The sequence below is a fragment of the Medicago truncatula genome, chromosome 8 (assembly GCF_003473485.1).
Source record: "Medicago truncatula cultivar Jemalong A17 chromosome 8, MtrunA17r5.0-ANR, whole genome shotgun sequence".
In the NCBI taxonomy this organism is placed as follows: Eukaryota; Viridiplantae; Streptophyta; class Magnoliopsida; order Fabales; family Fabaceae; genus Medicago; species Medicago truncatula.
In genome coordinates, this window is record NC_053049.1 from 16504125 (window position 1) to 16574996 (window position 70872).

General features: G+C 33.1%; 8 protein-coding genes and 1 long non-coding RNA gene across 13 annotated transcripts; 4 read left to right on the forward strand and 5 right to left on the reverse strand.

Moving 5' to 3' along the window:
* Positions 1-584: 584 nt before the first annotated feature.
* LOC25501136 (uncharacterized) lies at positions 585-1324 on the forward strand. Its single transcript, XR_003008098.2, has 2 exons — positions 585-930; positions 1028-1324. It is a non-coding gene; the product is annotated as an uncharacterized lncRNA (long non-coding RNA).
* A 4666-nt stretch (positions 1325-5990) lies between these two features.
* LOC11410779 (uncharacterized) lies at positions 5991-10544 on the forward strand. Of its 4 annotated transcripts, none has more exons than XM_039828815.1 (4): positions 7431-7759; positions 8335-8841; positions 9675-9779; positions 10109-10544. In XM_039828815.1, exons 3-4 carry the CDS (start codon positions 9704-9706, stop codon positions 10213-10215), a joined length of 183 nt encoding a protein of 60 aa, XP_039684749.1. In that variant the 5' UTR covers positions 7431-7759; positions 8335-8841; positions 9675-9703; the 3' UTR covers positions 10216-10544. The 4 variants fall into 4 exon arrangements, with proteins under 4 accessions (XP_024629346.1, XP_039684749.1, XP_039684750.1 ...); XM_039828816.1 differs by having other exon boundaries at positions 8571-8841; XM_024773578.2 differs by lacking the exons at positions 7431-7759; positions 8335-8841 and adding an exon at positions 5991-6035.
* Positions 10545-12467: 1923 nt separating this feature from the next.
* LOC11409247 (uncharacterized) lies at positions 12468-15275 on the reverse strand. Its single transcript, XM_003628040.3, has 4 exons — positions 15092-15275; positions 14928-15019; positions 14293-14406; positions 12468-12611 (listed from the first exon to the last, which is right to left on the reverse strand). Exons 1-4 carry the CDS (start codon positions 15273-15275, stop codon positions 12468-12470), a joined length of 534 nt encoding a protein of 177 aa, XP_003628088.3.
* Positions 15276-18848: 3573 nt separating this feature from the next.
* Positions 18849-21873, reverse strand: LOC11406184 (uncharacterized). The gene is made up of 4 exons (XM_003628042.1): positions 21690-21873; positions 21524-21615; positions 20966-21070; positions 18849-18980 (listed from the first exon to the last, which is right to left on the reverse strand). The coding sequence occupies exons 1-4, from the start codon at positions 21871-21873 to the stop codon at positions 18849-18851; spliced, it is 513 nt and encodes a 170-aa protein (XP_003628090.1).
* A 4211-nt stretch (positions 21874-26084) lies between these two features.
* LOC11407204 (pre-rRNA-processing protein TSR2 homolog) lies at positions 26085-29180 on the reverse strand. The gene is made up of 4 exons (XM_003628044.4): positions 28913-29180; positions 28754-28842; positions 27998-28111; positions 26085-26467 (listed from the first exon to the last, which is right to left on the reverse strand). The coding sequence occupies exons 1-4, from the start codon at positions 29100-29102 to the stop codon at positions 26240-26242; spliced, it is 621 nt and encodes a 206-aa protein (XP_003628092.1). The 5' UTR covers positions 29103-29180; the 3' UTR covers positions 26085-26239.
* A 5302-nt stretch (positions 29181-34482) lies between these two features.
* Positions 34483-35016, forward strand: LOC112417090 (7-deoxyloganetin glucosyltransferase). Its single transcript, XM_024771978.2, has one exon. The coding sequence runs from the start codon at positions 34483-34485 to the stop codon at positions 35014-35016; it is 534 nt and encodes a 177-aa protein (XP_024627746.2).
* A 1535-nt stretch (positions 35017-36551) lies between these two features.
* LOC11411806 (type I inositol polyphosphate 5-phosphatase 10) lies at positions 36552-42091 on the reverse strand. 2 transcript variants are annotated; one of them, XM_003628048.4, is made up of 11 exons: positions 41927-42091; positions 41427-41498; positions 41178-41253; positions 40115-40193; positions 39917-40021; positions 38899-39418; positions 38580-38773; positions 38329-38437; positions 38076-38227; positions 37105-37335; positions 36552-36839 (listed from the first exon to the last, which is right to left on the reverse strand). In XM_003628048.4, exons 2-10 carry the CDS (start codon positions 41496-41498, stop codon positions 37131-37133), a joined length of 1512 nt encoding a protein of 503 aa, XP_003628096.2. In that variant the 5' UTR covers positions 41927-42091; the 3' UTR covers positions 36552-36839; positions 37105-37130. The 2 variants fall into 2 exon arrangements, with proteins under 2 accessions (XP_003628096.2, XP_039685458.1); XM_039829524.1 differs by lacking the exons at positions 41178-41253; positions 41427-41498; positions 41927-42091 and adding an exon at positions 40442-40460.
* Positions 42092-52396: 10305 nt separating this feature from the next.
* Positions 52397-57951, reverse strand: LOC11410381 (SUN domain-containing protein 1). Its single transcript, XM_003628051.4, has 2 exons — positions 56715-57951; positions 52397-52967 (listed from the first exon to the last, which is right to left on the reverse strand). The coding sequence occupies exons 1-2, from the start codon at positions 57795-57797 to the stop codon at positions 52662-52664; spliced, it is 1389 nt and encodes a 462-aa protein (XP_003628099.1). The 5' UTR covers positions 57798-57951; the 3' UTR covers positions 52397-52661.
* A 5015-nt stretch (positions 57952-62966) lies between these two features.
* On the forward strand, positions 62967-68674 carry LOC11408355 (uncharacterized). Its single transcript, XM_003628066.4, has 6 exons — positions 62967-63121; positions 63315-63658; positions 64761-65412; positions 65533-65732; positions 65816-66060; positions 67276-68674. Exons 2-6 carry the CDS (start codon positions 63384-63386, stop codon positions 68067-68069), a joined length of 2166 nt encoding a protein of 721 aa, XP_003628114.2. The 5' UTR covers positions 62967-63121; positions 63315-63383; the 3' UTR covers positions 68070-68674.
* The last annotated feature ends 2198 nt before the right edge of the window (positions 68675-70872 follow it).

Consider the following 70872-nt stretch of genomic DNA (forward strand, 5'->3'; position numbering starts at 1 on the left):
TTTCTAGAGAAGTTCATACACACTTGAAATTAAAATTGAAAATTTGAGGGTTTAATTTCACAGTAACATATTCATATACGTAGTTTTTTACAATTTGAGTTGTATTTATGAGACGAGTAATTGATTATAATGCATGCAATTTTCTATTGCATATATAGTCAATCAAATCACATGACTATAAATTCATTTTGCTAATTGTTTCTAATTACAATTAAAATATATATATAGTGATATGCAACTAAATAGTGGAAGTCTTGACGAAACAGTAAAGTTGTTGCGATATGATTGAAAAATCATAAGTTCAAGTATGAAAAATAATATTTTATATATATAAAAAAAATAAAAAAATCATCAATTGATGGGATCTTCGCATGCGAGAGTTTTAGTGCACCATACTAATTTTTTTTATTTTTTTTTGATAAAATAACTTTAAATTGATAGTATAACACAGTTAATTTAATCGTTCTGCTGACAAGACAAAAGCTCAGCTTGTTTTACATATGAATAAAAGATGATCAACTAGATACTATTTATATTTTATACATTCATAGTAATAAACAATACACACACATTCCGTCCAAAAAACCATGACACACACATATGAAAGAGTTAATAATATATATGCCCATAACTCATCATTACAAACATAGATCAAGCAAGTGAAAAACATCCCTCTCCAAGTCAACAAAACCCCAACATGAAACCCTTGTGTACCTTAATCATTGTTGTGATCTTTGCCCTAACATTGATCCTTTCCCTTGAGGTAAATGTTGCAAAAGCTAGAACTTACCCATCTTCATCCAATGTTTCAAAAATGCTTTCATCTTTCCAATCTCTTTCACATAAAAAAGGGTCATCAAAATCATCTCAAGAAGTATCTGCAAGCCTAAAAAGAATACCACCTAGCAGACCAAATCCTACTCAAAACAAGTAATTAACATGTTCCTCTTTCTTCATGCGTCTCTAATCATTGTTCTTTCCATTATATCTACAAGTTAATAACAAAGATTGTGTACGTGTCTACCAGGTTAAAGCCTAGGATAAAGGATTGAGCAGAGAATGGTGGTGGTGGTGGTACATGGAGCTCTTCTAGCATCAACTATGTTTTGATCTATAGCTTTATTTTTTTGACTGTTGCTTAGCTTTATATTCTTAGATTTTGTTAGTCATAGTGATATATATAGTTGAGTTTAGATTTCAATGTATGTTCTCTTATTAATTACCTTGATGTTTTAGATTATAGATAGTATAGGAGCTAATGAATGTAAAGGAGAAAAATAGTAGCCATCATAATATTAACCTCAAAATTGTTGAGTTTTTGCAAGAGATTGAAATTTGTTTGATTTATTTCTTTGTTGATTGGGTGCATCAATTGGTTCTTAAGTTTTTAGTTTTTATCTCAGATTTTTTTTCATGATATATTATGTTTGCAATGATAATCTTTTTAACAAGTTGCGCTAAAAAAAACAAAAACTAATGGGAATTTTTAGTATTTGAAACCACTCATATAGACAGACATGTCACATGCATCCCTTTCGTTTCACTCCAATTGTTCTTCTTTAAATTTAATTATATTCCAAAATCCAAAAATCTTAGAATGATAGTACTTATTTTAATTTTTACATGTAAAAAAAAACAGTACATAATTATTTGCGTAAATGTCTTCATTCATGAACCAAAACAATGAGGAGTTCATTTTTCATTTAGTGTGAGATGTGATGAACATACATCTGATTGTGGATCATCTCTAGTTGTTAAACAAAATTTGTGATTCATAGAATTATAAAATTGTAACATAGACCACCCATGCACTATAACAACACTTAAGTTAGTGAGGTTTCAATGAAGTGTAAGGGTGTGTTTGGATTGAGGGTTTTGGAGGGGGAGGGTTTACTTTTCTTTTTTAAATTACGGACTATATAACATGTTTTTATAAAATAAATCAAGTGTGATTGAAGTATTATATGATCGTTTATTTTGTTAATATGTTAACTTTTTCAAAAACATTTCATAATGTCCGTAATTTAAAAATGAAAATTAAACCCTCTCCTCCCTTCCCCTCTTAAACCATTCATCCAAACACACGTTTTTATCTCAATGAATGTGTATCGTTTTTTTTTTTTTTTTTTTTTTGGAGTGAGTGGCTCCTTTTATAGGTTGTTTAGAGTGTCACGTGGATGTAGAGAAGAGAGTTGTGCCTTCTTGGCGTGTGAGCCGTATGGCTTATGATTGTAATCAAAGGGTCCAAATTGTTTATGGGTGCTTTTTTTTCTTCTGCTCAACGACTTAGCAACTATGTAAACAACCCTTATTGGAATTAGCACCATATTGGACCATTTAGCCTTATCTTTAGATCTTGACCCAGTCTGAAACAACCGCGCCCAATTGTCGTCTCATGATTGGAGACAGGGACTTATGACAATTGAACAACTCAGAAGTACTCCAACCTAATTTGTGGCTTCATGCATGTAAGTTTTGACGGTTAGGTCCATGAAGGGACTAAAGGTGATGTGTAAAGATGCGAAAAATTTGAAGTTGTCATTTTTGAGTGGATTTTTCCAAACATCTTACATTTGAGGTAAGGACCCCCCCCCCCCCCCCCAGAAAATAGTATTTTCAATTTATCGAATTCGGACAAGCTATGCCTTTTCAATGGCAGGTACAGATATTTGTTATCTAGGTGAAACTTTAGCTAGAAAGAGGATAAAATGTCAATTCGATTCCATCTATGAGGTTTTGGGAGTTGTGTCTAATGATTGTTGTTGTTAGTGGCAACCATTAAGTTACTTCTATGTCTAGTGTGTGGGAGCAATTTTTTGGGTGCATTAAATTTCGAGGAAGTGTTTGAATGACTTGTCCATGTTGTTTTGATGTGAAAGTGGATTGTTGGATGCAATTTTGGATTATAAACAATTGAATGAGGGAAAATGATTTTCGTAGTTTGTGCCTTTTGCTCTCTCTCTCTTTATGTGTGTGTGAGTGTAGGTTCTCACTCCCCTGATCAGTTTTTTCTTTCTTCTCCTTCGTCAAAAGTTTTAAGCATTGCCTTGTTTATGAGTTTATATCTACTTATATATTTTAATTTTTGCTCAGCTACATTATGTCCCTATTGTTGAATCTTATTAGAGCGTGTTGAGTTCCTTTGATCTTAGTTGTTCAAAGCTTTGTCTCTTCTTATCACTAAGGCACATTTCTTTTCTTTTCTTTAATCTTTCTCTATAAAAAATGAGGAATCTTTTATATACAATAAAGAGACTGTTTATATCCCTGTTGATTTTGATCTGACCTCCTTATAGTTTAGGAGGTGGGCCTTTTGACCCTTATATTTCCCCCAACATTGGTTATATGAAGTGCTCTTTTATGAGTTGGGTTCACCTTTCCGCTCTTAGAATTTGAGTTGGGTTTAATGAATCACATGTGTTTGGAACTATCTTACCACCCAACTAATGGGGTTTTATTCTTTGATATCAAGTATTGTCAAACTTTTTGGATAAATATGTAGTCAGTCCCTTGCTTTGTTATCTTTCTCATCCACAAACTTAGTGTAGTGCGCGAAAGAAATTGGTTTATTTCTCCCATCACTACACAAAAGTGTTTGATCCTTATGTAGACTCATTAATATAGGTATTAGTAAGTTAGGGGCATTGGTTCTTTGTCTAAGAGGGAAGTTTGCATTCTCAAGGGTAAAGTGATTGATTTCGAGAAGTGTTGCTTGGATTTAATGGGCATCATATTCAATCTTTGATGAAAAAAATTCCCTATTTACAGAATGAACACACATTTTACCATACTACATGCAAATTTAGTTTTTGGTGGAGGCAAGTTGACCTCTGATCTTTGGATCTTTTAGAAAAAATAAGACTTACTTGGCCTTTTTATTTTTTTGGAATTTTAAGTGTATATGTTCATTTTGCAGAAGGCATGGAAGGTCTTGCTTACTTTAAGAAACTGAAGGCCGATTGAGACACAACATCGATTGGTTCTAGTCAACCACCACTAGTGCTAGAAGTAGTTCCCGCACTAATTCTCCGACGAATATCGTGGTCTCAGCTGGTCTTGGATTCTCCTACTTTATCATCTCAAGTGGTGGAAATGCAAAATCAAAATCACTCCTCCCAACTTTACCCGGTCAAGAATCCTAAAGAGGGGACCGAAAGATGTTTCTAAAAGAGCTTCTGCAGAAGCGTCCCAAAGGGAATAAATGTCCTCCTCTTTTCATGGTTTAGGTGTCATACATAGGTTGACTGAGAGTGAAACCTTTTCCAAACGTATGGACGGGTTTTCCACTTTCCCTTAAGCAAGTTAATGAGTTCTTCACTTTTCCTTGAACAGATTAATGAGTTCACTTTTGTCGAGGATGTGAATATAAAAGATTTGGAGAAGACCGTCGAGCGTGTGAACTTGAAGATTACTTGAAAAGATGAAGTCATCTTCACCAAAAATGAAATGGTGAATTCCTTAATAGCCATTATAAAGGATGTCATTTACAAGCATGAGTTGGAGACAATGGAAGTTATCGCCCAACATGAGACTAAGATGAAGGATGTTGCCGCCCAACTTGAGGCGAAGGTGAAATAGATGAACGAGTTTAGATTTAATGATATTTTATTTTAATTGCTATTAATTTTAATTAAAATAGTTTAGATTTGATTTATTTTATTTTATTTGAGGATTAGATTATATTTGATTTAAATTTTAAATTAAGATGAGATCAAAACTTTCTTCAAAAAAAGATGAGATCAAAACTAAAATTAAATTAAATTATTTAATTTAACAAAAAGAAGAAAATTGTAAATAAAAAATATTTTCTCTAATAGAAATATACTGTGTCCCTAATCTCTTTTCAAAATTTAAATAAATAAATGTCTAAGAGCCTGTTTGAAATAGTTTTTGTTTTCAGTTTTTAAAATATACAAGCCTTCTTCTCACAATAGTTATCATTTTACATGTTTTAGTTTTAGTCCTCAAAACTAAAAAATTCAAAACAGTTTCCAAAACTGTAATGTTAAAAAATAATTTAGCAAAAAAAATTTTAATTTTCAAGTTTTTAGAAAGCGTTTCAAACACGCTGGTCTCTCTCACTCTCTTTTCTATTTCTTCCTCCTCTTCTTCTTTGTTCCACTGTCCCTTTTATTTTCTACTCATTTCTTTTTCACTATCGCATTTTTTTATGTACATGTTAAAACTATTCTTTAATATGCACACATAACCTTTGTTCCACTGTCCCTTTTATTTTCCTACTCATTTCTTTCTCACTATCACATTTTTTTATGTACATGTTAAAACTATTCTTTAATATGCACACATAAATTTGGAAGGAAAAAAATAGAAGAAATTGTAAAAAAAAAAAAACTACTTACTTTTAAAAAATATATATATATTCTTCTTAGTAATTACAAATAATTATCCTTCAAAATAACTCTTATTTATTAAAGAGGTTGACTTCACCCAACAAATTTTTTTCTACATACACCTACCATGAATCGAACCTTATACCAAATTGTTAATGGGTCTAAGTTTCTACCATTTAAAAAAAAAAAAAAAAACACTTACATTAAATGTGTTTTAAAAAATAAATACTCCCTCCGTTTCTTTTTAAGTGTCACTTTTGGAGAAAAAATTTGTTCTCATTTAACTGTCACTTTCAAAGTTCAATGCAAAATTAAATGTTGTTTTAGCAATATTATTCTTAGTTATTATTGCGGAGAGAGAAATATATGAAATAAGATATTAAATGAATAAGTTCATTATAGTAAAAGTATAGTTTATTGCATCAAAATTAGTATCAATTGTTGAGTGTCTTGGTTTGTGTAAAATGTCAAAATGTGACAATTAAAAAGAAACGGATGTAGAATCAGATTATTGTGAAATATTTTATATCTGTGGGGTCTAAGCCGGAAAACAGGGGTGTATTTAGAAACAAAAAACCCGTAACATAAATCCTTGCGAACCAGTAAAACCTTGCGTTGTGTACCAAAATCTGTATCTGTTGAATCAGTTACCAAAGTTGTGGTATTGAAGAGCAAGGTTCCGAGGTACTCTTTCTTTTCTATCATTTCATTTCATTTATTTTGAATTGGGTAATCTAAGTGCAAGATTCCTGTTCTTGTTCTGATATATGCTAATTATCACGCTATGTATGTATCCTATGTAAGCATTGTTGATTAAATGATTTTGGATAAATTGATCAAGACATGTTTGAAACATATAGGGACCCAATTATCTAACAACTTTTATACATTAGTGAAATAAATAAATAATCTAATTTGTAATTAGTAAAGATGAGGAAGTCAGTAAAGATGGCCAGAGACCTCCGTAACACCTACACTTCTGATGGAAGACGTGTCTGGTGTCAGACACATGTGATTACATTCAGTTAATTCATTGTTTCAGATTATTAGAGGTGTCATTGTCGTGTTTGATGTCTGTGTTTGTGTCGGTGCTTCATAGACTTAGTAGACGTGCTAGATAGATGACCTCCTGATTGTGTACTGGTCTTAGAGGAAGTCAGTTGAGTAGTTTGTACAATTTTGTTGTTTGAAGAGAGGAACAGTATAGAAGAAAACATATACTGATGGTGTTATCAGTAGTTTGTGGCAACAGTCATGCATAGGAAGGGACTGCTGGATCCACCCTGTGTTGTCAAAAAGCTGCTATAGCAGCGTTATTGCACTAACGTATCATAAATTGAATAAACCGCTCTTGTTCTGCAATACGCTATTTTGTATGACGTGTTGTTTAATAGTAGCTGTAACACCACTGGAGCTTGGCGTAGTTTGAACAAATCTCTTTATCGTGATCCTCAATCGACAACATTAGGTCCACCACGGTCACCACTTTGAGAATAGAGCATAATAGTCTTGTTTATTTCGTAGAGTTGATAGCAAAGCATTCATACGTTTAAAAATTCAACAAGCTACTGAAGGCCAGGGTAAACAAGCTTAGAGAACAGGTTCTAGAGTCTTGTTGACATACCATTTTTCCTCTGTCGTATTAAGTTGATCCCTTTTCTCCCCTTTACTATTTCACTGCCTACAGTTTTTCGCGGTTTTCAACTTGTCACCACTTAACTCATGTTGTTCCACTGCAACCTACTCATCCATATATATTCTTAGTTTGGAATTGTTTTGAACTTCAATAACATATTCATTATATTTTAAGACATTTTATTTTATTATATAAATAAATATATCATGTATCTTTGTATCCAATACTCGTGTCGCATCTGTGCTTCATAGATGTTTGTTAGTTGAGTCTTAGAAGAGATAGTCATAAAATCAATCAAGCCCGCATTGGCTTTCTCACATATTATGTCGCTATTGTTTCTACGATGGATACCCACATCAAAATGGTAGATAGGAAATGTAGCTTCTTAAAAATAGGGTCAAATGTGCATTGGGAAGCAATTTTGGTCTTGCAAAAGGCAGTGGCGGAACTGGGGGGTGGCAAGGGGGAGACACCGCCACCCCATTCTAAAAATAAATAAATTTTTTTATATACTGGAAATTACAAAAATATCCTTCAATAGTACTAATATTTCCTATTCAGTCTCATTTCCTCTTCCCGTTTCTCTTTCATCTTAGAAACGCGATCCTTTTCTTCTCCCAACCAAAGCAAATCGATCCACCACCGCCGGTGAGCCGCGACCACTCTCCTCCTTCTCCATCCATCACCGCCGCCGCGATTACTCTCCTCCTTCTTCAGTTTAGAGAGCTATCTCCATCTCTCTCCACAAACCCTAATTGTTGTAACTTGTAAGGTAATGTGAAATTGAATGTAATTTCCTTCAATTATGATTATGATTTGATGATTACATGTTCTTTAGTTGATTGCCATGAGTTCTTTAGTTGATTGTCAACTCTAATTGTTAAACCTGTTGACTGTTGTTCTTTGTCCCTTTGGTCGTAACCATATTCACTGTCCTTTGTTAATTGATAAATTCATAATTGCACAACCTTTACTCTCTTTACAAAGATTTTTTTGTTAATCATAGTTTTGATCATAGCCTAGTGATGGTTTCACTTTCTAATGAAATTACTTGTTTAAGTCTTTGTGGTAAATTCTTGGAGGAATCTACTGATTAATTTTATGTGAAATATAGTATTATTGATGTAGGACTAAACTTTTTACATCTTAAACTGCTCCAAATTGAAAGCTAATGGAGTGGAATGGATGATGACTCAAGTTTGTGAATATTTTTTTAGTATTTATAAGAGTGTCTCTGCATCTTTGCTCTGCTTTTTATAAATGCGTTAAAGATACAAATGATATGCAGTTAAAATGCTGTATATTTGATGGTTGTTTGAAATTGTGAATATTTTTATGTAATGTTAGATAAATTGGAGCAAGAAGATAGCTATGCGGTTGTAGCTTAATGTTGGAGAAGAGAAGAAGAGTTATTTATGATAAAATGAAACCTTAGAAAAGAACTTTGAGTTTGACAACTAGCTAGAGCAAGAGCCATAGGAGAGATCATGGTTTAGTATTCGGAGCTGTCTGTGCCTTACTGCCAGTTTATTTTCTGCTGTTTTCAGTTTTTTACTGGTTTTTTGGTGCTACTGGTGTAGCAGATCAGCGCTGCTTGCAGCTGTTTTTCTGTCTTTGGTGGTTGCTTTTCAATGATGCTTGGCTAGTTCGGGAGTGAGGCAGGGGTATGCTTGCTCTATGCTAGTATATACTTCGGCCTCATTGTTTGATGCCATTGTTGGTTTTGGGTTTCCTCGGTGAATTGGTGTTACGTATTTAGGCGGCACCTCTTTGTATTTTTTCCCGTTTTTTCCGCAAGTTTTTTTAATAGCAGCCACCCCAAACTTTTTTGTCTGGCTCCGCCACTGGCAAAAGGTAAACCAAACATAGGCTATGTACCAGTTTATTTCTGTCTGTTAAAAGTAGGGTTTTCTGCAATATGAATTGTAGCAACTTATAGGAGTGGTGGTTGCTTGAAGGAGACGTGTGGGTCTTGAAAGAGAAAAGCGATCCATTTAGTGTCAACTATTGGTTGTTAATGCCCTATATTCTGTCTTCAAGGTTGAGTGAGACGGTGTTTTGTTTCTTAGATTGCCATGAAATTAGAGGTGGGGTAGGACAAGAAAAATGCAAAACTCAGGGATGGATTGGCACCCATCGTAAATATAGTCTCTGAATGCTTTAGCTGGAACTCGTAGCTTTGCTCGTAAACTATTATGTTTGATTTTTCAAATTGTTTGATTTGAGTTGATGGAATACTTACTCAATAGTTCAACAAATTATGGTTGGTTCTCTTTGGCTAAGCTTGTTGTTAGGATATAGAATATGAATGAAGGATTATTAGAGTAGTTAAGAGGTGTTAGGGAAGTTAGTTAGGTGGTTGTTAAGTTCTGAAGTTATTTTTGTTATTCTTAGAAAAAATTTAAATAGCCCTCAATTGGTAGAGGAGAAGGGATAGCTTTGAATAAGTGAGGTTTATGACTGATTAATCCAATGTAAAAGGAGAGTTCTCCTTTGAGAACATTCTTTTTTTTCCTATTGCTGTAAAATAAAGAATTCTAGTCTCTCTTTTGCAATCTTCATTCTTTTGATTACTCAATATTAAAGAATTACTTGATATTGTTTTGTTCTAAGAATTCTTTTTTACTCAAATAAATGATCCTAACACTTGTTGTATATAAACTTTCACATCTTACCGTTGTTTTCAGATTAAAGTTGCTGGCCTTTACTGCATGCCATGGGAACCAGAGGAGTAATTACGGACAAGTGGTCTATGAGAGTTCTTTGGGCTTGTGCTATTGGAAGTGCTGTTAGTAAGCATTCTAGACCCTTTATCAATTGAATCTTCTTTCCTGAAACCTTGTTAACAAACTTAAATGTAACTTTGTTATGTTGTGTCTCTTCCCTTTTCGTATAAAACATTGTTCATATGATCATATTTTTCTCATTATGAATCACTACTATACCGATGTTGTTAGATAGCTGTTATAGCGTACCGGAACTCAAACAAGTTGCTGTTTTACGATACGTTATTTAGGTTAAACTATCGTCAAATAGCGGCTATAACAATACTATAGCACTTTTTCGTTCCGGAATTTTAACAACTGATATTTACTGACAACACTGTACTATACCTGTCTAGGTCTGTATATGGTTGCTGTAGAAAGACAAAAGCAGAATAGGCAAAGGATGTTGGCCGAAGGCTTGAAGGGAATGGATTTGGAGGAAAGCAATGGTGAAAACGTTTGAGCTGCGTCGCACTCTTATGAATACTTTGTAGTATCATTTAGCAGATTTTCATATGAAAATAACAGATACAAATGCATAGCATTTGTTTTTGCCATTAAAACATCAAATCTGAGTCTTTCTAAAAGGGTTTACTCGTTATGTAAAAGGTTTCTGTGTTCATGCCGTTTGTAAGATCCTTGCTGAGGGATTTCCCACTTCAATTTCTTCTCGAACTTTATTTTGATAATTCTCAGTGCTTGCTACCTCCTTTGTAGGAGTTGAATGAGTAGCTTCTTTAACATGTTAAAATTGTATACTTTCAGGTCTTTGTTTTTTCTCCTCTTTATGAATGCTGGGAGTGTGGGGATCAAGTCCTTAACCTTCTTATCACTTCTCTTCTTAACTCAAACACCAAGTCATCTTGATATCCCCTTATACTTAAAGGTTTCTTATGAAAACAATTTCATTCTTGTATTTATAGACCAATTTAATTTTGATAAATTGCCAATGTAAATTTTGTTACACAATTAACAAACTACAACCATTGATATAGTTGTGTCTCTAAATATATTTATGATTAAAGTTTAACAATTTTAATGATCAAACAATTACTCTCTATGTCCCTTAATATAGAAGTAGTTTACAAAATTCACATGTGTTAAGAAAAGATGTCGGAGTAATAAATTTGTTTGAAAAGTATTTAACTATTACTAAATTGACCTTTATGTATAAATATATTTAATGTCGATCTTTTATATTCCGAGATGATTGATAGTGTTAATAAGGGGTATAATTGAAAAAAAAAATGAATGCATTTAGAAATTTGTAGATGATCTTATATTTTTAAGAAAATGTTTTTGGGTTAATTATGATTTTAGTTCTTACATTTTGCGCTCCTTTGAAGAATAGTCCCTACATTTCATTAAATGTTTTTAAAATTCTCACATTTTATCTCTGTTATTAAAATTAGTCCCTACTGTTAATTCTCTAACGAAATGCTGATGTGGCAGTTAGTGGGTCCCAAAATGTTAGGATATTCTTCAAATTCACACAAAATGTAGGGACTAAAAACATATTTAACCCTGAAATAATTGGGACCCACTAACCGCCACATCAACATTCCGTTAGAGAATTAACAACAGGGATTAATTTTGAGAACGGAGATAAATATGAGAATTTTAAAAACATTTAATGAAATGTAGGAACTATTCTTCAAAAGAGCGCAAAATGTAAGGACTAAAAACATATTTACTTAATTTTTTTTTTTTTTTTTTATAAATAGTCCTATAGTTAGAGATGGAGGGTGTACGATGAGTTTGTGAAAGCTTATTTCTATTCTGTCAATATCTTCGTTGTTAGAACACATTTACATTACACCAAATTTGAAGTTTTAGTTTTCTGAAACTATTTTATTTCGACAAAGTTATATTCAACTTTGTCGTAACCTGTTTTCATTCCAACAAAGTCAAAGAGTTTGCTGAAAGTAATCCAAAATGATTGCTGAAAATGACTTTTTATTTACAAGGATGAAGGATAATTTAGGTATTATTGTTCGTGGAGGTAGGAAGTAAAGTGTTTGAAGTTCCAAAATTGACCAAACTACCAACGTACCGAACGTCTCACCAACACCTTGCATAGATGTTGTAATAGCTAACATATCAACAATACTAACCGTTAATTTCTATGAATTCAAACTTCAAAGAAAATGGTCATGTCAAAGTTCTTTCCCTTACCTCAATGACTCCAACTTGTGTAGGTCCTTAACCTCTAAAATAAGTCGAACTAAAGTTACACTCTAATCCAAAAAATTATGATCAAGTTGTAACCTTCAATATATTTTGTATGATTGAGAATTATAATCTGATAAATACAAGGGGTGTTTTAGAAATGTGAAGGGCCTGCATATAAAACATCATTTTTTTTTCATGGTTTGAGGTCTAAGATTGAGAATAAGGATGACAAAATGGACAATTTTTTGGGTTAGTGATATCATTTGATTTTATGTTACGTTTGTATAGTCATTAAATCACAAATGAAATCCTTTAAATAAATAAGTAAACAAAAAGGTTTGAATTGAAATAAAATTGTTTAACATAGTCACACACATCAAGGAAGTTGAAATTGCTTAAAAAGTGCAAACAAGATAAAGATAACAACACATCCTTAAACTAAAAATCATAATGTTCTTCAATTATTTTATTCCACCCTCGTTTATCTTGTTTGAAAATCCATCCATCATCAACACTTCGCTTGAAATCTTTAGCTAAGGCCCATTAGTTGGGCTTGTTCACAGAATCTGAGCTCGACTCTGGTTCTGCAATGTCTTCACAATCACAACTACAAGTATCATCCTTAGTAATGCATTCACTAGGGTAGAGATCATCCTCAATAATGCTTTCATTGCATGAATTGATAAACTAACACAACATAAAATGACCATCATTAATTAAAGGAAAGTGGATAACCATATAAAAGTTGCTCAAATGAAAAGCATCTAAATATTCTATACCAAAATAAAAATAAAATTAAAAAATGAAATATTTGATATGCATAATAAAACAAATAATCCAATTAGCAATCCTCAGTCCAAGATTCAAGTAGTCATTTATTTAACATGTTGCAAGACTATTTTATTAATCACACACATTCCCATATATTTGGCTGAAAATAAGAGAATCACGTCAATTATCACTAGTACTGTAACTTTTACCTTATTTCTAATATTGAGAAATATAATAATAATGATTTTTTTTCTTCTTTTAAAGAGTCTAGCGGCAAAAATCTTACATTTACGAGACAATTACAGACTTTTATGAGATTATATTCATGAACTTCAATTTACATGAATGATAAATGCAATATAACAAGGAAGGAAGTGTAACTTATTTCTTCAACTAACTAAAACAAGGCTTGGAGGTTTTCAATTGACAGGTAGGGGAAAAAAAATTAAGAAAGAAAATAGTAAGAAATTCATTAGATAAAATATTAGATTGAGAGAACAAAAGTCTAATCTTGTTAATCTTGTTTTTATGCAAAATGTACAATGAACATACAAAAACAATGACATCATGAAAGAGCTGGAAACAAGGAAAATGATATGAGAGTTGATAGGAAGAGAGAAATAAAGTGTTGAATGTGTTTATCGTACGTAGTTTGAGATGTTCAAATATAAGAGGGTTTTTTTAATGCATGATAAGAAATGTGCGCGCTTGTGTGAATGTGTGTTTGTGTGCGAGAGATAGAGTGAGGATTTTTTATAATCATATGGTTGATAATATATATATATATATATATATATATATATATATATATATATATATATATATATATGACGTATCAAGTTAGAGGACTTTTTATAATGAGAGGTGAGAGGAGTGATTAGCATCCATCTGATTAAATCCAACGGTTAAAATGCTTTGATCATTAAAACCTGTTAAAACCATGTGATTAATTTCCCCTTAACATGTTTTAATGATCAAAGCATTTTAACTGTTGAATTTAATCATATGGTTGATAATCACTCCTGTCACATCTCATTATAACAAGTTCTCTCACTTGATACACCCTATATGTATATATATGTAACTTAATGAAACAATATTTCTAGAGCATTAAAGAATGAAATGAACCTGGATTACTTCCAACCCCTAAAATCTTATATTCACATAGTCAATACATCAACAACCGTTGAATTTTGATAAGACGATGTTATTTCTGAGTTGCAATTTCAGTTTTTTTTTAAATAAAAATATGTTGAAAAATTACACCGTCTAATCTCAATCCAACAGGGCATTGAATCCTATTTACGGACAACAATAAGACTAATGTATGACATAAATGAGTAAACCTTTTTCCAATCAAACCCAATGCACAATAATATCGTGAATATATCATTATTGTACACAGTTATGAAATAGAATATAACAAAAGCATGCATCACATCAATTAATAACTCAATGTTATTTCCATCTTAAAATGCTCATCATGTAGAAATTGAAAGAACTAAATCAATCATACATACAACCTCATAAATTTTATAACTCAAAAATAATTATAATCAATTAAGCTGCATTCCAAATGTATTGTTCCTTAATTTACCTCTTCCATAGAAGGATAAAAGTTTGGATTACGATTGGCTTCCCTGGGAAACTCGATAGTCATAAAATTACCATTTAAGCAATCTTCATGTGTAACCATTAATTCAACAGCAATCTACACAATGTACAGAAAAATGTAAGAACTAGTGAACAATATGGGTTTTTCTTACAGGGAGTTAGGGTCGTAAGTGTAGAAAAATCCCCTGATCATCCCTGTTGTCATACCTAAATATATGTATTTAAAACTATTCATTAGTCACCTAATATACAAAGCTCAAATTATAGTATACTAATTCTTAAACTCTTATTAGAAAAGACATTGAAAACAAGATTTTAAAAAACATTTGCGATCAAAATTTGGACCACGTTTGACATCAATGGCATTTAGTCATGATTCTCTGCAACGCAAATATCATTACTAAATATTGACTTAAATTCTTGATTATAAGAGTTCATGATCCACAATTGTGACTAAAATTTATGTTGCATCTGATGCATTTTATCATGATTCTCTGAAATATCAAAGACCTGATTCAATATTTATTTATATCCTTGATTAGAAGATTTGATTAAAAAATAATTACTAAAGAAATAAATCAAGGCAACAAATCAAGGTTTGAAATGAAAACAGCATACATGTTCATCGCTGCCATCTGCAATTTGAAGATTGAAATCAACTAACAACCTTTCATTGATGAACCCTTTCAAGTCATCAATATGCAATGGATCTGTGAAGGGAAAGGAAATACGATAAGAATAACATAAATTTCAAGTTCAAAACGGAATCAAGTGATTTTTACCGTTGGATTGAATGAACCAATCACGAACATCATCGATGAGCCGTTTAGCTTTGAGGTGAGAGTTATCGCCACCCCGATGGTAATAAATAGAGTTTTGAAGAGCATCCCAATGATTGAAAACATAATCAATCCCTTCATTGAATGCTTTCAATGATTCTCCTTGCAAAACTCTACGATTCACCATCTCTGCAACAAACTAGAGCTAAGGGTGATTGAGAGAGGGTGAGACTTTAGGGTTTATCCGAGCATGTATTTAGTTCATTTATATGCCTTTGTAGGAAGCCTACAATAAGACCCCTCTCTTTGAGCCTCAAATATAATTAACACTTATTTCCCTTATAATATCATGCGCTTAGCAAATGCAACCCCCACAATTCTTTTTTACATTCGAACTCCCAAACATTATAATATATTTTCAAATATTATTTATTTTAAATAAATAAAAAAATCATATTTTTTTAATGGCAAATATATATATAAGATAAAAGATAAAAGAAATGTACAATACACCAAAAGCCGTCACAACGACGCTCCAACCTACCACCACCTAAAAAATAAAAAAAATCATATGATTTTACTAAAGGTTGATGAAGTCCTAATAAAACTATTTGATCTAAAGATTGATGAGTTAAATCTCAATATGATTTAACAAAGAACATTATAACGTGATTTGATCTATCTAGCTAGTCAATCCCATTTAGTGAAATACGGCTTAGTCTTTTTTGCCATGGATGAAAAAAAAATCAAAATTGAGTTGATTAATTCACTCCCCAACCTCGTCAGTCTCAGGTTACATATTGACATGCACACTATTCACATAAACATTCTAAAGAAAAGTCACCACTAAAGGAGCTCCAAAGAAAAATAAACATTTCATTCGGTCGACAAAGGGATCGCCTTCGCTCTAGGAGATTGTTTATTCACAGGAACAACAGACACATGCTTCACAAACAAATTCAGCATGAACAAGTAGAAAGAGTGCACGGAAAAGCAACATGTCTCCTAATCTTCCTAAGCCAATTCCGAAAAATCCTAAGCCAATTCCGGTTAAAGTCCATATACCACACAAAGACCAAATCCCACATTGGATGCATCAATTTATTGAAAAGGTTGTGGATGTAACCGAAGATGGTCATTGTGGGTTCCGTAAAGTTGTGGGTCTACGTAATTTGAGTGTTGATGAACACCTGATGATTCGCTATCAGCTTAACAATGAACTTATTAGTGAAGAAAATGTGTTATAGACGGGTGATTGGAGAGGGTAGACGATATAAAGAGGTCTTAGGCGCTCTAACATTTTGTGGTATTGGTCATGCACCATCAAATAAATGGATGACCATGTTGGATATAGGTTTCCTCATTGCACAGAGATACAAACACGTCATTGTTCTACTATACATTGAGAAAGGGCGATCGGAAACCTTTTTTCCTCTATGCGATGAATCGTCACATTGTTTACACTGATTTTTGGTAAACAATCGCTGGTTTCGCTGATTTTTGCAAGATCAACCAGTAAATCTTAGGAGCATATTGTGTTTTTGTTGTTTGAAAATAAGAGTAATACTTGTTCGTAAAGTATTTTCGGTAACGTAAAGACAAGAACAAAAATGTAAAGGAATCGAATTCAATCCGTGTTGAATTCAATCGAAGTTCTGTAAATAACAATAATGAAAAGAAGTACTTTGAAAAGACTTAGTAAAACAAGACTTAAATTGCAAAAGTATTTAAAAGATTGTATTGAATTTGTAAAGACTTAATAAAAGTTGGTACACATATTCATACTTTGCAACTTGTAACTCGTTTGTCGCTTCCATATGGACAGTATTGAGTGTAAGTTTTTAGTATGATTGAATTGTGACCACTTTTTCCTAAGAAAAACTACTATTTATACAGATAGTCCTATTACTACCTAATCACATCGTTTCGATTCAAAATCGAAACTAGCCGTTCACAAAACTAGCCGTTTGCTAACTGCTTGGTCTTATCCGCAAGACCTGAAAAGCGCGTCGACAACTTCTTTCATCCGTCGAACTAGAAACAACGTCTTCGATTCCTGCTGAAGCACATTTGTATTTTTCGATGGATTTCTTTCTCAAAGCTTCGCCCCATCTTTAGGTCAAACCCTTGACTGCATTAAATGCTCATATTCTCACAAATATTGGCTAACACACATACAGAGTGATTAATGTGTATGGCACATGTGAATGACAACCATTTTATGATAATATACTTGAAGAATGGTTGTCATATTCCTCCCACTTGCCCACTACGGAGACAACATTGTCGAGATGATGCAAAAAGTTGACCTGATAGATATATTAGTCAAATAACTGACTATAACGAACTATGTCGGGTGGCGGGTTATAATGTGATAAAAGATGATGAAGATTTGTACATTATTGAAAATATTGATCCAGAAGAAAAGGTTGTTTGAAAATGAAGTTAGCTTTAATCTTGATGATGTTGGCATAAATCTTGGGGGAAATTAGATTAAATGTATATCTTTAGTTGAAATGTATATCGTTAGGTAAAATGTGTAATGATATAAGTTATATATATATATATATATATATATATATATATATATATATATATATATATATATATATATGATGAATTTTTGGTATAATTTTATCCTAATTGTACTTTACATACTTTTATATCTTCAAAAAACTGATGAATCAACAAAGACATGCAGTTTTGTCCAATCATGTTGTCTGCACTGAGTGTTTTCAGATTTTATAATCCAAACTAGATTTCGGATCATAAAATTTGAAGGGTTAATGGTGTTTTTCACCCCTGTAATATATGTCATTTCCGGTTTTCATCCCTATAAAATTTTTGGTTTGATTTGCACCCTCGTAAAATTTTTATTTTCCGGAAAACACCCCTAATAGGCCATTTTCAGAATTTTTTTCAAGAAATTTTGGTTTTTGAATGGCCTATTAAGGGTGTTTTCCGGAAAATAAAATTTTTACGAGGGTGAAAATCAAACCGAAAATTTTATAGGAGTGAAAAACACTATTAACCCAAATTTAAATGACATTTTAGGAATAAAATAAGGCGCGTGAGAAACGCATAAAATGAAAAAAAGTAATAGTCTAAAATCTATGAATACAAAGAAAAGGGCCCAATGATCATTTACAAATCCCATGTCACCCTTATCATTTCAAGGGTTGTGTTTGGAGTGAAAAAAAATGAGAAGGCCAAAAAGAACTTGCATCACTAGGAAGATGATTGCCCATCTCTCTCCTTATATGTTTATATTTGTCAAAATTCACAATGAGAAGATAGCTTATGGTAAAATGCCACATTGTAAGAGGGTTAGATGTGTTAGATGAGAAATTACCCACTAGAAAAGGATAATCAAAACAGTTTCCTTCACCTGAATGACTCCAACTTATTAATGATTTGAGGCCTAAGTTTGAGAGTATGGCAAAATGGAAAACCCATGATATCATTTGATTATCTTATTTCTTCTAAATAGACCTCGACGAATTAATTTCTTTAAATATATAAGTAAACATGAAGATTTGAATTAGTTTATTCACCATAAGAAAGTTTGAAATAAAGTTGAGTAACATAGTCATACACCTCAAGAAAATTGAAATAGCTTAAAAAGTACATGATAAAGGGAACACATCATATCCTCAAAGTAAAAGTACAAATGTTTTTATTTATTTTATTCTACCGTTATTTTTCTTGTTTGAAAACCCATTCATCATTTGCTTCATCTGCAACTTCTAGTTGAACCCAATTAACCGGAGTTGTTCCCAGAATCTCGGTTGGACTCCGAATCCGAGTTAGAAAATTCATCCATTTTTGCAGAACTATCATCCTCATCAGTGCTTTCATAATCGACAATGTCTTCAGGACCATAATCAACAATCTAACACAAAATAAAATGTCCAACATTAATTAAATGGAAATGGATGACCATATAGTTGTCATTAACCAAATATTCTAGCATAAAATATTAATAAATTCACAATTACCATCATTTACTTTTGAGAAATTAACATAAAAAATGTTGATTGAAAAGCCTCTAAATGTTAGCAATGAATCAGTCTCTATAGACCTAAATACGCTATATAATGCTAAATAATCTAATAAAATTACACAACACAATAAAATCCATAAAATGAATTAAATAAATAAATCTAATAAAAAAAAATATTGTGATCAACAACCTTCGATCCAAGGATCACAAGTAGTCCCTAGTGATTCATTTTTCATTCGGTGATAAGAGAATCACATTAATTACTAATTACATGAATTTTTGTTTCTTTCTAATTTTCTTGGAGGTTTGGTAACTCAACGGATTTAAGCTAAAGAATAAGAAGTTAGTTGTGTTCAAACTAGGACGAATGAGAAAAAGAAATCTAAAGTAACATTTGTAATTTAAAATATATCAATTACAAGAAGCATCGTAACTTTTACCTTAAGTGCACACCTAGCAGCAAATCATATGATGGAGATATGGGAACCAACAGAGGAGAGAATTGAGATGATAAATTGCAATGGTTAAAAATAAGATACTAGCGATGAAATCAAAGATGCCCATTATTGATAAGAGATGTCACTAAAATGTTAAGCACTTGGAATTTCAATGCTGATTTTTTTTAGGGATATGAGGAAGTTTAAGTTTATGGAAAATATTAACTAGTGTCCGTGAGATATTAGTTAATGACCTTAAACAGTAATTATAAATTTTTAAAGAGTGTTCCGGTGGCACTCATTAACAATACGCTATGTTTATAGTTACTTTTCCCACTCCAATAAGTATATATGGAGGATTTTCAAATCTATTCAGTAAGTATGGAGTATATGGAAAAGGAATTGAACAACAATCGTATCAATCGTATCAGTTTAAGTTTTTTTCTTACAATTTGGGATAAAGATAATACAATAACTTCCACTTCAAGAAGATATAAATTTTAAGAATCTTGGTAACAAGGGCTCTAAGGACATTGTTTAAGGAATCTATAAAAAGAAATTTGGTCTTAAAAAATAAGTTAAATACATCTATAAATCAGAACTATGCAATTTCCAATGTAAAGGTTACTACTTTGATATGCTTAAACAATGTCCTATAGACACTTGTCAGCATTTTTCAAATTTTAATTCCAACCAAAATCATTCCATGTTACTACATGAGATAGAGAAGCATCATTAAAAACTAGTGCATCAGCCCCAATTAGTTACACCTAGTTACAGCATGGGCCAAGAATAAGGATTCATTTTTCATATTTCTCCAAAACTTATTCGAACGGCAGTTAAATGTCATCTGGCTCTACAGCGACAGTTAAATGTCCTTTGATATTTTTTAGAGCAATTCAATCAATTTTTAAATCAATTTAACCGATCTTAAAAGTGTTGAACCACATTTAACTGCCGCTGGATCAACGAGAATTGGAAAAAGAGAGAAATTTGAGAAGTAATTTCCTAGAAGTAATTAACCAATGAGCTAATACTAAACACGAGCCTCATAGGTTTGAGTTTGATGGCACAGTTAAGGAAAGTGTCCATGAAGCATAGGACACAAAAACGTTATTGGGATCAACACACAACCAAAGCCTAATTCAATAGTGATCTACTCAAAACAGCAACCAAGAGGAGTAAGATGAGACATAAGTAGAAGCCTAATATGACTAATCCTTTTATTTATATATTCAACAAGAATTATTATTAGCGATCAAGAGACCTATAATCGGGCTCAATTTTTTTTTTTTTTTTGAGAGAAACATTTTTTATAATCGGGCTCAATTATAAAGTTGCAAATACAATTAGAGAAACATTTTTTTTTTAATACAAGGTTAGAAGTATGTGTGTAAGACAAAGAGAGACGAATAAATAAAAGAGCATAGGACATACATGTACAGAAAAGTCATCAAATCTACTTGCTTTCCTGAGATGCTCAATATTTCTGAAATCGCCATTTAAGCAATCTTCATGAATAACCATCAATTCTACAGCAATCTACATAATGTACAGGGGAAAAAAAGTAAGAACTAGTGAACAATGCGGGTTTTGTACGAGGGTCCAGGGTGGGGTAAAAAAACTTTGTCCCCACCTGCCCCATTACCATACCTAAATACATATATTTTCAACAAGTCAATAGCCACATAATATACAAATCATAAATTATATTTTACTAATTCTCAAATGCTTATTAGAAAATACATTGGGAGCAAGAATTAAAAAAAATAAAAATTGTGATCACAATTTATACCACGCTTGATATCAAAGCAACCTCAACAATAGTGAATATATTAATGTTGCATCATATACATTTAATTGTGATTCTATGCAATATCAAATATTGCGAGTCGATATCGATTTAAATCTTTGATTATAAGAGTTAACGAACATATAATTAATAAATCAATAATGTGAGGCCACAAATAAGTGTTTAAAATGAAAACAACATACATCTCCATCGCTTTCATCACAAATCTTTAGATCGAAAGCAGCAACCATGCCTTCATAGATTAGATTTTTCAAGTCATCAATATGAAGTGGCTCTGCGAAGGAACGATTGAATAGAATCAGAATAAAACAAAATTCGAGTTATAAACGAGAATTAAGTGATTTTTACCATTGGATTGAGTGAACCAAGAACGGACGTCACCAATGAGTTTTTCAGCTTTGAGGTGAGAGTTTTCGCCACCTTGTTGGTAATCAACAGCGCTTCGAAGAGGCGGCCAACGATTCAAAATATAACCAACCCCTTCATTGAATGCTTCCAATGATTCTCCTTGCAAAACTCTAGAACCCACCATCTCTAGAATGAACTTAGCAGACCAAAGGTCGATAGAGAAAGGATGAGACTTTAGGGTTTATCCTAATGTGTATTCAATTCATTTATATGCCTTTGTAGGAACCTCAAATTTAGTTAACACTTTTTGCCCACATAATATCATGTGCTTAGCACATGCATCACTCGCAGTTTTTTTTTTTACATTCAAAGTCCTAAACATAATATCTTTTCAAAGATTTTAAAAATATTTATTTGGAATTATTTGACTACAATAAATTGAGAAGATGAATTAAAATCGGGTAGTTATTATTTTTTGGTTACCGGGGGGGTGCATGAAGAAAAAAATAAAAGAGAAAAACTAAATTATACAAAACCAAGTTCCTATAGAATGTGCGAAGAGGGGATCTGAGATGCTGGTTGGAGGGTAGAGATGTACCATGAGATCAGTGCTAGAAGAAGCTCATAACTTAGTTAGAGAGTCTGCACAACTATTTCCATCTCATAAGGATGCGTGATGCAAACATGCCGTCTGTAACAGCCCGATTTTTAGCTAGGTTTATTTTAATTACTTTTATTATGTGTTTGTGTGTGATTATTTGTGCTTGTGTGTATTTAATTGTCATCGGGTGCATTTATGTGGGTTTCCGTATTAGAAGGGCATTTTGGTAATTTTGTGAGGATGGGTAAAATTATAATTTTAGTGGGAATTGCTTTTAGCAATTAGTGAGAATGGTTATTTCATTAAGTTACTAGAGAGAGTCGAGATTTTACCGTTAGTGACACTTTACCGTTATTAATTAAAATATCGTTTGGAGTGTAGTAATATTTTGGTTTGAATAGAAATGGGTTAAGCCCACTAGAAACTAAGTTAAGCCCATTAGTAGAGATAACACTAGGGTAGTGTTAGAAGAACCAAATCATTTTCATTTCACAAAATATTTCTAGAGAGAGGTAGAGAGAGAAAGAGGTGAAGAGAAGAGCAAAAGGGTTTTGGAGAGGAGAGTTTTAGGAATCAAGTGGGTGACTTATGAGCTGAATTGAAGCAAGAGTTGAGTTAATCTTCTTCTAAGGTAAGGGGGTTAGTTATTATCACAATCATGTAATTTTTGCATTTGCTCATGTTGTATGAAAATGGGTTGTTGAACAATTCATGCTAAATTCGTGCTCTTACTGTGATGTTATGTTTCTATGCATGAATTCATGTTAGTTGTATGATTGTTGGTGAAATTACATGTTCATATATGCAAAAATGATAAGTTATGAATATTGTGCTTAATTGGTGAATTTCTCCTAAGTTGTTGTTAAGTTGAGATGTGATGCTTGTTCAAATGATGTTATGAATGTTATTTGATAATATGATTAATGAATAATTGCTTGAGTTTGCATATTCATGGATTGATGATGAGAATTTGAGTTGTGTTGGTGTTTTGGTGAAAATGAAGAGTTAGCTCAAATGTCAAGTGTTTTAAAGGTTGATTGTGTCTTTATGAGTCTTTTTAATCATAGTGACCTGTAAACATGTTCTAGAACCATATTTTGGGATTTGGGAATCAAATTGGGGGATTTTGAGTGAAAGGGGTTCCAAACCCGTAAAATTTCTGCAAACCTGTGAAGGTTCGCTTAGAGGTTCGCTTAAGCGACCTGGTAAGCGAACATTCATAGTATTTTTCTGGGTTCAGTTCGCTTAAGCGAACTGTGAGCGAACGAGTGAGCGAAGATTTCTGGTTGCTACTGGAACTCGTTCTCTTAAGCGAACATGTCGTCACTTAAGCGAACTGGTGAGCGACCAGTCAGCGACTAGAAAGCGAACAAGGCGAGTTGCTACTATAACTTGTTCGCTTAAGCGAACCAGAGGGTCGCTTAAGCGAACAGCTTCAGTTTCAACCACCTTGATCTTTCGTTCCGGTCTTTGGGGACCAATCCGAGTTTTCTTAAATGATGTTTTAAACATGTTAAACCACTGTTAATTCCCCAAAGCCTGCTGAAACGATGAGTGTTCGCATATACTTGGGATTTTTGAAATGAGTCTTAACTTGTGAGATTTTGAGAGTTCCAAACTTTGTCGAAAAACAAATTTTGTAATCCAATGAGGCTTGCAAGTGGATCTACAGCTCATATAGACTTAGGTGATGCTTGCAAGGGTGGTCAATACCATAATCAAAGTAAAATGATATTTTTGAGTGGGAAATGAAAGGTTGTGAAAACGGGATTCCTTTATGAACTTAAGTTGTGCTTGGTCTTGTATGATAGTCCGAAGACGACTTAACTTCATGTAAACATTATTGGATAAGATTGGTTAATAGTGTTCGACTTGTTCTAGTTGTTTCGTTCCAAGATAGTGTGGTGAAATATTCATATGATAAGTGAATTGTGTGAAAGATATTGTTGATTGTTGATAATCAAGTTGTTTGTGTGATGATGAATACTATGATTTAACTGTGTGTGGGCATGTTTTCTTGGTAATGCAATGTTGTGGAGATAATCAATATAATTGGGTGTTGTCCTATATATTGAGTTGAGATTGAGAATTGTTGTCGCATTATCGAGTCATTACACATGTCCATGCATCATAGTCGTTGTTGCTGTAAAAGGGATGACTCTTTTACTTCGAGATTATTGTAAGGCAGGTGTGAGCCCTTACAATCGATGTGCAAGTGGCATCGAAAGGTGACGACCTTGTTGAGATTTGGTACCGCATGCATTTATGTGTCCATAAGTGCATATCATAGCATGAGTCCTATGTGAATTATGTGATGGGTGATGAATTGGGATGAATGAATGTCGATAATAATTGGTTATGATTGATGTCGAGAATGAATATTTTGATTGGATAATTATTCATGTGATTGATATATGTGGATACGAACTATCAAGTTGTGGTACAAGTGTTTATGCATGGCTAATATTATTCAAGTACATGATATTATTTGATTTGATTATTATCTGGATTATGATAATGTAATGCTTACCCCCAGTAGTTTTAACCGCCTACTTGCCTGTATGGGTGAGTAGACGTTGTGCAGGAGTAGTCTCGGTGAGTCTTTGCTTGGGATATCGGGAGCTTCCTCCGATATCGGTGTCGTGTCGGCTCTGATCTAGGCTTGTCGTGTCGGTCTAGATTAGGTTGTTTATATTTTCCTTTGAATTATTATTTTGTTGTTGTTGTTGATGACTACCCGTATGTCTGGGTTTTGAGATTTATTTTTGGGACATGATTTATTTGCTCATGGCATGTATATATTCGATCACTCTGATTTATATTCCGCTGTAACTGTTGAGATTTACATACATGTCTATCGGTTTTTGAATTTTGAATAAGACGTAATCTCTATTTCTTGAATAAATGTATTATTCGCATGTTTAATTGCTTTAATAGAAATATGAGCGTCACACCGTCGGCTAGTTCGTACAACTTAAAAATTGTTTCACCAAATTAATTGAGTAGTAAATATTTATGTAACCACTCTTTGAGCTTAGAAGTTTACTTGGTCAATCTTCAAGATCAAACTCACCTAAATTTTATTTGAAATTAAAAAATGAAATAAATTAAGTTCAAAATGCATATAATTCTAATCTACCTTTTATATATTTTTTAAATGCAGTTGTTAAATTTTTTTTGTTAAAATTTGTCGCACATTTATAATTAACATTTTGAAGAAAGTTTCATAGAAAATGTGTGTAGTTTAGAATGCTGGTCCGAGCAAAAATCAGAATCAATTTTTAGGCAATCGAGTTAAAATTGGTATACTTTGCAAAATGAGTGGAAGTATGTTATTGGAATGAGTGAAAAGTATGTATCGTTGGATTGAAGATTGATGTTGACACTTTAGGTTTGGCCGAAAGACACTAGTAAAAGACGTAAAAATCCATAGGCAGCTACCGATGAGGTTATGTAGGTAAATTACTGGTGTTTCCTAGCATTGAGTGAAGTGTGAACAACATCTTTCAGTTGGATTTTCCTGCTCTTACAACATAATGCTATAACAGACCTAGACCATACGATCTTAAACGTGTGGCTGAGTTTGTTTAGAATGATTTTGTTACTGCATTAATATATATTGTTTGATCTTCAATTCATGGTCGAGATCATGTACAGTGTGAAAACTGTGAGCTTAATTACAGCACGGAATCCCGATCCATTGTGAGTTAGAGGTTTTCTCAGTTATACAATGCAATATATAAGGAAAAAGTGATGTAACATTTCCAGAAATCATTTGCTCGAGTTATTATTCGTTTCAGTATAGACCTTATAGGATGGATGTGTTCCTTTAAATAAATAAACAAAAAGTCCGCATATAACCCAATTACACAACTCAAGGTTTGAAATAGTTTAAACAACAAAACAGGGGACTACACATCCTTAAAAATTAATAATATAATGATTTCATCTATTTCTTTCTGCCCTTATTTTTCCTCCTTGAGACAACAGACCATCCATCATCTCCTTCACCTGAATTATCCTCACCTGGATTATCCGGCTGAGACCCATTAACTGTCTTGTTCATTGAATTCAAGTTAGATTCAGATTTTGGAATGTCCACATCCATGTTTGCTGAATTATCGTCCTCAATGTTTTCATCAGAATCATCATCTTCGTCTCCATTGCCATTCACAATCTAGCATAACATAAAATGTTCAAAAATTATTCAATGAAAGTATCTAATTGCACTCATGACATGTGTAATCAAGGAAAAATGTGTATCCATAAACCAAACATGCTAAATTAACATAAATAGCAAATTTACAATTTACTGTCATTTTTTTTATCAATCACAATTACTGTCATTTAGTCCCATGTCAGGAATTTAACTATAATAGGTGTTCACAAGAAAATCAACCATCAAGTTTTTTCCTACAAGTTGTTTTTGGCTACATAGAACAATCAAAGTTACAATCACACAATGTTATTATATTAAGTCCACAAAAAGAACATTTCGATCTAATTAAAGGTTTGATCTAAGCTGGTTTTATGGAGGGGAGGAAGGGGGTGATGGCCAGGAATTAAAAAGAAATAATGGCCTAAAAACTGGGGAGAATGTAGGAAGGTGAGCTAGAATATGCAGGCAAGGAAGCCTGAGTATGGGAGCATGAATTCTGAGTGCTTCTCTTGACAGGATATTCTCCCAACCCGGCCTAATAAAACCTGAAATATTCCTTTAAGCAAGGATGCACTGGAAACTCAAACTCAAATACTCCGTGAGTCATCAAAAGCCTCTAAGTTTTTGCTGTCAAGTAGATATTTAGCCTAAGCCTGAGTTTGGGAAAGTGTACGTGAGAGATGCTAGACATGTTTGGCCAAAGAGTGGGATAGAAACATGGGGGGATTTAGAAGCATGACAGTTAGACGCATAAGATAGGAGAGGTGATTGAGGTGCGAAGGAATATCAAAGGGAAAGCTGGTAGGAAATGGTACAGAGAAAAAAATTGTTTAAAATTATGTTGACATACGAGTGCCTCTCTGAAAGTTAGGCTTGCGTGTTCCAAACAATTTCTCATCTGTAGATGATTTACCGTACTATCAAACTCAAATAATAATACACACGTTCACATCTCTTCACTGTTTTTGTCAGTGAAAGCAAGGAAGCATATTAATTACTACTCACAAAAAGCATGGTAACTTTTACCTAATTTCTAATGCAGAGAAATATAACAACTCTCACTTATTTATGAATACATTTCAGCACTCCAATAAATTTGTATGTGTGTGTGTGTGTGTGTGTGTGTGTGAGTGAGTGAGAGAGAGAGAGAGAGTATAGGACATATCTAGCGTACTCCAACAGAGGATGCCAATAAGACTAGAGTTTGTGTCTATCTACATATAGCATAAAAGCAATATTTCTAGAGCACTAAAAGATGCTAATGAGACTAATGTATCATAGAGAACCGAGTAAAGAGTGCAGTTTCTGTGCACTATTTTAATCAAACCTAATATCACATAATAATGTGAGGCAGCATCACATTATTTCATAGTCGTGTAGCATGCAAAGTTATAGAATCGAACACAACCAAAGCACTCAACACATCAAGTAATAATTGAATATTCTTTCCTCCTAAATCAATCAAACACGTAGCCCATAAATTTGATATTGCAAATCTAATGATAAAACAGTTAATTTCCATTCCAAATGCATTGTGCCTTAACTTACCTTTTGCACACCAGAATAAGCAGCTGGATTACGACTAGCTTCCCTGAGACGCTCAACAGAGCTGAAATTACCTTCTAAACATTCTCCATACATAATCATTAGGTCTTCGGCTACCTTTATTATCACAAACATGTACATAAAAAGTAAGAACACTCCAACAATGCAGGCACAACATACATGCATGTATGTTCAACAAGTAACTGGTTAGCAGAAAATACAAAGCACAAATTCTATTCGACTAAGGGCAAATCACTGTTTCAGTCTCTATAAGTGTGACTTGCTGTCATATTGGTCCTGAATGAATCGAAATTGCAAAAAAAAAAAAAAAAATCTACACTTATTTTTTGTTAGTCATTTTGATCATCAAATATGTTTTTAAGCAGCCAATTTAGTCCTTGAATGTGTTTTTCCTCGGTCAACTTAGTCCCCTAAAATTACTAACAAAAGAGGCACTAGGGACATGCTTGCAATTTTGATATGTTTAGGGACTATAGAGACAGCACCTCAATAGTTTTATATCAATATGAGTCTATGACTGAAATCGAGGTCACATTTGTGGATCCGTAGTGAGTTTGAAATAATCATAATGACATCCACAGTGATTTTGTAAAAGCAAAACTTTAGAGCTTCTACAAGATCACAGTGCCACACCGCAATTTTGACAAACTCACCGTGATACCAAATCATTGATTAGCAGAGATACAGACAAATTAACTACTAAAGTAATATTCCAATGAAAATAATGAAAAAGAAGACCTCTTCATCGCTGCCATCTTCAATGACTATATTGACAGAAACCCCTCCTTGAAAGAGTAAGTTTTCAAGGTCATCAATATAAAGCGTTTCTGTGAAAGAAAAAATGAAAAAATCAGAACGAAATTAAATTGTTTAAATAAAGAGATTATAATATAATACCTTTGGATTGAGTGAACCAAGCAAGGACATTGGCGGCGAGTGTTTGAGCTTTGAGGTTAGTGTCACGGCCAGCCCACTCATTTTCAACGGCGGTTCGGAGCGCCGACCAACGGCTCAAAACCAAGCCAATTCCTTCGGTGAATGCTTGCAGTGATTGTCCTTGTAGCTTGTTATTGTTAGGATTCGTCATCTTTCTCGATATAGTATCGCCACTGAGAGAGAGTCAGTCAGAATTAGGGTTTATCAATTTCGACAAGACAGACAGAGACACTGATCTTTTTAATTTATTTACTGAATTTTTTATTTTTATTTTACTTTTGTTTCTTTTCTTAGCAAAGATTTTTTTTAATTAAATAATTTAGAGACTAAATTTTTATTTTACTTTTGTTAAAGAATTTTATGTCACGTGTCACTTTCACGTTTATTCGTAATATTTTTATTATTTTTTTAATTTTTTAAAATTAATATTTAATTTGACATAAATATCTCAACAAACTTTTTGATGTTATCTATTAAATATTTTACTTAACTTTTTTATTGAATTCGCAATATTTTATGTAGCAGAAATATCTCAACAAATTACATACGATATGATATCCTTCAACTATAAATCATCAATCAATACTATATATATAAACTAAGGTTTTTTATGCCACGTTGTTGGAACAAAATGTGTTTAACATTACCCTTTGAAGGTTCTGATGATAACAAGATATTAAAAATTGTCAATTGGATATGCTAATATTTGTTCAAGTGTACAGGACCATAGACAAAAATTTGGAATCATTATTAGGTTCTGGAAGAACAAGATAGCAAATGAATCAACAAAAATGAAGCTTAAAGCGTCTGAAGAGAAGTGCTCCTGAAGACAAAAGTGCTCATGAAGTGATGACGTCATCAGAAGCAAGTTCATCAGAAGCATCTCATCATAAGCAAGATCACTAGAAGCTAAAGTTCATCAGGAGATGCAAGACTTAGAGCTTCAAAGGCTGTTCAATGGATTTAATCTCGTCTAAGCATTGCAGAAGACTGGAAGAGTGAAGCAACGTCTAGTTTGAAAGGATTTGAAGGCATTAGATGCTTGTTCTTTGAAGAGCGTTGACATAGTACAATTGTACGAAGTGTACAACCACTATCTCTAGTACTCAGTTTGTGTCTCTGCTACAAGACATGAATGACAGCTCTCCCTGCAACAATGTTCCTACATACTGGGAATGGATTTGAAATTGATCCTTCAGAGGACAATAACCATATCAGGCAATAGATCATTGGTGATTGATTAAAGCTTCAATCGACTATATTTTGATGTGCTAGCAATTCACAACGTCTCTTTCACACCTCTATATAAAGGAGTCAAGACTTAGAGAATGGTAAGACTCAACAACAATTTGAAAGTGCCTAAACTCTGTCAAAATTGTTCTGCATCAAATGTTCACTTAGAATTTCTTATCAAAGTTCATATCTTAGAATGTCTAAAGTCTTAAGAGTCTGTATCTGATTTTTCTTTGTGATTCTGTTTGAATTTAGAAGTCTCTTGGAGTTGTGCTTGAGCATTAGAAGTCTCTTGATTGTGTTCAGGAGCATAGGAAGTCTCTTGCAGCTGTGTTTGAGCATTTGAAGTCTCTTGCTAAGTTTAGCAGTGAGCAGTTGTAATCAGATATTACATTTTAGTGAACTCTCCTTAGAAGTGCAAGGTGGACAGGAGTGACTTCTGGTTTGTGGAAAGAACTTGTATAATTGTTTTGTGTCTTTCCTCTTTCTCTCTCTCTGTTTTATCTGCTGCTATTTAGTTCTGGAAATCACTTCAGAAGCCGAACTATATTTGCTTCTGATCATTGTTTTCAGCTTAGGAGAAAACGAAGAAAAAGCTAATATTTGATTTGCCATAAATATCTCAACGAACTTTTGATCTTATCTATTAAATTTTACTTAACTTTTTCATTGGACTCCTAATATTTTACTATTGATGTGTTAATATTTTTATTAAATCCAATTAATTTTATCTGTATGTGCATCTATAAATTTACGAGTATTTATAATATGGTATATTTTATTATATTTGTGTGTATTTATTAAGATATTCATCCTATACCAATCCGTGATAAATTTTATTTGCGGATATCATACATATAATTTTTTTATCTTCTTGAATATGTCTAACCCGGACAACGCCGGATAAATACACTAGTTATGGATAATTATAAGGGTTCAATATCCTTAAAAAAAAAATTAAATATGTTTTTGGTCATTATATTTTGCGCGACTTTAAAGAATAGTCATTACATTTCAAAAAATGTTTTTAAAATTCTTACATTTTTGCTCGATTAGTATGATTGGTCATTACTGTCTATTTTTGCTGATTGGGCAAGCAGAAGATGCCACATAGACGCCACTAGGATGTCAGATAGCCTCATTAATGATATGTCATGCCACATGTTAAAATCCTAATCTAGATTCAAATTAAAATCTTAATATTGTTTATTTACCACACTTAAAAAATTAAAAAAATAAACCAATCTCTTTTCTTTTTCTTTCATGATACCTACACCACCAAGCATCATCATCATCATTAATTGTTGGTTTTGGTTTTAATAAAAATGGATTGATGTTGTGATCTATTTGATGATGTTTAGACCCAAATAAAAGTGATCAACAGATAATGGGTTTTTGGGCACTTACATTTTGTTTGGTTGCAGAGAAATAAGGAAGAGAGAAAGAGGATTTTAGGAAAATTTCTTGGGTGGATTGGGACTCTGTTTGTTTATCGAGGGAGGATGGTGGATTAGGTGTGAGAAGGGTGAGGGAGTTTAATGTGTCTCTATTAGGGAAGTGGTGCTGGCGTATGTTGGTTGATAAGGAAGGTTTATGATATCAAGTCTTGCAGGCTAGGTACGGGGAGGAAGGGAGGCAGCTGAAGGAGGGTGGGAGAGATATCTCTTTTGTGGTGGTGGATGATTTCTAGCATTCGCCGCGGTGTGGGAGAGTGGAAGGGGAGTTGGTTCAAAGATAATTTGTGAAGGGTAGTTGGTGACAGAGGCAGCACATATTTTTGGTCAGATAATTGGGTGGGGGTGTGCCTTTGCAGGTACAATTTCCTCGCCTTTTTGATTTGGCGGTTGATAAATGGGTGACGGTGCGTCAGATGGAGAGTAGGGGGTGCGGTGATGGTGGTGGTGCTTGGGAGTGGAGGAGGCGCATTTTGGCGTGGGAGGAGGAGTCAGTGTCCCAGTGTGCATCTCTGTTGCATAATGTTGTTTTGCAAGACCATATTATTGACAGGTGGCGGTGGCTTCTTAACCCTATTAATGGTTATTCCATTAAGAGTACTTACTCTTATCTCACGGTGCCGGGTATCCATTTAGAGTGTGGGATGTCTGTCGATTTGTGGAAGAAGCAAGTTCCGCTTAAGGTATATGTATTTGTTTGGCGACTTCTCCACAATCGCATTCCCACTAAAGACAACCTTCTCCATAGGCGCATCATTTCTCTTGATGACACTTCTTGTAGTGGTGGGTGCGGTTCTTCCGAGACCGTGAATCATTTACTCATCCATTGTGATTTTTTTGGTATGGTGTGGCATCGTATCTATCAGTGGCTAGGTATCTCATATATTGTTCCAGCATCAGCTAGTGATCACCTTCATCATTTTGGTCACCTGGCGGGGATACCGCGATCGTCGCACGCTCTTCTGATGGTAATTTGGATGGCAGCTGTCTGGGTTATCTGGAAGGAAAGAAACAACAAGTTTTTTTAACCAAAAGACTCGATGCTTTATTTCCAAGGTGTACAAAAATGTTTCATAATTCAAGAATTTCCCAAAATACTCTCAACATTTAACCCTAAAAATTCCCACTTTTTGTTACCTTAAAATTCCCACTTTTTTACCCCTGAAAACTGATGCAAAAACAGCATATCTATAGATCTTAATGCACACTTGTGCCTCATTCAGCTATACCATTTGCCTCGCGTAAGCTACAAAATAGCAATATGCTGAAAACAACAGACGACAATTGAGTCTAGCGCATGGGGACACTAATCAAACCGAAAATAGAAAGAAAAAAAAAAAACTTTCAATTTGAAATTTCAAGAAATATTTTAAGAGTTTATTAATTAAAGACACAACAATGACCATTTTACCACTGTTATTAAAGGGATTTGAACTTCGTCCCTTAGAGTTACAAGCTCAAACTCTTATCATTAAGTTGATACCTTATAGACATGATAAAGGATTATAATACATGCATAAACAAAGAGTAGTAAAAAAAGTAGAGGACACAAAGCCCTTATGGAAGGCATTGTTGATAATGAAGACAACATATCCACTATTCTGTGCACAATAATGGTGAATTTGGCTTTTATGCAATTGTGACTTTGGAGATAATCTTGAGCCCTTGTTGAAAGGGACTAATATTTTTGTTATGTCTAATGTTTGACTGATTTCAAGCATGGAAAATAATAGCCAAAAGACTATCATAAAATAAATAAGTGGACATAATTATTTTCTTTGTACAACAAAAGTGTTTGATGTGAGAAGTGTCTTATACTTGTACTGGAATACAAGTGTCTTCTAGTTCAATTAGGAAACTGAAACGTATGGAGTTGGTCCACAAGCATATGAAGATTTTTTTTTTTTTTTTTACTAAAGCATATGAAGATTTTGTTTGATAATATCTTTCTACTGAATGGTTGCAATTCCATGCAAGTATGTGTTAGATATAGTTTCAGATTTTAGCTTTGAGACTATTCCATATGGTTTACCTCCAACGGATGGTGATGGCGATGTTAGTCAAGACATACACGCTCTTTGTAAATCAATCAGAAAGAACTTCCTCCAACCCTTTCGCGAACATCTTGCTAGACTTCATGACCGTGCACGGTGCATCATCTGGTCTTGTCCCTCCAGTTACTTGCATAGTTTCTGATATTAGCATGTCTTTTACTATACAAGCTGCTGAAGAACTTTCACTCCCTGTTGTTCTCTTTAATCCATCGAATGCATGTACATTTTTAACTTTTATTCATTTTAGTACATTGTTGGATAAAGGTCTCATACCACTAAATGGTAACAATGAATCTTCTTTCTTTCTTCATATATGTAGAATAGTTAGAGTGTTCATATGACATATGTTTGAAGTATGGAGATTCAATTTTAAGCTAACAACTTTTGTAAATTTGATATATGCAGATGAGAGTTATCTGACAAACGGATATTTGGACACTAAAGTGGACTGTATTCCAGGATTGCAGAATATTCGACTGAAGGATCTGCCTGACTTTATAAGGATTACCGATACAAATGATTCGATGTTAGAATTTATAATTGAAGCAGCAGGAAGGGCTCATAGAGCCACTGCTTTTATTTTTAATACTTCTAATGAACTTGAGAAGGATGTAATGAATGTTCGTTCTCTCCTGGATGTTCCCTATCTTCACTTTTAAGTCAAAGTCCACATAATCAGTTGTCAAGTTTAAGTATCAATCTTTGGAAATAAGATACCAAGTGTCTTGATTGGCTTGAATCCAAGGAACCGAGTTCCGTTGTTTATGTGAATTTTGGGAGCATGACAGTTATGACTGCAGAAAAACTATTAGAGTTTGCTTGGGGTTTGACCAATAGCAAGCAACATTTTCAATGGATCATTAGGTCTGATCTTGTCATTTGCGGTTCCGTGGTTTTGTCATCTGAGTTTAAGAATGAAATCTCAGATAGAAGCCTAATCGCGAGCTGGTGCCCGCAAGAGCAAGTATTAAACCATCCTTCAATCGGTGGATTCTTAACTCATTGTGGATGGAACTCAACCACTGAAAGTATATATGCTGGAGTTCCAATGTTGTGTTGGCCATTTTTTGCTGATCAGCCAGCAAAATGCAGATATATTTGCAATGAATGGGAGATTGGCATGGAAATTGACACCAATGTGAAGAGAGATGAGGTGGAGAAATTGGTCAATGAATTGATGGTGGGAGAGAAAGGAAAGAAGATGAGGAAAAAGATAATTGAACTGCAAATGAAGGTGGACGAAGACCCGAGACCTGGTGGTTGTTCATACATGAACTTGGAAAAAGTGATTATGGAGGTTTTGCTTAAACAAAATCAAACCTAAGTGACTTTTTTTATGCAATGCAGTAGTATATTGATCCATTGATCTTCTCCAATTGAATTCAAGGGATATGCTATTGTAGTATTTTCAGTGTCCGACACACGTTAATATTTGACACCTAAATGACCCCGACATATTTAGTTACATTTATTATATTTTTCTCAAATTATTGCAGGTGTCGACATGTCAGTGTCAGTCTCATTGTCGTGTCTAGTGTTCATGTTTGTGTCAGTGGACCATGAATGAAACTAATATGATATTTTTTGTTGTCTTTACATATTCTATTAGTGAAGAATATTGGTGAGTGAGAATATGTATATGAGCATTGTTATAGTTAATCAGTTAATATAGTTATAATTAGCTATTTGATCAATAGAATAAATCATTTAAAACTAAGATAAGGAAGGATTTACGCTAGCAACCTTTGCATATATGGATCCTTCTCCCTCAGTTCTCATCTCACTCATGGCCACACACACATGTGTGTGTTGAGACCACAAATGGATTTTCTAGTACTATCCATGGTATTAACCACATCCATGATCATAGGTTGAGATCATTTATGAGAAATTAGATCGTCTGCGGTCACAATTTTATGCACTCGTGCAGTCAGTTCGGAGTTGTTAGATGAAGATTGGACGACTCTAATTTTAAATTTACTTTTAAAATGGATTCACATAGTTTAAAATAAGATTCGTCCAATTTTTTGTATTCTGAATTTTTTAAAATATCATTATAATCTTCACCATTTATTGTAATTAAATGTTTTAAAAAAATATATATGGTAAATTAGTATTCGTTGCTACGTCATAAACTGATGTGTTATATAAAGAAGTGTTATGTCCATAAGGATAAATGGAATAGAAGTGAATTTGAATAAGTGAGAGGAAGAGTTTTTCATGTATTATCTCCATATCGCAAGTGTTCCTCAAGTCTACGAGTTAGTCCACCCTATGAAATGTTTCAATATGCATCTAGCCCAAACCCCTCCATACTATAATGCCTCTATCAATTGAAATATGTTCATGGAAATATTAATAAATGTATTTTAAAAATAAGATTATAACAAAGTACAATAAAATATGAGTGAAGGTATGTATAAAGTGGGATAATACTTGGATGACATTGTGGTTGGTGATATTGGTGACATTAGCTAACCACAATGTCCCAAGTGTACAAAGCAAAAAAAAAATTTGTGAAAAAGAAAGAAGTAAGATACTTACGACATTGTAGTTGGACAATGTCACAATGTCATGTCACCCAACTGCTACCCGTATAAAGTGTATTGCACCATTTGTGCATAGTAAGCATAATTATAACCGTGCTTTCAGCACCATGAGGGAAAAAAAAATCACATTTCATGTAATATAACCCCCAATTTAACACTTTAGCTGAATCTATTTATTTCCCCTCGCTCAAGCTAGAAAGTTGTATTAATTTCAATGTAAGCCAACAAATTGTTTCTTGGTGCATGGTGATAGTAGACATTTTTTAGTTAAACAAAATGATAAAACTATTAAAAAATCGCTTACACATGAGTGGAAGAATCAAAATTTGAAGTCTAATCACATCGTTCGATTTAATGATTTTAACATTTTTACTGATTAAGCTATGACTTATGGACAGTCTAATTATTTAAAAATAAAATCTTAGTTTATTCACCGTTCTAATCACATTTTCTATTACATTTTCATGGCTTCATAAATTCTGAATGCTATAATTTGTTCTTTGGAAGTTCCCAAAACCTTCTAACTCTTCTTCACTTCGAACGGAAAAATTGCAAAATCTATTCACTCTTGCAATCATTGTGGTTAGTACATCAATACCTGTTCACACGTTGAAAGACCAATTAAATATTCTCTTATTAATTAATATAAAGTTTCTCAAAATAATTAATCAAAATATGCATTACAAAAAGGCCATAAGCTACAGAAATTATGTGCTAAATGCTATCATATAAAGAGATAAACTTTGTTACTATCATATTTGTCAACAAAATAAATCACTGTCCAATGTCTTAAAATTCAGAAATTAAAATCACTAGTAATTTTAATGATCTCCAAAATGCATTTTATTTTGATTTTGCAATACCTTAAATAATGTTAGGATTGGTGGTTCTAAGAATAATAAGAAGTTCTTGTAGGTACAAGATCATGAATTTGAAAGTTGAAAGTGGAAACTTTCTTCTTTTGTCCCCTAAACATGACTTCCACTTCTACCAAAAATGTTGCACAAACAGGTCGATGGTCAGAAAATTTGAATTCTTTACGCACGTATGATAGTTGTTGTATTCCCCTTCCATGCCATAAGATTCTATCACACCTGCAATTTTTATCATTTAGATTCTTTTTCTTCTTTATAAAATAATTACTTAAATAATCAAAACACAAACTAGATCCTCTCAAAAATAAAAAATAAAATAAAAACATAAACTAGATATAATCAGACCCGGATTACATGCAGTCAAGAGAGATTTGGTGTCTGATCAAGATTGGATCGGTCAAACCTCTCCTAACCGCATATAATCCAAATCTGATATAATCTTTAAATTTGAGCTGAACTTACTTAGATTTTTGGAATAGATTAAATGCACGATTAAACTCTATAATAATTTATTGAATAAGAGTTTGATAACTATTTGTCCAAACATGAACTAAATACACAATTTGGTCCCTGAAGATGTTACTTGTGTTACTTTAGTAGTCCATTTTTCATTTGTACAAAATGGTCCGCCAAGGATATTGTACGATATTGTACCATTTTTCAAGGATTAAATTTCATGTTTAACCAAAGAAATTATTATCTTGTCTTAAATTTTTCAAACTGCGTTATAAGAATTGGACTGGACCAGACCGGCCTGACTAGTTTGTGGTCAGGTCTCCGTCTCTTAGAACCAGATCAAATCGAATTGGCTCAACTGGTTTGTTTTATTCCGTTTTGTTTAAGAAAAATATTTTTTAATTATTTATATTACTGTTGAACCAATTGAACCATGACCCGAAGGTATCATTGGTTCAATCTCCGGACCGTTACTAATAAAATTGCTTCAAACTGACACATACCAAGCTGGAGTTCTCCTTTTGTTCTTTGAAACCTTTACACCTTCAGCATAATAAGTATCTGAGTTGAATGCATATTTATAAGTAGGTGCAAAGTAGATCTTCCCCTCTTTCCACCCCTTAAATACACGACCAGCTTCCCTTTCCATTTTAAGCTGTGAAAAATAAGTAAATATACAAAATGTATAATCAGAAAAGTAACAGAAAGGCACTAAAAAAACATTAAAAAATTCTGTAATAAATGTACAAAATGTACCTGATCCTTGTTAAATAGTGCAGGCCAATCCTTCATTTCCACAAGCCTTTTAGCAACATCGCGACTCAAAGAAATTCTGTAATTCAAGTCCCCGAACCATATAATTCGGCTGGAGTTTTTTTTTTTTTTTTTTTTTTACGATATGATCAGAAATTTTGATACTATAAACATGAAAATAACTAACAGTTATAATAAAATAATCAAAAAGTCTCTGCATTATAACTTTAAAACTAGTTTTGAATGATACTTACTCGTGATCTAAAATTTTGTCAGGCATCCTACTGTACTGATTCTTGCAAATCTTAGGAAACTGAGTGTTCTTTAGTATCTCTATGACATCAAGATTTCGGCGTAGCTCATCACCCTCTTTTTCTCCCGACGCCAGATGACTACAGATAAAGCAAAAACTTGTCTGATAAAATGACATGCTCACAGATATACACCCCTGCAGCACCATAAAAACAATTGGTAACACTTGTGTTAAAGTATTGTTTTTCATTGATGCTTTATAGCTCATAAACACTAGCATTAAAAGAGAAACAGAAAAGAAAAAAGCTTTATTTTAACTACCTTGTTTCCGAGGCATCCCATGATACCGCGACTAGTGCAACATATTCTTAAATGTCCTACATATTGAATAAGTTCCTTCTTCATCCATACACTAACAAAAATTCCAACCATTTGCTTACAAGTAACAAGACTGTATTTCATTTGATTAGTAGCCAAAGCAACGGAAATCGGATAACTGTCATCTTCCTCTTCTGTCGAAGAATCGTCTAAATTTACATTTGATTCTTGGCAACGAAAACAAAAATCCTTAGCAGCCTTCCTTTCCATTTCAAGTATGCAGTTACAACTTTTCAGCCTCTTTCCGTTTAATTTCTTGAAAGTTTTCTTGATCTTCTTTAGAGAAGGCTTTTGGAAGTACAATGACCCACCGAATGATGCAGTGGGTTTTAGCCCTTTATTTGAAGAGAAATCTGAAGGACCATTGAGTGATTGATTGATTAAGGCAAGCCATTTCGCAGCAGGTTCATTGTCCTCTAATACAAGCACATTTCCAGCATTCAAAGGGACAATCTCTTGAAAGCTAACAAGTTTGAAAAACAAAAATCATACTTAGAATAAATTAGAGCAGAAATCATCAACTATACTGTTTTAGTTCCTAACTGTGTTACAAATTACAGATCGCAAAAAATAACAGTTTGTTCAAATTTCGCTTCGCAACAGTGCTATAGTGCCGTTATACCCTCTATTTGAAAACATTTTGTACTAAACAGTGTGTAACAGAACAATAGCGATTTGCGAAAATTCCATTATGCTATAGCACTATTGCACATCATAGCTGCTATTGACAACACTGGTGCCTAACAAATCATATCTTGTGCTAAGCATGTTCAGTGATCAACCGAAACTAAGGATCCCTGATCAAATGATTAATTGTCTTTTCTTTTATAAATCGATGCAAGGAAGGATACTTGGTTAACATCCTTGAAAAAACAGGAAAAAAAATTTTACGAACTTTTTCATGAATTAAAATCAAAAATCATGACACACACGCGAGCGTGCAGAGATAAAGAGAGCATACCCCAAAACATACATATCCGGCTCATTTCGAACCTGAAGAAAATCACTCAGATCAAGGTTCCCACTTGGGCATTGACCTCCAACGTTCCATGTTGCAGCGAAAACACTATGATTCAAAGCACAGGCAAATAACTATTATAGTTAATATTGTCACAGATATTTTAACAGCATGAAGTTATAAAGAAAATCTTTTAATTACTTGAAATTCTGAACTGCTTCACAAGAAGACATGGAAGGTACTGAGCCTTGATTTTGGATGGATGGATCAGAAATTTCTTCTGCAAGAAAGAAAATGAAAGAGGAACTATTTTATAATGAAAAGAGTGGTTGAAAAATGTGTAGTATAAGGTTTATTCTATTCTTGAACATCCTCCACCAGTAACAAAAGAACTTTCATACAGTAAAAGTAAAGAGTATATTGTGGATAATGAAGAAGAACAAAGAAAGATAAGAAATTGTATTTTCATCTTAAATGTTAAAATATTATTATATTCTGCAATTTGGATCAAATCACTAGATGTTCCACCTTATCTTATTACTCTACATGTAAAATCAAACTATGCCATCATAACATTAATTTTTCTTTTGCCAATTTTCCAAATATTCTTCCTAAAAGAATAAAACTAGAATAAATAATTCTCTCAACCACAGGTTATAGATAAAATATCACTGAGCACAAAATAAATTGGTATATTCTTTTTCTCAATAATCTGAAGAAGAAAAAAATTCTGCCAAGGTAAAAATGAGATGTTGTGGTAATTAACAAAACAAAATGCATGCACCATTTTTTCTTCATTTTATTACACTTCTAAAAAAATAAAAATTACTTTGGTAGTTACATTTCATATAGTCAATGTGAATTTTCTGTTATATGTTAGGCCAGCTCATATCATCATCTTTACAGATAGGAAATGTATTTTAAAAACATCATGCTTATACATAAGATAGAAGTGCATAAAGCTTCCATACTTTAATCAAAAAGAAACAAACAAGTGATAAATATTCTCCAAACAGAAAAGCAATGATTCAAAATAGCATTCTCTTCATGTTAAAAAGTAGTGATTCCACCTTTTCAGGAAAGCAAATTGAAGTATTGAATTGGATGATATCTTCAAAATTAAATAAAAAAATCAAGAAAAGATTAACATTGTCTATGCTTGTCACCCATTAAAATAAAAAAGATTATTCTAACTTTATAGATTGTGAGAATATTGTCTGCCTCTAATTTAGATGAACTAGAATGAATTTGAAATAGAACTCACCATGTGAATCAATTGAACCTCTTTCTATTGTCCTTCCATTTCTCTCTCTCATAGTCAACACCTTCTGGATAAACGACTGAAATCACATTCGAAGGAATAATTACGAAATAATCAAGCATCATATTCGAGTTTGTGCAATACATCATCGGTCGCATGACATGAAACTATTAAAAAAAGTCCATGACAGAGTGTTTGAGACTCGAACACACGCACGAAATCGCACCTAACTACTATAATGAAGAAAAAAACCTGTTTTTTCCTCTGTTGATTGCTTCTCATCATATCAGAAGCTGCTTGGCCATCCTCAAATTCATTGTCCATCTAAATTTTCAACAAAAGGGTGTGTAAATAGTAAATTAATGGATTCAAAACATTAGATTTCAAAACTAATCAATGCACAAAATACATTTTTTTCAGTAATCATTCTAAACCAAAAAACAAATCACATGAAGGACTTCATGAACAGATTTATGAACCTGAAAATAAAGAATGAAACATTGATAGCAAAACAATGCAATATATATAAATTCTTCTTCATGAATCCAAAACTTCAAAAACACAAAATGGCATTCATAAAGAACCAAATCTGAGACATTTTGAAATCATTAGTACCATTAAAAATGTGTTAAGATCATATATATAATTCTTATGTCAATCAACCTCTTATGTAAATGCCTTTCCAGCATCAATTATCAAACAGAATAGATATTTTCATGACAGAATCAAAAAGGGGGAAAAGGGAAAGGAACCTGAAGAAGAATCCTTGTTATAGAACTGAAAACTTTGATAGTGTAGTGTGTAACCAAAAGGGATCATGAAACATACATATATATATACCAACACAAGTGTTTGATGATTTCAAAAAGGATACAAGAGGAGACAGAGAAAATAGGTATAGGTACAAATAGAGATGAGTAGGGTGTTTCTTATTCAAAAAAATGGAAAGAAAAAAAGATTGTGGAAAATAAAAATACAAAAGGAAATAGTCAAACAAAAAGGGAAGAATTGAATAGAATCTTATATGTCCTTTCATTCACATTTATTATTCATTATTATTATTATTATTATTATTATTATTTAATACAACATTTGATTGTCTCTCAAAAAACAACATTCGGTTGGTCTAAGTAGTAAGAAATTTGACCGCACTTTCTCTTATAGAGTCTGGTGCTTTTTCTTTTGTCTTAGTCCTTTGATTCTTAGGATAATCGGTTTTTGAGTAAATTTTAATCAAAAATTATTTCTGACTTATCAGGGTCAGCCCAAAGATAAGGCCATCAAAACAATCAATTTAAAATAAGTTTGGGGGAACCGATACCTCTAATCCCCTTTCTACCTTCGTATATGGTTTCAATCAAAATTTGAACTCAATTTCTACGTTATGAAATTTACATAGCCAAAATATGAGATCAACTACTTAAATGGATTTAGGGCTTTTAACAAGCGGTTACAAACTAGATTATTAGTTGTGACGATAAAACTTACCTTGAATCTGAAACATTTGCTCAAATGAAGATTAATCATAGTTAGACGATGATGGATCTTTCAAAAACCTATAACATAACATGGTTATAAAAATAAAATAAAATAAATATTACATTATTTGAGAGGGTGGGGTGTGACAACAAAGGTTATAATTCGTCCGTTTGTTCTTTGTTTTATTTGGAGTATTAGGGAAAAAACAACAAAAGTGGTTCTTTTTAAAGAGCAAAAACCAAAAAAGAGTGCATTGTTTGAGGCTCATTAAATGGTGAGAATTGTCTTTGAAGTTTGAACCTAGTCCTTTGTGTACTAGTTTGACTGTTATTAAGGGTAGAAAAGAAACTACTTTTACTTTCTGTGTGATCTAAGTCTAGAGAGAGAGTAACTAACCCCACGTGTGAGTGTGCTTGCCTGCAAATAAAATCACAACAGTAAAGTAGAGGACGGTTTGTAGTGTTTCCTGTGTGCGTGACACCAAAAGGGTTGCTTCCACTTTGTGTTATGAAAAAATAGAATGGCATATGCCTTCGAATTTTTAGGATTTGTCTGACATATACAATATATTGTTAGAACCGTTCATTTATATTGACGAGCACGTCAAGTTCGGTTAATTGTAAGGTTTGAGTTTTAACTATTGAGCTCAAATTTTTATACGATTTTTAACCCATTTCTAAAAAATTTACTATCCAGTTGGGTTAGCTCAAATAGATCGTCAGTAGCCCGTTCAATCCGCATAATAAAAAAATCTTATATATATAATAATCATAGCATACGTGATTTATTTTTAAATCTTAAAAATAAAAGTGAAAAGTCCAATGAATCAACCCACAAATATAAAATTAATAAAAGATTGTATTTACTCATTTTTATACTATAATTTTAGAGATCGAACATATAACTAATTATAATTATAGCATATGTAATAGCAGCTTTTTGTTGAAAACAACGATTACTTATTAAAAATTTATTTATTTAATATAAAATAAAAAAGTTTTGATACAAACTTACTTTTTAAAAAATTTTAACATGTGTAAACTTGCAAATGATAATAAAAGAAAACCTTTCAGGTATAGTTTATAGTTTGTTTTTTATTGTAAGGTAACATATCTAAGGTACAATTTGTTGTATATATACTAATATTATATTTTTTGTATGAATCAGATATCACCTGCGTGCAATTGCGAAAATAATTCTTCGAGTCTTGTTGGATCCAATTGAATGGAAAACTCTCCTTAAAAAGATTAATGTTGTTGAATGTTCAAAACTGAATTCGAACCTAGAATATTGGTTAAACTAGCATAAACTTGTGTCATCTTATTTAAGCACTATTGGATGTGTGTAGAGAGAGATTTTAAGTCACTAAATACAAAAAAAAAAATGTCAAAAAAAATACAACTTGTTTTGCTTATAATTGAAAAATTGAAATTAGAGAAATGTTGTACCCAAAAAAACAATAAATTAAAGTAATGTCACAACAACAGCTCCAAGGGCTAGGTTTAGTGGTAAAGAGACAGTATTGGATCTGAGAGGTACTAAGTTTGAGTCCCGTTAGTGTCATTGGAGGGCTCCAAGGACTAGGTCTTGTGGTAAAAAGGCAGTTTTGAATCTGAGAGTTCTTGAGTTTGAGCCCCGTTAATATTATTGAAGGAAGGTAAATGTAAATATCTTTATAAATATATCTTTATAAATGTTCTTTGAATCTGAAAATCTTCCCTACCTTAAATTGGACTTCATCCACTCACCCTAAATTCATATTAGAAAATAAAAAAGATAAATGTAACAACATTTTTTTTCAAATTTAGTTATTGGTGCACTCTCAGAATAAAATAAAATTATATAATTGAATCTCAATGATTTGAACTCGGTTAGTAGAAAAATTGTATAATATATACTAGGGTCGGAGTTTAAATCATAAAGACCTTATTTATTCATCTTAAAAGGTGAATTTCAAGTCATTGCGTTATTAACAAAAAGAAATAATAATCAGGCGCAGCCCGTCACAAACCCACTTCCTATGTGACAAGGTAAACAAACTTACTCCTAAAATCAAATGATATAGCAGTGTTTTCTTTAAGGTTTTGAGTAAATTTGTTAAAAACTTTTCTTTTTGAATATAAATGTATTATTTTTGGGTGCAATGATGATGATTTCTATGAAAATAATCAATAGTACCATCATACACGGAAATTGATCACGTTCATCATCGTAGTATACCTGGAAAAAGTTTGTTTTGGATATATTCTAGGGATATGGCAAGCGTGCATTATCAATTTCAAATATATTATGAACTTGAATATTGTGATTTACTACTTTTTATGCAATTTTCTGTATTAAAGAATTAAGATTCCAAATTCAAGTAAAATAATTTTAACTGGTTATAACACTGTTACTTCATTATGAATTAACATATGTACTTTGGATTAGAAGAGTTGAATGAAAAAGTCTTAAATAGTCACATGACTATGGTCACAATTCTTCAACAAAAAAAAAAAACTAAATGTAAAATTAACTTTTTTATTATTGTTTATATAATTAAAAGAATAAAACGTAGAATTAATATATTGTGAATGTGCTCATATAATAGTCTAAAGTTATAAATGAAGTGAGTCCTTTATCAAATCAAATTGTTAAAAACCTCAAAACCGTATTTATTATAAAACAAAAAAGAATGAGAGAAGTTCAAGTAAAATCTTTTAAAGGGCTTTAATACTTTAACTTCATTTTGACATAAACTATGTACGGATTAATAATAGAGTTGAAAAGTGGTCCTTAAAACTATAGTCTAAAGTTATGAATTATGGGAGTCTTTTATCAAATTGTTAATTAAAAAAACTTAAAACCATACATAGGCCTACAAATTAGAAACTCTTCCAAATGGCTGAATGGACAGTCAAAGTCAAGTCCCTGGTCATGAGATGAGAATGGGCCAATCTCAAAAGACAAGTAACTGAATAAATCTAGGCAATTCTCAACCATGATATTGATTGAATCAAAAAGAAGAAAAAACAAATACTGAAAATTGAAGCTAGGTATAAAGTTGCACCTAAAATATATATATAGTATGGTCCCAAAGATGATTTTAGGGCATAAATTATTGACTTAGACGTATTTTCATTCCTTATTTTTGCTCATTCATAATTTCATTCTCCTATCTTTAAATCCCAATATAGAGTCATCAATATAACTAAGAAAAAGAACTTCATCTAAACTCATAATTTTCCTTCATTAATTAAACAAAAGAAAAAAAAACATTTTCCTTTACCAAGTTTCTAACGTTTGTGGTACTACGCCACCCTGCAAAGGGACGAAAGCCAGCCTAGAATAACACCAAAATGGAGGCAGTTTTTTCATTGATAAAAGCATAAATATCATTCTCCCCAAAATAAAGGGTTACCATTTTTGCTTTTTAAGTGACAAAGTGGGCCTAATTCACTCCCACTTCACAGACACATTCCTTGATGTTCCTCCTTTCATGCCTCATAACCTAAAACTAAATATCTCTAACCCAAATTTCAAGTTATTATCACCATTTTTCAAGCTATCTCTTCTTCTAAGGAGTAGGACAATCAATTCTTTCAATGATACTTTGTCCCATTCTTTTAACATAACTGAAATCATTTGTTCCTTTTTTTTTTTTTTTGTTCTAATTAAAAAATGATACAATTCAACAACAAAAATATTAACTATGAGAAAAAATGTTAAAAAGATTTTTTTTTTTTTTTTGTAGAATGATAAAAGAAAAGAAAAGAAAAACCCTAAAAATAGGGTTCAGTCTAGGACATCAAGTCTCAACACTAACTTCAACTCTGACGGAGGAGCCTGCCAAAAAGTCACACATAATCTTAAAGAGTGTCCGAGCTTGGCCAAGATATATGCGCAATAATTACCCTCTCGAATGACATGTTGGAAAGAAATATTTAAAATAAAAAATAAAAAAAAAACCAAAAATTTAGCTAGATAATATAGTTATTTTTTAACATTTGGGTTGATGATGACCCATTTAAAGACAAGTGGTGTCTTTTCCCCCATTCCTTCCGGATCATGTTATGGAATTTAGTTGAAACCTAGAACAGTAATGTGGCATATGTTTCAGCATGCATGACATCAATTTATCATATTATATGCTCTGGATATTTTGTAACCTAATGCGTGGTTACAGTGTGACACACTAATGTCACTATCTATAAACTCAGAATTTTGAACATTTGCAACTTGCAATTACTGTTTATACTTTATTGATTGATTACACTACAATAAAAAAAATTAGACAATAATGAAAGAAAAGTTTATGCATCAGCATCTGATTATTAAAATTTGAAACAGTGATTTGTAAATGGAATATAAAGGTGTCATTTGTCAAAATATGGTGTAGCCCCCAGTTGTAAGTTGAATGCTATGAAATGATTAATAAAATAAGAAAATACAGTGCTTATACAGAATGTTTCGAAAGTAATAGAATGGTTACTTTAGGAGAAATAATATAATATGGTTGTAAAATATTCAATTCCTATTATTTTTCTTCCTCGATCTATTTTGTTTTAATCTCCATGGTTTTTTAAAACAAAATTATTTTAAGCTGATTATTAATATTATTATTTTTAAGAATAGAAAAATACTAAACTCAATAGTAAGAGTTTAACCTTAATACTAATAATTTCTCCTTCCCATTATTTTTTAAAGTACATATACAAGTTATGAAGCACTCACTCCTACCAAGTGGGCAAGAGAAAATCTGGATCCCCACACACTAAAGATCTAGCTTCTATGGAAACAATCAAAGGGTGTGCAAAGTTCAAACCATTCATAAAATAGGTAAGAGAAGCCTTTGATCTATCCAAGAGCCATTTCTAAGAGATAGCCTAAATCCTACCAATAATAAGTTGAGAAATTGTTTTCATTCTTCACTTCCCAAATTAATCAAACAATTCAGTCAAAAAAAAAATCAAACAACAGAATGTCAAATCAAAGTTAACTTCTTGATAGTTACTCTTTTGGTCTTTTAAAAAATGCACAGACGACTAGAGAGATAACTTTCTGAACAGTATTTTTGTTTTTTTTAAAGTTTTGGGAGATAACTCTCGAATGTTGTTTTTCATAATAGAGAGTAAATAGGGGGGTCAAAAGAGTAACCACTTCTTTGACATCTAAACTCAAGAACAACCGGATAAAATACATAATAAATGTAAATGAAATGTTTTTTTTTTTTTTGAAGAAATCAAAATGAGATTATATTAAACAGCAAGAGAGATTCATCTCGCACAAGGTGCGCAGAGAGAACCTCTCAACAAAGTTACAAAGATGTAAATGAAATGTTAACATGTGTCTTAAGGCACAAGTTAATAAAATAAATATAAAAATTATTTTTTAAAACTGTGTACTTAATATTAAACATTTAAAAATTTATCTTTCTATTACAAAAACATGTCAAATGAATTTGGGTCTTATCTCAAATACTAACTAAAAGGATGATAGTACCCGGACACACTTACACTACAACCAACCTTCCAAAGTTAAAAACATAATATGAGTATGAGAGAGAAAGTTGTCTCAAAGTTGTTACCAAATGGTTGTACAAATATCATTTCTCCTTATTATCTGGGAGTCAAAGAAAACAATTCATTAAAAATATTATCCATGAGGTGTCAAGTCAACGATAAAGACGGCATATGACACGGTAACCTTACGTAACGGTGAAAATAAGTCAAATATGTTGATAGAGACTTATGACCAAAATTACGTCATGCGTAGGTTAAACCAACTTTTTTTATTTAGATAAAGATATGAGACTGTTTTTCTTGCTGGACTTGGAAACATCGTAACCTTATGTGTCTTGGTAACGAAATTTGGTCAGTAACCCGTCTCAACATGAATATTATTAATTCGATGGATGATATAAGCTCCTTCCTGCAATCTGTCAGTAGCGCTAATCCCCCTCCAAGGTTAGTTCGGTGGAATAACAACAGTCATGTTTGTACCATTCTGAACGTTGACGACAGTTGTAGATCCAATTCGCACAGGTTTTGGTGGAATTCTTCACAATCATTCAGGCACTTATCTGTTAAGTTTTTCGGAGTTTATCAATAACTTCAAAGACATTTTGTTTGCAGAACTGAAAGCAATTTATCAAGGTCTCAGTTTGCTATAAGCTTAGGTGTTGAAGAATTGGGGTGCTATTCTTATTCACTCCTCCCAGTAAACCTCATCAATGGTGACACATCTCAGTATCATATTTATGCAGTTCTGATTCAGAATATCAAATATATATTGGGATCAAGAAATTTCTCTTTTCAGCACTCGCTTAGAGAAGGTAATCAGTGTGTGGATTTTGTGGCTAAGTTAAGAGCTTCGACTGATGTTGAGTTGACATTTCATTCTTCCCCTCCCCCTTTAGAGGATCTGCTTCCCCTGCTAAGGACATATGAATTAGGAGCTAGCTTTTTCTCTTCTCTGTTCCTGATTTTCTTTTCCTTTGTTTAGCTTTGTAACAAAAAAAAAACTTCAATAATTTTTATATCCAATTTTTTTAAATCAGGTATCCTCCGCGCGCAACTTGTAGAGACTAATTCCTCGAGCTTTGTTGGACTTAAATGGATGGCAAACTCTAATACAAAAACATGTCAAATGAATTTACGTCTCATCTCAAATACTAACTAATAGAATGATAGTACCCGAACACACTTATACAACCAACCTTCCAAAAACTCGAACACTTGTTATTTGAAGAAATGATAGTTGAACAACCACTTTTATGACAACTTTCTCTCTCAAACGTCATTGTATTTTTATTCTCTCTATTTCTTTTATCTCTCTATTGTTATTCTCCAATAAGAAGAGAGGAAAAAATGTTGTCACTAAAGTTGTTTGATTTTGATCCAAATATCACTCCTCTATTATTTGTGAGTCAAAGAAAACAATTCATTAAAAATACTACCTCCGTATTCATTTAATATCTTATTTCATATATTTCTCTCTCCGCAATAAATAACTAAGGATAATATTGGTAAAACAACATTTAATATTGTATTGAACTTTAAAAGTGACAGTTAAATAGGAACAAAATTTTTCTCCAAAAGTGACACTTAAAAAGGAACGGAGGGAATATTATCTATGAGGTGTCAAATTAACGATAAAGACGACATATGACACACGGTAATCTTACGTAACAGTGAAAATAAGTCAGATATGTTTATAGAGACTTAAGAGCAAAATTACGTCATGCGTAGGTTAAACCAATTTTTTGATTTAAATAAAGATATGAGACTCTATTACAAATACAACTTCGATAATTTTTATATACATTTTTTTGTGTAAACCGTGTATCCTCCTCACGACTTGCGGAGACTAATCTCTCGAATCTTGTGGGACTCAAATGGGCTACAAACTCTCCCTAAGAGGTTTAAAGCTACTGTATGTCCAAGGCTGGATTCGAACCCAGAACCTTAGTTAAGATAGAAGAGACCCATGCAATAATTTTTTATATACATTTAAGTTGAACGATAAATTTTAAAATCCTTAAATCGTAGTTTTAATCAAAATCTATTTTGGACGTTAAAATCAATTTTACCTAATAATATCTAAACTATCAAAATCAATTCTATGCTTTTAAAATCATGTTTTCATCCAACTAATGTGAAACCAAATAAGCAACTAAATTCCTAAATTGAGACGGCTATGGTCGTCACGTCAATAATCAAATTGAGCAAGCAATAAAGAGCATAAGACTATAGGGGTGTAATTAAGGAGTAGAGCAAAGTCAAGTACTTAAAGTTTGAGTCTGATTTGTGGAAAAAATAGGTTACTCAAGTGTACCACATTTAGTTAAAAGAGTTTCACAAACTTGAATTTGACTTGTTAAAAAAGAGTAAAGTTTGGGAGTGATAAAATCACTTGGTCATTTGGGGAGAGGCATAAAAGTCGAGAATGTTAGGAATTTGACTTCACCCACTTATAACGACTAATAATAACATTTTTGCATTAAAAAAAAAGTGTAAACTGTGAATTTTTTTGACTAATTTAACACATGTATAACTTAAGAATCTTCGTATTTAACACATGTACTTGACTTCTTGATCAAACATTTAATTTAACAATTCACATTTGAATGATGAATAAATACTTCATCTCATTCACACCCAAACATTCAAATTTCAAAGTAGGAAGGGAATCCATGAAAATGTGTAGGTACAACTAAAAGTATTGAGTCACACTTACTATACAAAATATTGAATTTGTCATATAACCAACAGTTGTTGAGTGGTAATTCGTACCGTAAAAAAAAAGTGGTAATTTTTTTTTCCCCTCCAAAAAAGTCTCTAGAAATGGTGATGTGGATGAATTTTTTTTGAAGAAAATGTGTTAAATGTTAACAAATATATTTTGATTTTAATAACTATAATATTTTTTGGCACTTATTAATATTTCATCATTCTTTAATTTAGATCATAATAAAATTTGTTTATTTTGAAACAATTATTAGTATTGCTAGTTTTTATATCAAGAGTGAGCATATAATCGTTCACATCCTCGTGACTCTATTCTTTAACTCTCTTAATTCAACCAACAAACCTTTATAATTTTTTAAAAGGTTGTATATTGCATTAATACAGTAAAACATTTCACCAAAAAACATATACAGTAAAATATATGACACATGGTTGGTAGTTTCGTCCCAACTATATTAATTTATTTACAAGAGTTAGAAGTTAGAACTGGAAATCTTAGATCTAATATAAAAACATTTATATTTTTATCTATTTAAAAGTTTTAGGATGTAACTCTCGGATGCTTTTAAGAAATGTCATTTATAGGCGAGTCAAAAGAGCAAATGGAGGTTAGTTTGTGCACCTAGTCCATTTATATTTTTTATCACAAATTTTTGGTAAAAGCATTTTTTATCACAGACCTTAGATTCTTATTGATCATCAATGGAAGAATATAGTGACTTCTAGCTGAAGAAATGATTGATCAATTAGCTGTTAATTGAAAAGAAACATTAATAAATTTTGGTGACGATATTTTTTACAACTATAACATTGGATTGGAATAGAGTATCCACCTATATTTTTTCAATGATTAATTTCTATCGAAAAATCTGGCTAGTCACTTTCCATAAAGTCTTACCTTATGTTTGTTTGTAAAAAAAAAAAAAAGGTTATTGCTTGTGACAGATTTCGTAATTCCTTTTAAGAATTTTGCCTCAGTAATCAATTTTAATCAAGTCGTAGTACTCGTATGAGAATTGAGATCTATACTCTAAAAACGGTAGTGCTAACTTTGACCAAATAATTGTGGTTATTATTAAAACGAGCACACCCATTCCAATACTGAATAAATATATGATTTTTACTCAGAATTAACTTAGAATTGTGTATTGATTGAAATAAACAAAACCGAGTTACTCAATTGAAGTCAATAGCTTGATGATATACAGGGTGTTGTATGCTCACCTAATTAATTAATGGATCACATGTACTGATCATGTGACATGTTCATGTAATCATAGCTAATTAGTTAGCTTAGCCAAGATTCACCATAAAAAGGAACTCAAGTACAAATATGTGGCATAATGGGTTTTGAATGATTGATTGGTCACCAGAAAAAATGGTTTTAAATGATGATTTTCCAAGTATCATTCATTGTACTAATCATTTAATATATTTTTAATCCAATAAAAAACTTATGAAAAGTTCCCATTGGTACAAATTTGCATGTATATTTAATAAGGACTATAAACACACTTAATCTTAAAAATCAATCAATAAAGAGAATAGAAATTGGTAAAACTTCGTGTTGCCCAAAAATGTGAAATCTATCATCTTCCTAATTCGGAACTCATACACTAAATACATAACCCATTTGAAACAGCAATAAGAAGTTAAATACACCAACAAAGATCATTACTGACTGCATCTAGTATTTAGTCCACAAACTCCTACCTACATCTAAACAAATAATACTGAACAATTACACACATGGATAAATTTCAAGCAAACAAATGATACACTATGAGTCGATGGCCATCACAGAAACCGAGTCAGATTCGTAACCGTGAACTCTCAAGCGATATATACAGGTGTGTGAAGGACTTCCGTGATTTGATGTAAAATCGAACCTTATTGTGTCGATAACACCATAACCTGCTGAATTCAACACGTTGAAAGTTTGAGCATTGCTCTTCTCAAGGTCATATGTAAACTCTGTCAGGAGAAACATCTTCTCAGTATCAATTACAGAATTAGGATTGCTCCCCTGCAGCCAACCGGAGATCCTACAGTCCTTGGGAGCGCTAGATCGATCATATGCAACACTCTGTTGAAAGAAAAAGTATAAGTACAAAAACTAACAATACTCAAAGAAATGGTGAATGAATGATTAATAGAAAAGAAAAAGTCCTCGTGAGCTTAGCTCAGCTGGTATGGACAATGCATGAATATAAGTGAGGTCCGGGGTTCAAACCCCGGCCACCACCAAAAAAAAATAGAAAAGAAAAAACACTTGTACTATAAAAAACATGAACATAACAGAACGATTAACAAAGATAAGTCATTCACAACTTAGCTTACAAAGAATAGAATTGCTAAAAGCCTAAGTAGCAAATATTAGGACAACTGAAGCACAAGTTCAGCAGACAAAAAAATTCTGTGTGAATTACCAAGGAAATCAATTGAGTTCTGGCAGAAGATTGTTGAAACTTCACTAAAAGCACAGGATTTCACCAGAAAAACAGTTAAAGTTATAGTTTACATGTATGATCTATCTAACCAACTTTAAATGGTATACTCAATTATTCATTGTTATTATATTCCCTTTTGGTCCAAAGAATAACATCTAGCTCAATCTAATAGCAGTAATGCGCGAAAAAAGAAGGTAACCAGAATCATTTTGATTCATATCATGGAGATTCAACAAAGATTTAAGTTAGTCATATACACAAAATATGTCATTTTATCAACCTGTCACACAGAACAATTAATAGAAGACAACAAAGTACTTCAATCATACACCAACACAAGCACACAAAGAGAACTAGTAACAAACATGAAGGCAAATGTGATATGAAACTGTTATATCAACTACAACAATATCAGGAAAAAAATAAATTTAGAAAAAAAATATTATATAAGCAAAGGTCTTCAGAACCATAAAGAACAATCCAGGGAAATTTTGACTCCTGCCAAAACCAACCCCAGTTAGAGAAGGCCAGAAAATGTAATAATAGAAACTACAAGACACACTAACCCTGCAACAGCAACAAGAACCCCAACCTACCAATATATTATATAATCCCCAAACTTCTTCCAAAGTTCTGGGGCTACCCAAGAAAGTTTATGAATCATTCATATTTACTTTGGACCACTGATATATACACACATATATAGGTATGGGTTACATATCTGATATACAATACTCTGGACAATGCAACAATAATACAACAACAAAAAACCTTTAATTCTAAGGTCCGCAGTCCGCTACATAAATCAATAAACATAGTGTCCTAATATTGCATAATATTCTAAGGGAGTGTTACTTTGGGAAATTTTATGATATAAACAAGCTATGCTGCTATTATTAAATAAATATTTTGAAATATATCCATACACAAAAAAGTATTATATAATCATGACTAACGCCATAGACGGGATATGTGTTGGTTGTGTGGTAAGACTAGATGGGATAGAATTAGAAATGACAACATTAGAGAGAGTTGGAGTAGCATCTATAGTAAAAAAGATGGTGGAGACTAGGCTTAAGTAGTTTGGGCATATGTAGAGAGAAGACCTGTATATTTTGTAGTAAGGGAGGGTGGTCAGATCACTAGAGACAAAGGAAGACCTAAAAATATTGTAAGAGAAACTATTAAGAAAAAGCTAGAGATTAATGAGTTGGATCGAAATATGGTATATGGATGGAACATTATGGCGTAATTGATTCATGTAGCCAACCCCACTTAGGGCCCGTTTGGATTAGGCTTATTTTGAGCTTATGCAAAACAGCTTATGCAAATAAATACGCTTTTATGTTAATTTATAAATTCTCGTTAATGAAAGTTGTATATTCGTATGTTGTTTTTTCATAAACTACATTTTCAAACTTATGAATAATACATAAAAACATATTTATTTGCATAAGCCGTTTTGCATAAGCTCAAAATAAACCTAATCCAAACCGGGGGTGGGATAAGGCTTGGTTGTTTTTGTTGTTCTATAATCATGACTAAATCCCCATTGTACTCACTATAACAGTAAGTTACATCTCCAATATTTATTTCCCACTTTCTCACCTTTGTAGCAGATTAAAAGGAAGGAAAAAAAAACACTAAATTGGATTTGCCCAAAGTAGAGAACAGTTCTTTTTGGAAAATATGCCAAAAGTACACAAGCAACCCAGCAAATATGAAAACATATACGAAAAATCTGCACGCAACCCAATCATACAAATGACAGTAACAGACACATAGTTCACAAACACCAGCCATCTCAGCAATAGGTATTTCATTGCATCAAAACATACAATTTAACACATGGACAATGAAAAATATGTACATTACAGATATGATAGCATACACCGCATACCGGGTTTTCTTAACCGAGAAAATATTAATTTTAACAACGGCTTCTTTGTTGATTCGTATTGGTATCATTGGGATTGGTTGAAAACCATCATGTTATACAGTAGCAATATTTGTTTTCTTAATCAGAGCAAGTCAAAAGTTCAAGCACTAAACTAATAAGCCATGTTCTTTTGATGTAAAACACAGTCCTTCAAATTATTTTATTTCTAGTGGCAATATGACTAGAGCCAATAGGCTTTAATCTCTGTTGTCAGTATTGTGAACGGCAAAAAATGTCTCATTTAATGAGGAACGTGCCTTGACTCTCAGATAACCAAGAAAACAGACATGTATACGTGAATTAGACTGTCAAATTATGGTTAAATCAATTATATAGGTTGATAAATATTTAGAAACACTTTCATATAATTGATGTAAATAAGCTTTCAATTAAACCCCATGGCAAAATGTTCTTAAATAAAGTAAAATGCAACAACACAGACATAACTTTAGAGCTCTCTCCGTATGAGAAAAGTCATTCATGACTCTTTTTGCCTAACACGTAGATCTATTCAAACATGAAGAGAGCATAACATCACATACAGTGCTAGACTACAAAAAAAAGAACGAACATAAAGAAATGACATTGAAAAATGAAAACCAATTAGACAAAAATATACAAGACTTAAGAATCAAGAAAAGTCTCAGACTCGACAATATATGGTGGGTTGTTTAATATCGTTAACACAACAAAGTATATCAAGAAAAGACCAAGCAATCATTGCATTAGACTTATAAACACAAACTACAGAAGCATAAGAATCACCATCTTCCCGTTGACACTTCGGAATGCAAATATTAATGCAGTAAGCTTCATACTTTCACACATATCAAAAGCGCCTTTTAGTTGTTTCTCCTATCATATGTAAGCTTGATTCAAAAAGCAAATTTGTGGACATCCACAACTCAACCACTAATAATTAGTGCTTTTAATTCATCACATTTAGCAGCCTAAGTACAAGAAAAACAAATTGCATCTTCTACAAACTATACGGATCATAACTCACCTATGCATGCACTTATCAAAAAACTAGTCGCAACCAGTTGATATGATCCTAGACAACATAAACTTATTTTTCATCTCATTTAGTAGCCCAACTACCAAGAAAAAAGAAAACAGATTGCCACTTCTAAAAACTACACCCTACGTAACTCACCCAAACTCATGGATAAGCCAGCCACATCTAATCTAAATGATATACTATGATCCTACATAACATAAACTTAATTCATGGGCACATCATGCAGATTCTCAAACCAAGCATATGCATCATCAAACTTCCTATAACAAACATCTCAATTCTCAACTCAAATTTTTCATAAATTCAAGGAAGTACACAAAACATTAACAGCAAGTCAAAGATTATACTACTAACTGATTCACATCATGACAAGACAAGATAACAACAACTGTATATAGTTAAAAAGAATATGCATGGCATCACCTTTGCTACATGTTCCAAGGTAACAGCCTCAGGAACGATTTCAGCGCGCAACCTAATTTGAACAAACCCGCTACTACCCTTCAACGGAAAACACTGTCCAGGCTCCCCAAAACTTGGTTTCAACATCTTATCAGCATTGTGATGAACACCATTTCTAGCATTCAACAAGAACCAATTCCCCCTCTGCACATCATAAGCCTCTGAATGTCTCACAACCCAGGCTCCACCGTTTGCAAGAGCATAATCCACCCTCCCAAGCCCATCAGCAGCATGCTTCTCAATTTCGCTCTCAACCACCCCTCTAGCAAACTCCCTTATCTCATCCAAACCACCGCCCTCATACCCATTCCCCTTCACATTCTTCAAACCCTCGACAAATTTCTCAAACTCCTCCTTCGTTAACAAATCCTCCACCTTCAATTCCTCCAAATACCTCTCCAATTTATCCCCCTTATTCGCCAATTTCTTTATCTCATTCTCCAAGAACGCGCCTTTTTGCTCAATTTTCGCATCCATTTCTTTCTTTAACCCCCCAACCTCATTCCCAATCTTCTTATCCACAACATCAACCTGCACCTGCATCATCTTCGCCGTCTTCTTCAACAAACCCTCCATCTCGGAAATCCTGTCCTCATACTCCGAAAACCCACCAAACCCTCCTCCAACAACAACACCGTCCCCTGATTTCACCGCAAACCATCTAATCAACTGAACCAACCCAACAACCATCACCAATAACCCAAAATTCTTCGCAAAAATCCTCGCCACAGTAACCCATTTCTGCTTCTCAGACTTCCCACCATTCTTCCTCACCCTCCGCGTAGAATCCCCACCAGCAACCCTCTTTGTTGCCGGTGCCAAATCTTTCGAAAGAATAGCATCGCTTCGGATCGAGTGATGACTCAAGTCACGACCGTTGCCAGCGGTGGAAGGGTTCTTGCCGTCGCCGGCGGTGTTTGGAGAAGCGGCGACGTCGTTTGCGAGGAGTTCGAGATTACTAGCGGTTTTCTTGTCGGTGGAGATGACTGGTCTCCGACGAGTGCCCGGGTTCGCCGCCGTGATTGACACGGTGGATGCCGACATCGGAATCGACGATAACGGGTTTCAATTCAAAAAATTCAAATTAGAGAAAGAATGAAAAATTGGAAAGAGAGTGTTTATTTATTTTATTTTATTTTTCAGTGTTGTTATGTTTAGATCTGAAGAAGAAGAAGAATTTGAAATATTTGTGTTGGGTTTTTTTGTTTGTATGATTTATATGATTTGATTTTTGGGAGCGTAGTGTGAGATTTTTTGATTTGGAAGTGAGGGAGAAATTTTAAGTGGGACAGACGCGACTGGTCAGCGCGTGGGGGTGGGGTATTGCAAAAGGAAAATTTCTCTTTTCACTTAAAAATGCTCCCTAAACTTTGGAAAACATCAAAATGTCATCGGCGACCGTTCAATGTTATTCAACCATCGCAAAGCGTGAAACGAACTCAACGCATCCCGAACATCCACGAGGCGTATGATAAGTGCTAGAAAGTTGTAATTTAAGTGATATATTTTAGGCACTTTTGTTACTTGTTTTGCAAGTTATTACGGAAAAAGCCGAGAAATAAGTGATTATTGCCCTTTTACGCTTTATCTATCTTACTTCACCCATTTGTGCAGGATTTGAACTCAAGACATCAAGCAAAGAGAAGAAAACGAAGAAAAGTACAAAAAGGCTGAAAAATGAAGATTACTCGCCCCCAACTCGCCATGGCCAGTAAAAGGCGAGCAATTCCAGTGGCCAACAGAGATTACACGCCACCAACTCGCAATGGCGAGTAGAAGGCGAGTTTGTTCGCCGTGGCGAGGGAAAGTACTCGCGAGGCGAGTTAGGGCGGTTTAAGCTTCTCATTGCTGACGTGGCACAAACCCAATGGGGAAGAAACTTCAACTCGCCATGGCGAATGAAGTAGCTCGCGAGGCGAGTGAATGCATACTCAGAATTCTATAAATAGCCCACTCAACCATTTCAAAAAAACTTAGTTTTATCTTAGTTTCTCTTAGTTTTTCACTTGTAATATTTCTAGAGAGAGAGATAGGGCTTGTTCTTCATAGAGTGAGAGTGATAGAAAGTGGATTCTTCATCTTTTGTTGAGAAATCACAAGTTGTAATGAATCTTGCTTCTTCAATTCATTCTTGCAAGACTTCCATGACAATGAGTAGCTAAATCTCCCTTGTTGGGATTAGAGATACTTGATCATAGCTTAAACATGTAATCCTTTGATCTATAAATATATGGTTCTAGCATTTGATTTGATATTGATGTTATTCTTGCACTTTAATGTTTATCTTTGATTTAATTGTGATTGAGAAATACTTTTGAATCTAGGTTTAGAATAACCATCTATCAAAACATAGGTTCTAGACATGGAATCGATGTTTTGATAATCACCTTGAGTATCCAAACCTAAAGCTTTCTTATCATTCAATAGATTGAGAAATCATCGATTGAACGATAAGATCGACTCTTGAATCATTCAATAGTTTGAGACATCGACCATTGAATGATACAATTGATTTCACAATATTGTTTGGACACGAATGGTGTTGTCGAGGGATACGTGATAATATCAAAGAAAAGCTAGAATTCATGTATGATCATTAGGTTACGTGTGACGCTCGATCAAGGAACTCTAATCCTAACAAGTTTTATGCCCTATTGCTCTCAACTTTTACTTTAGCAATTTAGTTACTAAAACAAACAAACACACTATCTTTCAACTTAGAATGATATTTGGAGTCGAACGGTCCGCGATATCGCACTAGTCCCTGAGGAGACGATATAAATACTTACTATTGTTTGATGCAAAAATACTACATCAGCGTACAGGTGAAAAACTCATAGTGTTCACCATAACAAAAGTTTTATTGTCATCATGCAAACAAATACATGTGTGGTTTCATTGAATTGAGAAAGAGGCGTTGATGTTACACTTAAACCCATCGTGTTGTGGTCTCTTCCATCAAGTTATAGTTGTTGTACCGGAATAAGAAGATGACAACATTGTTTCCTCCATATGCTAAACATGAGTTGCATTGCCTTGCATTTCCTCCATATGTTGAACACAAGGGTGATTTATGGTCTGTCAATCATCTATTAAATAGTGTCCTCTGTCAGTAACATTAGCGCACATCTCATTTCACCCTTCCATAGCTTTTTAAGGTTTCGGTGTTTCCATAAAATCCAAATTATGGCAGCCATTTGTTGGGCATGTCTATGTGTCAGAGTTTGCAGTAAAGAAAATATGGCATAACAGTTGAATCGGTGGTAAGAACAACATGGTCGACTTCATCCCACAAACCTGTCATTTGTCACACTTGTACATCAAAAAGAACAATCAAACATAACATGCAGATGATCTTTATGATTAGAATTACAACTTACATAGTTCGTAAGACACTGCACCCCTTTAACTTATAATTGAACTCAGGTTGGAAAACATCCACGACACATCTAGCAAACAAGATTTTTGTACCTTCGGTGCGACTTTCAGGTGTCAAATACCCGACCAAAATTTGAATGTCGTAGATGAAAAGCATCAACTAACTCTTCGACACATAGCTTGCGCACACTTCTGACATAATATAAACCATTTTTCGCCTTTTTCCAAATCAATCAATCATTAACCACCTGATCAACTAACAAAGTATTAAATATGACAGACCCTAAATGCTCACTAAAAACTTATCAACCCAATGCATTGTTCCATCTCTTGGAAGAATCGTCAATTGCATTATCCACAGTAAAATTAGGGACAAAATGTGCCTCTAGAATGTTACCATCCATGCAACCAACATTCAACAACCAAGATTCGTCAATATTAAGAATACAGATACTTGATTTGTTGCACCACCGCGCACCACCTCTAACAATTAAACTGACACACAAAATTGTTTTCCAAACGTAGCTCAGATTGTGACCTAGGTCGGTCGTGAGATAACTCATATAGGGGAAATACGAGCTTTTTTCTACAACAGAAATATCGAGCTTTAAAAATAAGAGATATCAGAGAGTGTGAGTCTGTTTGGAATTTCCATCCTTGTTTACCTAGTATTACCAAGTTGAAAGTCGATAAATCCTTGTAATACATACCACAATCAACTTTGTGCATATACAACTTTTCTCATGACATCCAATAAATATGTCGATTATTGGAACCTTCGTGGCCCCACCAAAATGGGTTCATCTTCTTCTCAATTGTAGTAATGAGTGAGGTAGGTAACTGTAATATGCTAATTACATAAGACGGGATAGCTTGTAAGACAAATTTATTCATCACCTCAAGACCTGCCTTGGATGTACATTCTCTAAGAATTTATTATTTTCCAAATGTGATCCTTAATATACGAAAAAATCAATGTTCTTTCGTGACCTATCATATACGAAAAACCCATATATTTCTCGGTACTAAGCACAGATTGAGCAACCATGAGGAGAAGAATGTTAAGAGATTAATAGGGTGTTATATCTTAAAAGAATATATATTTTGACATATTCTCGTTTTGACTTCAAAGTTCATAAATATTTTTTTTTATATTGGCGTCATAAAATGTTGAACCATTGTTATGATTCATTGTAAAACAAGATGAGATTAAAGAGAATGTCAATGATGTCACATGATATTTGTTCTGGACCGAGCAAACGCTCGCAAGTCTATTTTATAAGCCCAATCCAAAATGACCCAAATCTAACATTTGGGTTATTTACACGCAACACATCCCTCTTCGCGATGGGGGTGCTCGCAAAAAGTCAGAGACCCATTCAAACCTGAATGGTGACATCTCCCCCACGCTGCCATGAAACTCGCTCGACGGTTACGATTCCCACGAATATGTAACCGTCGAAGCCTTACGTATGCCCTACAATGGCTCTTGTGCCTCCTCACTATATAAGGGGACTCTCAACAGTCCCAAATGTTAGATTCTCTCTACTCTCTTAAGTCCCTTTTTAAAACTCAATATTGACTTGAGCGTTGGGGTGTCCTGCGATTCCAGCCAAAACAACTTCTCATAACCACCATCTAGCATCACATCGGCAATCACCTTCTGATCAAGTACGATCAATATTTATCATAAACATTTTGGCATAAATCTAATAGAAGTCTCTAAATATTTTTCTCTCTCTAAAAACAAAAAATTGTTTATCATAACATTTGTTTTTGTCATCATCAAAAAGAGGAATGTTGTATTGTGTTAACCATTTAAAAACTTTTTATATTATGATCGATGGATCCTTTGTTTGAAACAAACTTTATGTATACCATAATTTTGAAATTAATTAAAGTAAATATTGAAATGAGATGAAGAAAGGAAAATATGAGTGCAAAAGTATTAATATTGTAGTTCGCATCATCATCACGTTGCTACATTTAGTTCTCACTTTAGAGAGATTTAAAATAGTTAACACAATTTAAATCACTTTGTGGTGATGGTAGCTGATGAAGAATAGAGAAAGAAAGCGTGTTACGGTTCCTGATATTTGTGAGATGATGTGAACTATGTTGATGGAATATAGATGTTACGTGGCCTAGAAATAATGATGACATCAAATACCGATCCTTTCCCCTTTCTTTTGATAATCTTTATGATTATATTGATTAGTTGAATATGTGAGGATGAGAGACAAATGGAGGGGAAGATGGAAGAAGATGCTGTTTATTCTTCTCATTCTCATTGTTTCCTGTTTTGTTAGATTTATTCTCATTTTTTTTTTTAAATTATGATTTATTTATGGAAAATGTTAACGAGCGATTCATGAATGTTTTTTAAGACTTTTTAAAGGTAATTTTATATGAAAATTTGTGTAATCAATATATTATAAATTAATATTTAACTTTTATTTTAAGAATGAAACATATAACTTTTATATAAAATAATTTTTATCTTAGAATCCTTACATAATGCCCTGGACTATTCATTAACAATATTTTTTTTATTCTTTAAATTATTCATAAATAATTTAATTACAAAATAATGACATGAAATTTAGTTTATCCAACTTATGTGAGCCACATCACTATTAGATCATCAATGATCATACATATCTTCAAAGAATACATTTTTTTTTTTTTGGCATAACACATCATCAAAAAATACTTGTGGATCACGATAAAACTTACATTTGTTTACAAAAAAAAAAGACCAAAATCATGTTTAAAAAATGGGTGATTAAAAATTAATTTCAATTGTAAAAACTCAAAAAGGGTTTTTAAGAGGAAAAGAAAAAAACTAAGTAGGGTTTTAGCTTGTGTACCGTCACCAAAACGACAACACTCCATACGTCGTTTCCATCACCACCGAAAATTCCTTCATTGCAACGCTTCATAGACTCTCTTCACTCTGCCCATCGCAAATTCGACAAAATCACTAAAGGGTACGTTCTTTATTTCTCACTGATGAACTTGCCTTTATTTATTTTTATTTTTTTTTAATTTTTGTGTTTTTTCCACAATTTTTTGTATTGAATTACTTAACTTTTGTTGCTTAAACATGATAAAACTTATCAAAATCAATCTTTAACCAGTTATCTCAAAAGGGTCATTTCTAAATGTTGTTATTTATTTCAGAGTGTTCTGTTCAATGCTTCACCAATAATTTCTGAAATTTGAGAAAGTTTGGGTTTTGGTTGAACCTTTATGGAGATGGCTATAGTTGAATCAGTAAGGAATATTCCTTTGCAAGACCCATCTGAGGAAGAGTTTTCTGCTGCTGACTTGACATGGACTAAGTTTGGTAGTGCTGAACATTATGATGAGGTTGCTCTTATTCCTTATGATAGAGTTGATGCTTTTATAATTGGGGAGTGTTCGAATGTGTTGTGTCCGACTCGGTTTCATATCGAAAGAGGAAGGAAACGGACTATTGGTACCTTGAAGGAGTATAAGGATGATGAATATCTTGAGTACAGGCAGTGAGTTTCTGCATTCATTCTTATACCCTTTATTCTAAGTTATTATGATCAAGTTATTATTTTTTATCATATTTGTTTTTTTTTTTTTTTTTTTCTCTCTTTTGGATATGTGATCAGAAGATTGATTGACTTTTGTGACATTTTTAAAAATATATTTTCTATCATTTTTGTGCTTGTTTAGGGTAGGGAATTAGAATTTGATGGTGTGAAATTATTTCATGTTTCGCTTGTAGAAATTTTGATCCTTGTTAGCTCGGCTTAGGTGGTTTGGGTACCTAGAGAGAAGACATGTAGGTTCTTTAGTAAGTAGAGTAGATCAGATGGGGAGTAGTCAAATCACTAGTGGCAGAGGAAGGCCTAGAAAGTTTATAAGAGAAACCATCAAGAAGGATCAAGAGATTAATGGGTTTGATAGGGATATGATATATGATAGAACATTATGGCGGTGTTTGATCCACGTAGCCGACCCTGCTTAGTGGGATTAGGCTTGATTGTTGCTGCTGCTGCTGCTGTTGGTAAGTTCCCTAATGTTTTCCATGTTGGTAAGTTCAAACCATTTTCCTTTTTCTGTCTGAAGTTTTAATTCGAATCAATAGCAGAGTAAAAAACTAATAACTTGAAGCTTAAGTGGTCATGTGCACAATCAGGATTCCAATGCTTGTCTTATCATGTTGAACTTTGTTCTGTGAAATGATGTCATGTTTTCCGTTTAGAAAATTATATCCTTGTTAAAAACTCTGTCTTATGGTTACAAATTATCATAAGTATGAACCATTTTTCTTTTGTTATCCTGAATTTAGAATCCATAGCATACTAGCGAGTTAGTAAGTTGATACGCACACGATCGGGATTCCAATAGTTATGTTGTCATTGTTAAGAATAGTAATAGTTAGGAGAATAAAATTCTGTTAGTAGTCAGAAATCTGTTAGGAGTTGGTGCAATTGAGTTCGATAAATAATATAATCATGTAAACAATTTACTAGCTATTAGTAATCAAAATGACTCCTAATGAGCTTTTACAATCATGTTCTCTATCTCTCTCATGAGTATCATTTTGGCCCTATCATCCCAGTCATGTTGAATTTTGTTCTCTGTGTGAAGGTACTGGTGCTCATTTGGCCCAGAAAATTATGGGGAGGGTGGAGAGATACTACCTAGTCGGAGATATCGACTCAATACTCGAAATCGTGCTGCTAGACCTCAATCAATGCGTGGTTGTACCTGTCATTTTGTTGTCAAACGTCTTTATGCTCGTCCATCACTTGCACTTATTATATACAATGAGAGGCGTCATGTTAATACGTCTGGTTTTATCTGCCATGGACCACTTGATAGAGATGCTATTGGCCCAGGTGCCAAAAAGATTCCATATATATGCAATGAAATTCAGCAGCAAACAATGTCCATGATATATCTTGGCATTCCAGAAGAGAATATCTTGGAGAAACATATCGAAGGGATTGAGCGATATTGTGGTCCAAATGCACAAGTCAATAGCCTTGCTTCTCAGTACGTTCACAAGCTGGGCATGATTATCAAAAGGTCTACTCATGAGCTGGATTTGGATGATCAAGCTAGCATCCGCATGTGGGTCGAACGAAATAGAAAATCTGTATTTTTTCATCAGGATACTTCAGAGTCAGACCCTTTCATCTTAGGGATCCAAACAGAATGGCAGCTGCAACAAATGGTTCGTTTTGGTCATCGTAGTATTGTTGCTGCAGACTCATCGTTTGGTGTGAAGAGACTTAAAGTAATTATTTTTCATTCACGACTTTTAAGTTATGCTAGACCTAAGAGAATCATAGTTATCTGATTCACATTGAAATATATTTTCAATCAACCCGACTTGGTTATCTTTTCATGTTGGCAGTATCCCTTGTTCACGCTACTTGTTTTTGATTCAAGACAACATGCACTTCCTGTCGCATGGATCATTACACGAAGCTTTGCAAAGCCTGATGTGTCTAAATGGCTTAAAGCTTTAATTGACCGAGCTCGTAGTGTTGAGCCTGGATGGAAAGTCAGTGGATTTTTAATTGACGATGCTGCAGCTGATATTGATCTTTTGAGGCAAGATTTTTATTTCTTTAAAATGTGTTTGGTTTAAAGTTCTATAGTTGATTTTAATTGCCTTTCGTTGTTTGCTTTTACAGTGATATATTTGATTGTCCCGTCCTATTTTCACTATGGCGTATTCGTAGATCATGGCTAAGGAATATTGTGAGGAAATGCAATAATATCGAGGTTCAGCGTGAGATTTTTAAGCGTCTAGGGACAATTGTGTACAGCATTTGGGGAGGCACAAATACGTCACTTGCCTTGGAACAACTTATGCTGGATTTTGTTGACCAAACTGATTTCTTGGAATATTTCAGAGTGTCCTGGCTGCCCAAGATTGGTTAGATCTTTCTCCTTTTTCTCATGCATGCACATAAAACATACATGTTTGGATTAAGGCATATTATGCATAGCCCGGATACAGAAAATTGGTGAATTATCAGACTATCAATATCGGATATAGATACTTCTAGGATATGCTTGGATACATATCCTAGAAATATCAGAACTATTTTTTATTGAAAACACAAACACTATCGGATAAGAATGAGATACATCACTGATATAACAAAATACTGAGATACATCACTGATACAGCACAATACTGCGAGATACGACTTCAATGGGTCTCATAATAGGTCATATTCTTCTACCTTTTAGCGATATGCACGGGATGCAGTCATGCAGACGAGTACACTTCATGTTTTTAAAAGTTAAAAAGACACTGTTTACAATTTTTTTTAGTTAGATTAAAAATAAGGGACAATTACATTGACCTCCCCTGAGGTTTATTCAAAGGTATCACACTGTTAACATGGAATAAACAAATTTAAATTAAAAATTAAATCAAGAGCAAAACCGTCATCAAGACCCATTCAAATCCATAACCCATCCTGAGCATTCTGTGAGAACAGCCCATAGTCACTGTATGTGAAAGCTAGGATATGAGAGCTGCTGCGTTGGAAATCACGCAATGCTTCTGTGAACAGGACTTTCTTCCAGTCAAACCTCTGTCATTTCCCACAAACCTACAAACGGTTGTGAGATAGCTCAACATAACTTGCCTTCTTTTGTATTCATCCTTTGGTATTCAGTCATTTTTTTCTCCAGATGTAAAATTGTTGCAATTTCTTCAATATTTTAGATTGTGGGCTCCAACGTGATGATGATAGGAGAAAAATTGTGTGATAATATGTAAATTTTCTTACTTTTGTTTTTAATGAATCTCAATCATTGGTCAATTCTGATGGTTTATTTTCTCTGTTCCACCGGTGAGGGACTTAATTGAGCCCTCACCTTGTGATCCACTTATAGTAATATAACTTTTTTTATAAAGTTTTTTATTAATGTATCAAGGCCTTATTGTATCTTGAATTTTAAAAATTTCCCGTATCCGCATTGGATCGCACCAGTGCATGCAACTACGTATCCTGGTTTCACCATATACTGTAGCTAAAAAATTTCTTCATTTTGCTTCAGAAGTTTCGGTGTAGTCAATTAGTTGTTGATATGTTAACTTGCTGTGTCCTTACCCATCCTTTCCTCTGTTGTGCAGAAATGTGGCTTTCAACAATGAGAAATGTGCCACTGGCAAGCCAGGAAGCCTCTGGAGCATTAGAAGCCTACCATGTTAAACTGAAAGCTAAACTTTTTGATGATTCACATCTCGGAGCGCTGCAAAGAGTAGATTGGTTAGTCCATAAGTTAACAACTGAGTTGCATTCAAGCTACTGGCTTGATCGTTTCGCTGATGAAAGTGATTCTTTCCAGAATGTGAAAGAAGGTTATATTGCTTCTACGTCATGGCACCGAGCACTTGAAATTCCCGACTCTGCTGTCACCTTGGACGATAAAAACCGCCTCTTTGCCAAAGTTGCGAGCAAGAAAGACAGCAGCTTAACACATATAGTTTGGAATCCGGGATCTGAATTTTCATTCTGTGATTGTTCTTGGTCATTGCATGGTAACCTATGCAAGCATGTCATCAAGGTAAACATGATTTGTGAAAATCTTCAAGGTTGTCAATCGTCAATGTCTTTTCGGTCGTTTGAAGAGGTTTTAATGGATCTATGGAGAAAACCAGTTGACGATTCGTTTGCGTTGGACTTGTCATTGGCTTGGACCCACCAAATGCTAGATCAAATTCAAAAACTTGTTGAACTGAATAATTCAACTGATATTGGTACTGTAGTAAACAATATGCCTCTGAAATGGGTTTCAAAGAAACGCAGAACCAACATTGGCAAACGATCTTCAATTTCGGCAACTCCTTCTGGTAACCGTAACACGAAAAGTGTTGTTGTGTATAAGAAGAATCGGAAGCGGAGAAGGTTGTCACAACTAAGATGACTGATTCTGTCCATGATGTTTTAACCTATGATAACTCTGCTTAGTTAAAAGTGGATTTCATTTAAAGAATTTCTTTAAATATCTCCGGATTCTAGCTCCATTGCCTGTTCTCAACTTTGAAGTTGCAACTTCTACCAAGGGTTAGCATACATCCTATCACTATCAAACAAAGTTATTGCTATGATTATGCGCATGATCCGTCATAGGAGATAGAATGGAGGAATCGAAAGCAATTCCAGTCGGTATGTTTTGTTCAACTTTTATACCTGACAATACTTCTAGGTGATCACTCCTGAGACAGAGTAGTGGTCGGTTTTACATAAAAGTTTGAAGTCATTCCTTAGTGTTTCATATTTTTATCTCTAGTTTCCACAATCATATGCTAGCCTAAAAATTAATTTATTGAATCATTTTATATCATACCATCTCCATTGTTCTAAATTCTAATTTGAAGTCATTTCCGGTGCTTAGTTTACCGAGGAAGATAGATCTTTCCATGGATCATTTCTTTTTGTTTTCTGGCTGTGATGTTTTTGTTCTTGAATTTACTTGTTATGTACATATACAATTTGTTGGCATATTATTGCTCAGAATTTTGATTTTAATTCTTGTGTTATCTATATGGGTTATCATGCCCTATTTGGATAAACAACTTATTTACAGCTTGTAGCATAAGCGTGTGTATCATGATAATCTCTTATAAGTTTATGTAAGGTATTTCTGCAGCAAAAGATAAACTAAAATTAAATTGTTTTGTATATGCTATAAGCTCTTTTGATAAAGCAGATTTTTTTTTTTTTATATCAAATAAAACCCGTCTCTATTTTTCTCTCTAATTAGACAACATTTTTTTATTAGAGACTGAATTAATCTGTCTCTAACTAAAAGTTAAATTAAAAACAAAATATTCCTCCTATTTGGCTCCTAAAACCTTTATTCACCAAAACACAGGTTTAGAATCTCTCTGACATATTTCCCTCATCGTAAAAATGAGGTAAAAATAATCCCTCCATCTTCAAACACTAAAAGGGACCAACCCATTGTGTGTTCCAACGAAATTGAAAATTACTTTGTTCCTTATGCATTCATTCTAGTCGGTTCCTTCCTCGCTTGTTCCTCCTTTGCTCATTCATTCCTATCGGTTTCAGTATGTTGTATGTACATTTTTTGACAAAGTAAAATTAATCTTAGGTAAAAAAGTTAAGAGAATGTAACTTGATTTATGTTGAATATATTTTCATAAAAATCAAATGAACATTAAATTTGAAACTAAAAACAGAGTTTAGAAACACAAACTTTAAATATCAGCCCCAAATTAGAATCAATATATGTTCGTTATTGTTTTATGAATGGACATGTTATGTGTTTTAAGCAAAGAAGTTCAAAGTGGCAACATTGGAGTGAAAGCTACCACTTTGTAGGACTGCAAGTACGATAAGTGTCAATGTATTAATTTGAGTCCATCAAGGATGTTGGCTTGGAGCTGAAGTCTAACGAGTCTAATGATTCCCAATGGATAAGGACAAAGACAATTCACATGAGAAATTACAAAAGACACATGTAGGAAGGACAAGACTTGTACTATAAAAAGACAATCCATTGTTGTTTCTAGAGTCTGAATTCTAATCCAATTCAACATCCATTTCAGAAAGTTGTTTCTATCTTTTGATTAAGTAGTATTTTATCTTTTGAATGATGTCATTAGTTTTTGTAAAGCACCTCTTTAATTTATATCACATACTACACACAAGTGTGTGGTTAGAAATGTTGCGAAGTTTGAAGCCTAGCTTTGTGTTCATTTTGGGATCTAAAATCCATTTTTAATAATTTGATTCGATTGATATATTGCATTACATATGTTAAATCGAATCATTCAAGCTCTTGGGTGTTTGGCTCATGAAATTTGTTCAAAATCCGTTCTTTATTGTTTTGAATCGGTTCAAATATTCTCTGATTCCGATCAATCTTCAATATGGAATTCTTTGATACGACTTTTATATTCTATGATTCATATCAATCTTCATATGGAATTCTTTGATATGAATCAAATATTCTCTGATTCCTATCAGTCTTCATGACAACCTGGATTTCACATTTTACCCTATTGAATCGATTCAAGACTTTGATGATTCGATTCAAACTCATTTTTTTAGAGTTATTTTAGGCAAAACTTACTCCTATCTAACTCACATATATACCCTTACTCACACACTTTTCTAATCATCGAAACAATTTGCAAGTAGGCTCTCAAATCTTCTAACTCTCTCTCTCTCTCTCTCTCTCTCTCTCTCTCTATATATATATATATATATATATATATATATATATATATATAAATATACATCTTCTTTAGATTAAACAACTTTTTTAAGATCTTTTTCGAGTGTGAGGTATAGGTTGTTAGGGTGCTATAAGACTTGTAAGATTTATTTCTCCCAATGTTCTTGGTGGTGGATCAAGGACCTGAAGAAAAGAAGGCGGTTTTCACCTACAAAATTTTTTATGGGTTGTTTCTCAACTACTAAAGGTTCAAGGGGATCTAAGCTTGAGACATAAGAAAGACGAATTCTCGAAGTAGAAGTCTTGAAGATTGGATCTTGTGTGATTGCTTAGCATAGAAAATTAGGAAATCGAAGGAATCTTTGTAATCATACACTTGTTTTTCACTTCCCTATCCATTTAATTTCAGCATTAAATTTGTGTATATGAAATCATTGTGAGAAGTGGTCATGATTTGATTGTGAGTTTACAAGTTACAAAAACCCAATCTCAATTTTCTTAATTGAAATTTTACCGATTAAAT

Bases quoted from the DNA above. Each gene is read 5' to 3' on its own strand.
- LOC11410779 (XM_024773578.2), top strand. From the start codon at position 9,704: ATGGGAACCAGAGGAGTAATTACGGACAAGTGGTCTATGAGAGTTCTT. The intron at 9,780-10,108 runs GTAAGCATTCTA...ATACCTGTCTAG, and splicing joins TGCTATTGGAAGTGCTGTTA to GTCTGTATATGGTTGCTGTA.
- LOC11409247 (XM_003628040.3), bottom strand. From the start codon at position 15,275: ATGGTGAATCGTAGAGTTTTGCAAGGAGAATCATTGAAAGCATTCAAT. The intron at 15,020-15,091 runs GTAAAAATCACT...TTCCCTTCACAG, and splicing joins TTGGTTCATTCAATCCAACG to ATCCATTGCATATTGATGAC. The intron at 14,407-14,927 runs GTATGCTGTTTT...TACATTGTGTAG, and splicing joins CAGATGGCAGCGATGAACAT to ATTGCTGTTGAATTAATGGT.
- LOC112417090 (XM_024771978.2), top strand. From the start codon at position 34,483: ATGACTGCAGAAAAACTATTAGAGTTTGCTTGGGGTTTGACCAATAGC.
- LOC11406184 (XM_003628042.1), bottom strand. From the start codon at position 21,873: ATGGTGGGTTCTAGAGTTTTGCAAGGAGAATCATTGGAAGCATTCAAT. The intron at 21,616-21,689 runs GTAAAAATCACT...GTTCCTTCGCAG, and splicing joins TTGGTTCACTCAATCCAATG to AGCCACTTCATATTGATGAC. The intron at 18,981-20,965 runs GTATGTCCTATG...ATTTTGTGTTAG, and splicing joins TTGATGACTTTTCTGTACAT to ATTGTTGATTATGGTCCTGA.
- LOC11407204 (XM_003628044.4), bottom strand. From the start codon at position 29,102: ATGACGAATCCTAACAATAACAAGCTACAAGGACAATCACTGCAAGCA. The intron at 28,843-28,912 runs GTATTATATTAT...TTTCTTTCACAG, and splicing joins TTGGTTCACTCAATCCAAAG to AAACGCTTTATATTGATGAC. The intron at 28,112-28,753 runs GTCTTCTTTTTC...GTGATAATAAAG, and splicing joins AAGATGGCAGCGATGAAGAG to GTAGCCGAAGACCTAATGAT.
- LOC11410381 (XM_003628051.4), bottom strand. From the start codon at position 57,797: ATGTCGGCATCCACCGTGTCAATCACGGCGGCGAACCCGGGCACTCGT. The intron at 52,968-56,714 runs GTGATGCCATGC...TTCTTTCAACAG, and splicing joins CCTTGGAACATGTAGCAAAG to AGTGTTGCATATGATCGATC.
- LOC11408355 (XM_003628066.4), top strand. From the start codon at position 63,384: ATGGAGATGGCTATAGTTGAATCAGTAAGGAATATTCCTTTGCAAGAC. The intron at 63,659-64,760 runs GTGAGTTTCTGC...CTCTGTGTGAAG, and splicing joins GAATATCTTGAGTACAGGCA to GTACTGGTGCTCATTTGGCC. The intron at 65,413-65,532 runs GTAATTATTTTT...TCATGTTGGCAG, and splicing joins TTGGTGTGAAGAGACTTAAA to TATCCCTTGTTCACGCTACT.
- LOC11411806 (XM_003628048.4), bottom strand. From the start codon at position 41,498: ATGGACAATGAATTTGAGGATGGCCAAGCAGCTTCTGATATGATGAGA. The intron at 40,194-41,177 runs GTGAGTTCTATT...TCTTTCTTGCAG, and splicing joins AGGTTCAATTGATTCACATG to AAGAAATTTCTGATCCATCC. The intron at 38,438-38,579 runs GTAAGTATCATT...AAAAAACTCCAG, and splicing joins GACAAAATTTTAGATCACGA to CCGAATTATATGGTTCGGGG.